Raw genomic sequence first — 72,089 nt, forward strand, 5'->3', positions numbered from 1 at the left:
GGGATCTGATTGAAACGTATAAGATCCTAAAGGGATTGGACAGGCTAGATGCGGGAAGATTGTTCCCGATGTTGGGGAGGTCTAGAACGAGGGGTCACAGTTTGAGGATAGAGGGGAAGCCTTTTAGGACCGAGGTTAGGAAAAACTTCTTCACACAGAGAGTGGTGAATCTGTGGAATTCTCTGCCACAGCAAACTGTTGAGGCCAGTTCATTAGCTATGTTTAAAAGGAAGTTAGATATGGCCCTTGTGGCTACAGGGGTCAGGGGGTATGGAGGGAAGGCTGGGTTCTGAGTTGGATGATCAGCCATGATCATAATAAATGGCGGTGCAGGCTCGAAGGGCCGAATGGCCTACTCCTGCACCTATTTTCTATGTTTCTATGTTTCTATGTTTCTATACCCATATTTACATATTCTTTTGACATGATATCTTGGTGCGAATCCGATCTGCATAATTTACAAAGAAAAATTAAGAAGTGAAATGAGAAATTTTAGAAAACACTATGTGCACTCGAGCACATTTTGAGTAACTCTACCTAGGACTGAAGGAGGAAGTGGAATATCTGACATAAAAAATTTACACAACAGATGGGTAAAACTCCTACGGATATAGTTTCATTAACAAAAACAGGATTCAGCATTCTATGTGAGCATATGTAATTCTGATAAGAAGTACACACAACTAAACTTAAATGAATGCACAACCCAGGTAAATGAAGAAGTTATCACTATAGAAGAAAAAGTTAACCAATAGAAGAGCATGATCCTCCATGGAAGACATCGCCATGATCTGAGCAGACAAGATGTTGAAATGAAAGCATAGAGCACCTGTCTCAGAGTCGGAGACCTCTTCCGAGAAACAGAGGAGTTCCTTGTGCCAATATAGGACCAGCAAGTTAACACAAAAAGTTATCAAAAATACATAATAAAAAAACAACAAATTCAGGATGGTAAAAAAGGAAAATGCCAAGAGAAATCAGAAACAATCCTGCAGCAGTTTAACTCAGTCTGATTACTTGCACAGGCACAATCAAGTAGCAAGCATCATACACCAAAATCATGCTTTAAAATACAACCTCATAAAAGATACCGTGCCTTACTATAAATACAAGCGTGATCAAATTTCACATCAAAGTTCTACAAGATATATTGTGACTGATGTCATAAGCAATGTATATCAAGACCACGAGAAGAAGAGTCCGTGAAAGTGAGTCCATCAGTTGTGGGATCAGTTTAATGATGGCAAGTGAAGTTGAGTGAAGTTATCTCCTCTGGTTCAAGAGCCTGATCCTTGAGAAGTAATAACTGTTCCTGAATCTGATAGTGTGAGTTCTAAGGCTTCTGTACCTTTTTCTTGATCACAACAGTGAGAAGAGAGTGGGTGGTGGGGGCCCCTGACGATGGATGATGCTTTCTTCTGACAATCCTCTGTGTAGATGTGCTCAATGATGGGGAGGGTTTTACTCATGATGGACTGGGCCGTATCCATTACTTGTAGTACAAGGGCATTGGTGTTTCAATACCAGCCTATGATACAGCCAGTCAATATTCTCTCTACCATACATCTGTGGAAGTGTCATTCCAAATCTTTGCAAACCTCTAAGTAAGTAAAGGTTCTGTCGTGCTTTCTTTGTAATTGGACAGCACTGATCAACCACCTCTATTCTTTCATCATTAAATTCAGCCTGATGAGTCATATGTGATTTGTCTTCAATAATCCCTGCTGGGCAGAGGACAGGTCCTTTGAAATGGTAACACTGAAGAATTTAAAGTTGATGATCCTTTCTACTTCTGATTCCCCCGATGAGGCCTGGCTCATAGACCTCCAGTTTCCTCCTCCTGAAGTCAATAATCAGCACCTAGGTCTTGCTGACTTTGAGTAAGAGGTTGCTGCTGTGGGACCACGCAGCCAGATTTTCAATCTTTTTTCTATATGCTGATTCATTACCACCTTTGACATGACTGATGACATTCAAGTCAGCAGCAAACTAAAACCTGACATTGGAGCTGTGCTTAGCCACACAATCATAAGTGTAAAGTGTGTAGAGCCGGGGGCTAAGCACACAGCCTCAAGGTGCGCCTGTGCTGATGGAGATTATGGAGGAGAATTTGTTGTCAATCCAAATTGACTGGTGTTTGCAAGTGAGTAAATCAAGGATCCAATTACACAAGGTGTTATTGAGGCCAAGGCCTTAAAGCTTATTGATTAGTTTTGAGCGGATGATAGTATTGAATGCTGAGCTGTGGTCAATAAGGAGCATCCTGTTACACGCATCTTTGCTGTCCAGATGTTCTAGGATGTAGTAAAGAGCCAATGAAATGGAATCTGCTGTGGACCTGTTGTGCCAGTAGGCAAACTGAGGCAGATTTAAAAGGTTTCCCAAGCAGGAGTTGATATTTTTCATCATCAACCTCCCAAAGCACATCATCACTGTGGATGTAAGTGCTCCTGGACAATAGTCATTGAGGGAGGTTAGCGTATTCTTCTTAGACACAGACATAACTGAAGCCTGCTTAAGGCTGGTGAGTACCTCAGACTGCCGCAGTGAGAAGTTAAAGATCTCATTGAACACTCCAGGCAGCTGATCAGACAGCACAGGTCTTTAGTACATGGCAGGTCCCCATTGAAGCTGGATGGCCTCTGTAGGTTCATCCACATGATGGAGCCTCTCACTTTGGCCTCAGAGACTGAAAACACAGGGTCATCAGGGGATGTGGGTGTTCATGATGGTTTCTCCATGTTTTGATGGTCAAAATGAGCATAGAAGACACTGAGCTCATTTGGAAGTGAATCCCTGCTTCACCCATGTCTCTTTGCTTTCACTTTGTACGAAGAGATAGATTTCATCTCCTGCCACAGCTGACGAGCATCCTTCAGTGATTCAAGTTTAGCCTGGAATTGCCACTTCTCTCGTGAGATGGCTTTCTAGATATCATACATGGATCTCTTGTAACTTTCTTGGTTGTAAGACTTGAATGCCTCAGATCTGGGTCTCAGCCGATTGTGGATCTCATAGTTCATCCAGAGCTTCTGGTTAGGGAAGAATCTAAATGATTTTGTGCAAGCACACTCATCTATAATTGCTTTATAAACCACCAGCTTATCAGAGGCAATTATTGATTGATTGGCCTTTCTCACATCAGTAAAATGAATTAAAAGGAATGGAATATCACAAGGGTAGTGAGGAAATCCAGAATGTGGAGGTAATTGAAATGCTGAGTGTATGTGTACAGTTCTTCACTGACAGGAGAGTGGAAGGCTTTGACTGTTCAACATATTCAGCAAGAGAAGTGGAGCAAACATAATGAATGTCAGAGGTGGGAAAACTACAAGGAACCACTTCAAAAGGCAATATTAACTCTCACTTGGAGGCTCAAGTGAGTTATGAAGGGAGAGGCAGCAGAGATTATTGAAGGTGAATGACGTTTGACGCATCTGGCTTCATTCACTGGTTTAAGAATAGAGCTGGCTGATCAGTGTTATGTAGCAGAAACAATACAGATTGGTTGTCAAAAGATGTTTGTCAGTTTAATAAGGTATCTCCTCAATTTAGGCAGTTTCAGAAAGCGAACCAAAATGCTATTTTGAACTTTGTGAATTGACCTGGGTGATTAGTAGCTGTGAATGTTCCTGAACTGTTTGGTTCAAACAATTAAAATGATAAGAAAGCAAACTGAAAGAATCCACGATGCAACAAATGTCTTTCTGTTGTTTTTTGACAGTAAATGAAAAAAAGGATTTTGTCACATTTTGCTGATGTTTAATGTTGTGTCATCAGAATAACAAGAAACTGCCTAGTGAGGCCTTTCTACACTGCATATAAATACCAACTTGTGTTAGGCTGTGAAACATTCAGCTGGTTACCAGACTCACTGTGTTTAAAATGGGAAAGGCAAGGGCTACTCAGTAAATGAACTAAATGAGAATTCTTCATGAGCACCTGAGCAACTAATAACACAGATATGTTTCTTCCCACAGATCATCTTCTACGAGGACAGGAACTTCCAGGGTCGGCACTATGAGTGCAGCTCCGACTGTGCCGACCTCTCCCCTTACTTCAGCCGCTGTAACTCCATCCGTGTTGACGGTGACTGGTGGGTGTTGTACGAGAGACCCAACTACATGGGATACCAGTATGTCCTGAGCAGGGGAGAGTATCCTGACTACCAGCGCTGGATGGGATTCAATGACACAATCAGGTCCTGTCGCACCTACCCTTATGTAAGTTTCAGTTTTTTTAGGGTGTTTGATCTTTTGCAGTTTGGGTCTGAAAATGGAGAATTTGCCTAGCAAGTGCCTAATGGGTATCAAATATGCCTGAGTGTATTAATATGCTCCGGCATTCCGAGGTGAAGGAGAAGGTAATGTTAGTTCCCTTAAAGAGCAAGAATGTGGATAAGTCCCCAGGGCCTGAAGGGATATACCCCTGGCTATTGAGAGAGGCAAGAAATGAGATTGCTGGGACCTTGACCAACATATTCATTTCTATTCTAGCCATCAGGAGTTTTGCATACAGTCTTGTTTGCACCATTATGGGAAGTATGCCGAGACTTTGGAGAGGGTGCAGAGGAAGCTTGTCAGGATTCTGCCAGAAGTAGAGGGCATGTGCTATAACAAGAGGTTGCAATAGGCTGGGTTGATTCCTTTGGCATGTCAAAGGCTGAGGGGAGATCTGATAGATGTTTATCAGATAATGAGAGGTATAGATAAAGGAGACGGACAGTATATTTTGGCCATGGTTCAAATACCAGAGGGTATGCATTTTACGTGAGAGTATATAAGTTCAAAGGAGACGTGAGGGGTAATTTTTTGCACAGAGTGGTGGGTGTCTGGAATGTGTAGCCCTGGGTGATGTTAAAGGCAGCTACATCAGGGACTTCTAGAAGATGTTTAGTTAAGCAAATGAATGTGAGGGAAGTTGAAGGATATGAACATTGTTTAAGCAGAAGGGATTAGTTAGTTTATTTTAATTTAATTTAATATAGTTAGTGAAATCATCAAATTGTATATGACTTTATTTCCAAGTCTGTGAATTAGTGTTCAGATGTCATGTATAATATGTGAATTCTCTACAAAACATCATTACTAAAATTCAATGTTTCCTATTCCAGTACCGAGGTGGAAACTACAGGATAAGGATTTACGAGAGGCCTGACTTCAGAGGGCAGATGATGGAATTCATGGATGACTGTCCCTCTGTCTACGATCGTTTCCGTTACCGTGACATCCACTCCTGTCAGGTGATGGATGGTTACTGGATCTTCTATGAACATCCCAACTACAGAGGCCGACAGTACTTCCTGAGACCCGGGGAACACAGGAGATACAGTGACTGGGGTGGCTACAACTCCATGATCGGGTCCTTCAGGCGTATGAGGGACTTCTAAAAGTGGCTCTTGAAAATCTGATTTTAACCTGTTGAAATATTTAAGGATGCAATAAAATATCTTTGATGAAACTATCAGCTCATTTGGTTCATTTCTTCTGATTCCACTGGAAATCACAATAGAACAGTAATCATGATCTGAGTACCACATTAAATTGTTTTACACAGTTGGTTCCAGTTAACAGATAACATTATTATGATTCACAGGAGACTGAAAAATATGAGCTGAATAACAAGTTGGTCTTTGCTTCTTGAGTTATTGTGTCCATTGTGTGGCATCGGGAGCTCCATTTCTGAATTTATTTACAGTGAATTTATTGAGTATAAATATCTGTCTTTATGAGTTCCATGATTCTGATGGTTTTGTGAAATGACTTCACAAACGTACGAACAACATAAATAGAGACATGGAGTTAAACAGCACATAAAGCAGCACTTTTACAAAACACAATGACTTCTACCGAAGTTGAGACCAGTGTTAACAACAGGTTCTGTATGATTCTACAGGTTCTATGATTCTGTATGGGTCAGCATTGTGAAGGATGGAGGTTGAGTCGAAATTGACTTGGAATGATTTGAAGTTGTAGAATTTTCTACAGAAGTTTAACAAAATAAGAAATAAGAATGAATTATTTAATAAACAGAGATCTGAAATATCGCAATGGGACTGAACTGGAAGTCTTGAAGAGGATAGAACTGTCTATCCCAGAGGTTGTAGAGGCAGATCATTGGATATTGAAAGAGAAAGTGGAAACACTTTTGGGAAGTCAAGATATGGGGTATTTGGCCCAGAAGAAGAAAGAAGCAGGTTCTGGTGGTGCAGTAATAACTTCTTACCAGTTCATACTATCATCGTATGAAAGAGATGCAGGAAGTATTTAGCTTAGAAGCATGATCTGAGGTAAAATTGAAGCCCATCAGATCCACATATTGTTAGTGTTTTTCAGTTAACCTAGAATTAAGTCCATGCACAGTGATGTGAAGGGCTTTAATTCTGGCTTGCTGAGTGATGCTAATGTTAGGACAGATGAACCTTTTGAGTTCTTTTGAGTTGAGTAAAGGATGATCTTATTGAAACAAATAGCACTGATTTGTTGGGTGTTGTATATCTCCTTTGGAAGTAAATAAGGTGGTCAGTATTTTGGTTCAAAACCCACTATCAGGACTGAGAATGCAAAGCGATAACTAGTATTAGAGGCAATGGGAGAGGGGTGAGGCAGGGGCTGGTGGGCAACAGGTGAAACTAGGTGAGGAGGGGGATGATGGGCAGATGGAGCCAGGTGTGCGGAGGGGTCAGGGTGGAGTTTGCGAGACCAGTGGGAAATAGGTACAAAACGATAGGGCGAGAGGGGAAAATAAGAGCAGGTGGAGCCGGGTGGAGGAAAACTCAAGGTAGAGAAAGAGGCTGGAAGGTGAAAGGCAGACATACAAAAGGCTGCAGGTGCGGAATCTGAGAAGGGAGGGGTAATGGAGCAATATTTTGTGTGCATTCAGATAACAGTCCTTTACTGCTGGAGTTTTTTCCATTTCTCCTTCTCTAACTCCAGCTGGAGGTCGACCCTTTTCACAGTCTGATTACGCATATCACTATTAGAACCATAGAACCATAGAACACTACAACAGAGAAGACAGGCCATTCAGCCCTTCTAGTCTGTGCCGAAACTTTATTCCGCTAGTCCCATTGACCTGCATCCAGTCTATAACCTTCCAGACCTCTCCCTTCTATGTATCTATCCAATTTATTCTTAAAACTTAAGAGTGAGCCCACATTTACCACATCAGATGGCAGCTCGTTCCACACTTCCACCACGCTCTGAGTGAAGAAGATCCCCCTAATGTTCCCCCAAACGTTTCCCTTTTCACCCTAAAGCCATGTCCTCTCATATTTACCTCTCCTAATCTAAGTAGAAGGAGCCTACTCGCATTTACTTTGTCTATACCCTCATAATTTTGTAAACCTCTATCAAATCTCTCCTCTTTCTTCTACACTCCAAGGAATAAAGTCCTAACCTCTTTAATCTTTCCCTGTAACTCAACTCCTGAAGACCTGGCAACATCCTAGTAAATCTTCTCTGCACTCTTTCAATCTTACTAATAGCCTTCCTATAGTTAGGTGACCAGAACTGCACACAATACTCCAAATTTGGCCTCACCAATGTCTTATACAACCTCAGCATAACATCCCAACTCCTATACTCAGTACTTTGATTTATGAATGCCAGAATGCCAAAAGCTTTCTTTACAATCCTGTCTACCTGTGACACCACTTTCAGGGAATTATGTATCTAAACTCCCCGATCCCTTTGTTCCTCTGCACTCCTCAGTGCCCTACCATTTACTGTGTATGTCCTACCTTGATTTGTCCTTCCAAAATGCAACACCTCACACTTGGCTGCATTAAATTGCATCTGCCATTTTCTGGCCCATTTTTCCAGTTGGTCCAGATCCCCCTGCAAGGTGTGAAAGCCTTCCTCACTGTCCACAATGCCTCCAGTCTTAGTGTCATCAGCAAACTTGCTGATCCAATTTACCACATTATCATCTAGATCATTGATATAGACAACAAACAACAATGGTCCCAGCACAGATCCCTGAAGCACACCACTAGCCACAGGCCTCCAGCCTGAGAAGCAATCATCCACTACCACTCTCTGTCTTCTCCCACACAGCCGATTTCGAATCCAGTTTACAACCTCTCCATGGATACCTCGTGTCTGAACTTTCTGAACTAACCTCTCATGTGGGACCTTATCAAAGGCTTTACTAAAGTCCATGTAGACAACATCCACAGCCTTTCCTTCGTCTACTTTCTTTGTAACCTCCTCGAAAAACTGTACAAGATTTGTTAAACACGATCTACCACGCACAAAGTAAGGCAGCAAGCACCTCCTCCTCTTTAATCTCTATATGTTCCATGACACTACTGCTTGTTTCCCTTCCTTCCATATATGTTATGCCAGTTTCCTGTGTAAATACTGATGCAAAAAACCTGTTTAAGATCTCCCACATCTCGTGAGGTTCCACGCATAGACGACTTATTATATTTCTTTCTCCTTAACTTTCTGAATTCCCCCAACACTCCCTATCGCCACTTGAACAAGAAGTCCTTGCACCTCACAATCAGGTGACAGGTGGATTCCGGCACCCATCTCATTCTCCACTCCCCCTTCGGTTTATATCCCACCATCTCACCTGGATGCACCAGTCAGTTCTTGGTGTGGCCCCTCTCTCCATCATTTTATACTGGCTACATCCCCTCTATCTTGCAGTCCAGATAGAAATATCAACTGCCCATGTCCTTCCCCAAAAGCTGCTTGGTCACTGGGCTTCTCCAGTCTTTTGCATGTTTCACCAATTCCATGTTGTTCAACATTTTGGAAAGGAGAAATAAATCTGAAGTATCTGATACTGATGCACGAAGCACTCACAAGAGTAATGAATGAGGAGTGAGGGTAAATGTTATAGGCTTAAGGACAATGGAGAATCACATCTTCTTCTGAAGAAGAATTTTGGGTCCCCAAACTCAATCACTCATCAGATGATTTAGAAACATTAACTTCAGTAAGTGGTGTTAATGTCTTCTGTGCAGGCACTAGAAAGTTTATAGAAGGAATTTTTGAAAAATTACAGAATTGGTAAAATTGCAGAAGGAAGGAAGGAAGGAAAATCCAGGAAAATGCAAATCCTCTGGCTAAATGTCACATCTCAGGAAATGAGTGGACTATTTCATCAGTGTTTGAACAGATATATCTGATTGAAGAGATCGTAGGTTTAGAAAAAATAGGACTTATCCCAAAATACAGTTTCACCATGGGCACAACCCTGTCCTCCATTGGGGATATCTTCAAGAGCCTTTGCCTCAAGAAGGTGGCATTCTTGAACCATATTAAGGAACCTCACCATCCAGGAAAGGCCTCTTCGCATTACTACTTTCAAGGAGTGTGTACAGGACACTAAAAGATCCACACACAACTTCTTCCATTTCACCATCAGATTTCGGAACAGTATGTGGACTCACAAGCATCACATCATTATTTACTTTTTTCACTATTCATTTACTTTTGAATCCTCTGAGTGCTCAGGTTTGCTTCTATATCTGAGGGGTGTGTTGGTTGTTAGATTAATTCGCCCTTGTAACTTGTCTCATATGTGCAGGTGAGTCACAACTTGGGGGAAATGATGAGTAAAATATGGAGAGTTTTGAAAATGGGATCAATGAAGGATTAGTGCAGGTGGGTGATCAATAGTCAGCACTAACACTGTAGGCCAGAGGACCTCCTTCCATGTTGTATATCTGTCTAAGAGCAGGGACCCACAGAGGTGTAGCAGGAGCTCAAGATGATCAGATCAATAATGAATTACATGCCCAGTGTGTGTATGGTTAAAATTTATCTCCACAGAGATAGCATCTAAGATGAGAAACAATCATGAGTTAAGGTCAATATTGTTCCAAACCATGAGATTCAAGTACCATTTTGTATATTTTATACAGTTTAATACCAATACGAAAATAAATGAATGACAATGATAATTGCTTTGCAAAGGGTATTTTATTTTCTGAAATACATTCTCAGAATAATATCTTGCTTATTGAGTGTAAACTAGAAGTCCCTCATGCGTCTGAAGGAGCCGATCATTGAGTTGTAGCCACCCCAGTCACTGTATCTCCTGTATTCCCCGGGTCTCAGGAAGTACTGTCGGCCTCTGTAGTTGGGATGTTCATAGAAGATCCAATAGCCATCCATCACCTGACAGGAGTGGATGTCACGGTAACGGAAACGATCGTAGACAGAGGGACAGTCATCCATGAATTCCATCATCTGCCCTCCGAAGTCAGGCCTCTCGTAAATCCTCATCCTGTAGGTGCCTCCTCGGTACTGGAATAGAGGATATTAATGAATCCTTAATACAGTATAATCATGTCAAAAATGTGTACAATATACTGTAGATATTATATATAGATGCAGTCGTACCAATCCTCTATAATGATCAATAATTAATTATATTTCAGGACTATCCCTAATGAAGTAATATGGAGAAAATTTATCTCTACATTGGGGACAGTTAAACTATAGACAATTGTGATTAAGAATGATATAGTTCACTGTTTCTACAGGAGACGGTAAAGAACCACACAATTTCATAAATATACATTAAAAATAAATTATTTGCTGTTGATCACATGAAAGGTATTTTAAGGATGTTAATACATCCTCTTTCTTCTTTTCCAACATTTTTTATTGATTTCAATATAGAAGATTACAAAGTTCAAGAGAATACATATTATAAAACAAAAGAAAAAATATAATAATACCAGATACAGTATATTGAATCACATTAATGAACTCCTTACTCTATATTCAATATAATCACATGAAAGTGTGTATGACAGAATTATGTTTCTGAAGTAGAGGCACCTTTTGCATATCTAAAAAGTTTAATACCTGGTTGAAGAGCGAGCTCTGGAATTTTGAAGATAGTATTACCAAAAAGAACAAGTTTTAAGGATTTAGCTCCACATAGAGATAATATGAGTCACTTAATGTAAAAGTTGTGTTAGAAGATGTACGTAAGTGCTGGTCTGTGTCTGTAAATAAGATGGTTTCTTAATATAAAAGAGATTGCAAGTTGATCTGTGGACTTAGAACCTGACTTCTTCATTGGTTTGTGTTACTTGACAATAGTGAACCTGATCGTCTTAAAAGTATTTGCAAATTATGGGAGAGGACAAATTGCTTCAAGATAGAGTGAACATGGATTCAAACAACCCATTTCCATGCTTTAACCTCACTGTGATCTATGAAATCATGCAATTAAAAAGGGAGAATTGTGTAATCCAGTTCACACACAGCTTGATTCAGTGAATTAGGTGTTTCTGAACCAAACTCTGCACAGGTGCATGAAAGGAGGCCACTCATCCCACTGAATCCTTGATAGACAATTTTTTCTTCTTTCCATCCTCTTACCATCTCTTATACGATAAATGGCACAGATGAAATGGATAGCCAGAGATATTTTCCCAGGGTGGTAATGGCTAACATGAGGGCTTATAATTTACAGAAGTAGGACAAAAGTATAGGGGATACATCAGAGGTGTTTTTTCCTACAGCACAGTGCAATAGGCCTGTACTGTGCTGTATAGTTCCATGTTTTCCACTCTCTGCCCATGATGGGTTACAGCACATCTAGAGTAATAGAGCACAAAGGTGGCTCTTCGGCCCAAATGGTATGTGCTGACCACAATGCTCATCTCTCATTTGCCTACGTTTGACCCTTACCCCTCTGATTAATTTTTCTTTGTTTTGTATTTTTTGTATTACAGATGTCTTAGACATCAATGTCCAGGTGTTATAGCTGCATTCATGTCATTGTATAAAACTATCACAAACTGACCAAATATTCTATGTGGCCCAATTAGACCTGAATAAAGGAGATACAAGAGATGGCAGATCCTGAAATCTCGATCAACACAGAAGGTACTGGAAGATCTCAGACAATCAGGCAGCCTCTATGGAAGGAACTTAACAGACAACATTTCAGGATGAGACCCTTTATCAAGACCAGCAAATGCTGGCTGACTGGCTGAGATCGCCCAGAATCTTGTGTGTTGACATTAATAAAGGTTCAGCATAAAAAGTCAAAGATGATAAATGTTACCTTTGTTTCTCTTGAAATGGTTGCTGTTAGATCTAATGTTTTTCCAAAATTTTCTGCTTTTCATTTCATATCCCAGCAAGTGCAAGTTTCTATTTGTTTTTGATTCAGCATAACTTTTCTGCTCTATATTTAACACAGCTATTTACGGAGCCCAAGATGACACGATGACAAATATTTTGCTCACACCTTTTAATACGTCCTGATTCTCTGTCCCTACACCTCCTCTCCCCACCTTGGAATTGAGCAATTAAGTCTTCATTGCTTCTCCGCATTTGTTGGGAATCTCTCCACTGCTATTCCAGTTTCACCATACCCTGTGTGCTCTGCCATCTCCCATTCAGAAGCTCTACCCTGGTACATTCCCTTTAGGTTGGCATGAGCTAAATCCAGCCAGGTCTGAATCCTATTTGCCACCTGCATTCTGGGTCACTCTGTCACCTCTACATCTCACTACCGCCCACAACCGCTCTGTCCTGGTGGGTTTTTCCTCTGTCTTCTCAGCCTGGTCACACTTCACCCTACCCCATGCCCTGCCTCATCAGCCCACACCTCTTCACATTGCTCGCCATATCCGTTTTGGTGGCAACTTCACTCTGTTCACCCAACACAGTCTTTCCGACCTTCACCCTTTCAGGTCTGTTTTAATTGCACTCCGTGTCATCCTGCTGCCTCTTCATTCCCCTTTGACGCCTGCTGCCCCTGTGCCCTGTGGAGTTCGCTCTCACTTTGTTTTGCCTTCATCCTCACCAGTGCGCTGGTTCATCAGTACGCATCTTCTCACATTGTCCCTGCTCATGGGCTCAGGTAGATACTTTGTGATTGCAAAGTTTCTGTCACAAACCTCAAACCCCACTAACCTATAGGTAAAATACATCTCTTCACTATCCTTTCAATGCTTCTAATAAACATCTTCCCATCCACATCAGATTCAGAATGGTTCATGAATCCACAAACACTGCCTTACTATTTCTCTTTCACACTATTTATTTGCTTTTTGTAAACTATACTAGTTTCTATATCTTGCACTGCACTGCTGCTACAAATCAACACATTTCACAACTTAAGTCAGTGATAATAAATCTGATTTTGACTCTGATTGTTGATTGTGCCCTCACAATCACAGATACAGATCTGTCTGTCAAAAGCAACAGAACTTTCAGCCTTCACAACAGATTCACTATTTTCCTGTATCAACTTCATTTCTGTTGATCAATTTAACAATATTTACTGACTTCAAACTTGGCCCCCAAATGCCAGCAGCTAACTCTAGCATTCACAGCAGTTTAACATTTCAGAGAAAGAGCTTGTGCACAAGTGTAATTATTGCAAATGTCAGCCATTTTCTAGCAGTGTGCCAAGTGGCTTGGAATATCTCAGTTACCAACAGCAACTTACGGGTGGGTAACTGCGACAGGACTTGATACAGTCATTAAATCCCATCCAGCGCTGGTAGTCAGGATACTCTCCCCTGCTCAGGACATACTGGTATCCCATGTAGTTGGGTCTCTCGTACAACACCCACCAGTCACTGTCAACACGGATGGAGTTACAGCGGCTGAAGTAAGGGGAGAGGTCGGCACAGTCGGTGCTGCACTCATAGTGCCGACCCTGGAAGTTCCTGTCCTCGTAGAAGATGATCTGTGGGAAGAAATAAATAGCTTAAATCAGACTGGGGACACATGATGGTTACAATATAATTCACAAAATGAAAAGTGGTCTTACCTTTCCCATTGTGGTGTATGATCAATAACCAACTGACTACATGTAACTGTAACTGGGTATTTATATACTGGACAGAAAGGCATTTACAGCAAGGCCTTTGTAATGTAAATGATGCAAACCTGAGGTCAGCAGAAAACAACATATGTCCCGTGAATGCTGAAAAAGCACCTGAGGATACGAGACGTGTCAATGATCCAGTGATTGTTTTTGTTTTGCAGCAGACAATTTAATTCTACAATGCAGTAAATAAGCTTTTTCTTTCTACACTAGGGATCATTCTGGAGTTTCAAAAAGTCATAACACTGAGATACATCGTAGAATCACAGTCAAAGAACAGAATATTCGGCCCACGCAAATCCATGGCAACCATCAACCACCAATGTACACTAATCCTAAATTAATCCCAGTACTTTATTCCCCCCACATTCTCATTAACTTCTCCTGAATTTTACTACTAATTTACACACTGGGAACAATTTCCTGTGGCCAATTAAGACAATAAGAAATTGGAGAAAATCAGGTCACTCGTCTCATCAATACTGCTCCTCTATTCCATCATGGCTGATTTATTATCCCTCTCAACCCCATTCTTATGCCTTCTCAAGGTAATCTTTGACGCCCAAACTAATCAAGAAATAATTAACCTTCACCTTCAATATACCCAGTGCTTAGCTTGTACAGCCTTCTCTGGTAATGAATTCCACAAATTCACCAGCTTCTGGCTAAAGAAACTTTTCCTAATCTCTGTTCTAAATGGATGTTCCTATATTCTGAGGATTTTCACTCTGATCCTAAACTCACCCACTATAGGAAACATCCTCTCCACATCCACTCGATCTAGGCCTTTCAATATTTGATAGATTTCAATAAGATAACTCCCCATTCTTCTAATTCCAATGAGTCCTGGACCAGAGGCATCTAATGCCCCTTATATATTAACCTTTCCATTCCTGGGATCATTCTTGTGAACCCCCTCTGGGCCCCTCTAATGTCAGCACATCTTTTCTTCGATAAGGGGCTGAAACTGCTTACAATTCTCCAAGTGCAGTGCAACTGATGCCTCACAAAGCCTCAGAATTACATCCTTGCTTTTTTCATTCTAGTCCTCTCAAAATGAATGCTAACATTTCATTTGCCTTCCTTACCACTGGCTCAATCTGCAAGTTAACCTTTCAGGAATCCTGCATGAGGACCCCCAAGTCCCTTTGCACCTGGATTTTTTGCACTTTCTCCTCATTTACAAAATAGTCCGCACCTTTATTCCTTCTACCAAAATGAATAATCATGCCCATCCCTACACTGCAGTATATTCCATCTGCCACTTCTTTGCCCATTCTCCCAATCTGTCTATGTCCTTCTACAGACCCCTGCTTTGTCAACACTACATGCCCCTCCACCTCTGTCAGGCCTGCACAGGAAGGCACCTCCCAGTCTCCACACCTGCCATTCATTTCCGGCTCATCACCTGCAGTCTATCTAAACCCAGCTCTCATGCCCAGCCCTTGTCCACTCATCAAACTGGCCAGTCTCAGCCAGTTACTCCTAGCCTTCAGTTACCTTACTGCCTGTTGTGTTAAGTATTCACTCTCTCTTATTTTGTGGCTCAATCTGGCTTGTTATTTTGCAGTGTATTATTAAAGAGCTTGCTCACTGCTAAATCATCTCCACTGCTCTGCATTTGGGTCAAGACTCACAGGATGGGTGAAGCATCGATTGACCCAGCAGAGCATGCTCGCCTGAAGGAAATGGTCCACCGACGCAAGCACACAATCCAGAAGCAGCAAGAATCCACTGACAATTTGCTTGCCATTTTATTCCAATTCTCCAACTTGATACAGCAACCTTGCACAAGTCAATCTCCTCCTTCTGAGCCCTGGATTCTGGTTCTCAAATGCTTCGACAGATCCCCACAATATTGGCACACCTTCCTGTTCCAGTGTGTCTTACAGTTCAGACTCCAACCATCTCTGTATTCCACAAGATTACCTTCCTCATCTCCCCCTTGACTGGGACAATAAAACCACCATCTGCAATAAAGCCATGAATGATTACATCACCAAAGTGCTACAGCATAGCTTCAATCGAACGTCCCAGTCCCTAGCCAGTGCAGTTAGGGGTGTCTGTTGCTGCATCAACTACCATGGATTCAACAGAATCACCATTAAGAACCGCTATCCTCTCCCTTTGATAGATAATGCATTTGAAATCTTCTGTGTGTCCCAGATCTTCACCAAACTGGATGTACAGAGTGTGTACAACCTGATCCACATCCACCAGGGGGATGAGTGGAAGATGACATTCATAACACCCACTGACCACTATGAATATTTGATTATGCCTTTTAGACTTTCTAAAGTCCATCTGTTTTCCAAGCCTTCATTCACAAAATCCTACTCAGACAAGCTGCACAGGCATCTGTTCATTGACCTCAATCATATCGTCTTCTTCTCTAAGGTCCCCCAAAGACCACGTCTCTCATATCTGTTCAGTCTTTCAGCATCTCCTCAAAAACCAACTGCACTGCAAGTTAAAGAAATGCCAGTTTCATACCCCAGATATTTTCTTCCTGGGTTATAGCTATGGACCCAGAGAAAGTGTACGCCATCATTGTAAACTCCTGACCTCACACCTCCAACAGCTACAATGTTTTTGGGCTTCTCCAACTTCTACTGCCGTTTCATCAGGAATTACAACCAAATCACTGTTCCTCCCACCCTCCTCATCACATCAGACCACGCTTTCAAGGACTTCAAGAGCTGGTTCACAACCGCTCCTGTTCTTTGGCCTTCCAAAACCCTTTGGACCTTTTGTGATAGAGGTGGATGCATGTGGTGTGGGCACCAGGACTGTCCTCTCCCAGCGAGGACCAGATGGGAAAAGGCACCCCTGTGCCTTCTTCTCATGTAAGTTCAACTCTACACAGCATCATTATGGAGCAGGGGACAGGGAACTACTCACAATTAAATAGGCCTTGGAGCAATGGAGATATTGGCCTGTGGAGAACACTGAGCATTTCTGACCACCAGCAGACCCACCAACTCAGTCCATGTCAGTTTTGCTAGGCCCTCTTCTTCAAGCAGCTCAACTTCACCATCTCCAACCAGCTTGGTTCCAAGAACACTAAGGTCAAAGCCCTGTCATGAAAATTCCACCCAGCTGAAATGGAAATTGACCTTCAGCCGATCATTCCGTTCTTGCAGAACCTCACCCCGACCATCTGGGATCTTGAGAACCTGATCCTCCAGGCCCTACTGCACAATCCTGCTCCAGCTGACACCTGACAACCGCATGTATGTGCTGGAGGTCGTATGCTGTGAGGCACTCCAGTGGACCTGTTCCTCACCCCTCTCCAGCCATTCAGGCACATGCTGGACCCTGGATTTTCTGTGACTCTGGTTCTGGTGGCCTGCCATGATTGCAGGTGTGCATCTGTTTGTTGCTGCCTGGCCTCAGTGTGTCCTGTTCAATTCCTCCAAGCTGCCATAGATTTCATCATGACTAGGCCATGGAGATTGTGATAGCGGTAGACCAGTGCTCCAAGGCGGCCCACTTCATTGTCCTCCCCAAACTTCAGTCCGCCATTGAGAGGACAGATCTGGTTCGCCACGGTTTCCCTCAGGACATTGTATTGGGCCGGGGCCCACAATTCATCTCCCACTTCTGGCAAGCCCTCTGCTCCCTCCTCCGCACCTCAGTGAGTTTGTCCTTTGCCTATCATACGCAGACCAACATTCAGTCCGCAAATGGAGAAGTTTCTGCAATGCTTTGACACCCCTAACCCTTCTACATGGAAGGGGTATCTGCTCTGGACCAAACTGTCCTACGATCTACACATTTTCTCTGCTATGGGTGTGTCATCCTTTCAAGTGCTTCATGGCTACTAAATCCCATTGTTCCCTGCAGAGAAACCAATGATGTGGGTTATGTCTGCCAGGGCCCTGGTTTGCTACTGGCAGAATGCTTGGAAAGGGCATGGAGGGCCATCCTAGCTGTCAACTGCACCTACCGCTGTCAGGACAACAGCCATCAGTGCCTGGCCAGACTACTCCACCCTGGGACCACAACAGGCTGTTAACCTGAGCTCTGGCCCTGTGCACAGACTCCTGCATGCTCTCGCCCCAGTTCAGTGGTCCCTTCCAGATCGCCCATGGCGTCGGTCCAGTTACTTACCATCTCCAGCTGCCATGGTCCCTCAGGATCACACCTACCTTCCAAGTCTTGCCTCAAGTACATTGTCCGTGGGCCAGTCAAGGTGGTCGAGTGGACACAGTTCACCAGTTGATGGATTCATGTTGTCGTGTTTGGCGTGTGGTCAACTGGGAAGGATAAGGCCCAGAGGAGACGTCTTGGGTGTCATCCAGTTTCATCTTGGGTGCATCGCTCATCATGGAGTTCCAGATCATCCTAGGCCATCTGGTGCTGGCCATAGGACGGTGGATCCTGTCAGGTCTGAACAGACAGGCAACTTCTGGTCTCCACACAGCCAACAAGAGTCACCTTCCACTTGTTTCCAGCTCATCATCTGAGCTTATTTAAACTCAGCTCCCATCCACAGTCCTTACTCACCCATCAAACTAGCTCGCCTCAACCAGTTGCTTCAGTTACCTCGTCATGTTAAGTATCTATTCTCTCTTGTTTCGTGGTCCCTCGTGGCTTGATATTTTGCTGTTCATTAATAAAGTGATTGTTCACCACTGCTCTGTGTTTGGGTCAAACCTCCTCTATATCTCCTGACAGTATCCACTTTACCACTGTTTGGCCCTGTAATGTTGATAGGTATTGAGATTTAACTGCACAGTCAAATTGAAAACCGTACAGGTCAGTGAGAATTAATATTCTTACTATTAAATATTCTGTGCACAATAATGGGATACCTGATGTTCAATATTATACTGCTTGTGTTTGTTTTGCTTTTTATCATCAGGGTTTGTATGAAAGTCAGTCTGCAGTAGCAGAGAGCTTTTCATTCTTACCAACAACCTTGTCACAGTGCTGGCACTGCACTCTCGGATGTGAGACAGAAGGATGAGGTTCAAACTCTTCCCTGGGGAATTGTGACCGGAATCCTGCAGCTGATCCATGGATCAGTACAGGAGGAGTGATGCACTGTTGAGGTACTGCTCAGCTGGAGGAGGAGAACCATTACAAAGAGCAACAAAGTTCACCTGGTGCTCTGAAAAATATGACTATTATTGTGTAACATCACAGCAAACAGTTTGCCTGCTGTTTGTTGGAGCAGACACTGTTATCCACATTGACACCATTGTAACTGTCAATATGTTTCAGACATCTTCATTCTCTATTTAAAAAACTCTTGGATTTGAAAAGGTTGTGAATTACTGCAAAAAGTGTAGAAACTTTCCTAGGTTTAACAATGGTCTCTACAGGGGGACACATTCTGAGCCATCAATGATGGCCCTATTGACATTGGTGGAGGATATATTTTCTGATCATCTTCCTTACTACTTCAGTTTCTTTCATTAATGATTCTTCCAATCCTTTCTCCTCCATTAAAACAAAGCCAGCAAATCCTGTACCAAGCCCCACAATGAGGCTGAAGGGCAGGGGCACAGCAGACTGCGAGAATGCTGCAGCATAACTCCAAAACATCAAAAAAAGCTAATTCAAAGAAAAACATGGATCCAGGAGGTGACTCGTGTATGTCCTTAGTTTCACTTTAACGAGACATGCACATATGACACGGTGGTGTGATGACGCATGCCATTTATGTACTTTTACATACAACCTGTAGTGAATTATTTAAACAAAGAATGCTTAATCAACAACATATTTATAATATTACTCCAATATTATTGAAATATTAAATATACTCCTCCCTGCTTAGCTATAAACTCCAGCTCAATAGAGAATGCATCTCAACTTGTATACACAGTATACTATATAATACAACTACTATACAGACATCCACAGCATAGTAAATTTTAAATTGTCCCATTCAAGCTGAAAGATTCAATCACTGTGGAGACTTTATTACTCTTGTGGGATAAAGTATTTTCTGATTTTGGTGGGGGAGCCACTTTGCTTGGCTGTGGAACAGTCTCAGGTTCTGGGGCCTCCTCCGTTGTGATTGTCAGAGTTGACGCTGGATCTGCAGGAAGTGGTTCTTCTCTTCTGGATGTGCTGGCATCCAAACAGTGCATGGCAAGCCTCACTGGACAACGTGGATCATGATGTGTGAGTACAGTGTCTGCCGTCACCATTTTGTTTGCCTTTTGGAAAGCCACCTCGCACTGCTTTGTCCATTGTCATTTCTTCCCGATTTGCAGTAATGGATTCAAAGGGTGGAGCACAGTAACCAGATGGGCAGGAACCTGTTATAATGATGAATAAATCCTTAACAAGACTACAATTGTGGCATGCCTTTAGCCTTAGGGAATCTATCACTGCTTGAATGTTTGCAGCACACTTGTGTATCTTTGTGGCCATAGTAAGTGATGCTTGGTTTAAAGAATTCACACTTGCTATGTCATGCTCTGAGCTCATAATCTTTTAATCTTTTTAACACTGTTTTAAGATTTTGCAGATGTTCCTTCTCATCCTTACTGGTAACAATATGTCATCCAGGTAACACTGAGTGCTTGGGCAGCCTTGCAGAATCCAATCCATACCTTACTGCCATAGTGCAGGTGTAGATGCTACTCCAGAAATAAACCTATTATAGTAATAAAAGCCCTTTGTGAGCGTTTATGGTGAAAAACACTTTGGACTGTTCTTCATCTCCACTTGAAGGCAGACCTTAGCTAAGTCCATTTTGCTGAAGTGTTTTCCTCCAGAAAGGTTTTCAAAGATATCCTCTGTCCTGGCAGGGCATAATGATCTTTATCATTGCTGGGTTGATGGTGACCTTAAAAATATCACAGATCCTGACAGACCCATCCTTATTGGCTACTGGGGCCACTGGCATTGCCCATGGGCTCCACTCAACATTGGAAAGAATTTATTCAGCTTGCGATCTAGCTCACTGGCTACTTTATCACAGGTGGTATAAGAAATTGGATGGGCTTTGTAAAACTTCGGTGTTGAATTTTCAGTTAACACTATTTTACCCTTGATATGTTTGAGATTTCCAGTGCTATCCTTGAGCACTGCTGTGGTATCATCCAGTATCTTTCTTAATTTACTTTCAGTTGAATTTCTTCAAGGTGATGTGGTGTGCAAAATTGGCATGCACTTCTCATTGGCTATTCCATTTTCTTCAAAATACTTCTCAATTTGCTCAGTGTACAATATACTGTTATCTCTTGTGCAATCAAACGAGATAACGTGTACATTCATAAACAAAAGAAAATCTGCAGATACTGGAAATCCAGGCAACACACACACACAATGCTGGAGGAACTGAGCAGTCCAGGCAGTATCTATAGAAAAGAATAACTCAGTTCTGATGAAGGGTCTCGGCCTGCCTGCTGAGATCCTCTGGCATTTTGTGTGTGTTGCTTGTGTACATTCTAAGTTTTGCTTTTAGTGGATGGATCCACAATCAAGTTGTAGGAGTGTTAACCACTCATAACCCCACAGTGCTGCTCTCCCCAACCATTTTTACCGCGTACGAGCCTAATTTGGTTGTTGTGTTTCACGGTCACGAATTTTATTCCCTTAGGAGTTATCTTTTCTCCAGTATGTTCTTGATTCGTTACCTACAAGCTTCAGTCTAATATCTTTGACATGCCGTTCAAACTCATTTTGTGGAACGACTGAAACAGCTGAGCCTGTGTCCAATTCCATTTTACTTAATTTGCCGTTCATTTCTGCTGCAAGTCATATTGCTTGTCTATGGTTAGTTTTTACGTTGTAAAAATCTCAAGGCTACACAGTCCTGTCACTCTCATCAGACTTCTCGTCAACTGCATGCAGATTATTACTCTTTTTGAAACTGCAACTTTTTATCTTTTACTCTTCACTATGCAGTCCTTGTCTGCCCAGCATGCTCTTTGTACGTGATCTACTTCGTTACATTTTCTGCAAATTTTGCCTTTAAACTTGCATTGGTTTGGTGTATGTGAGCCCCTGCCACAATGGTAACACAATTATTCAGCCAGGCCATTTCTGTTTAGTTGTTGCAATTTTGTTCACATTCACTTTCATTCCTGGCTGCTGCATCTGTCTACTGCTTCCATTGATACAGTGATTTCAACTGCTCTTTAAACTGCAGGTTGTGCTTCATTTAGGAGCTGTTTTTGAATACTTTCTTGTAAGATTATACAAACTAAATGATCTCTCAGTGCATCATTAAGCCCATTACCAAATTGACAATGCTCAGACAATCTCTTCAATTCAGCCATGTTTGCTGAAATGGGCTCTCCTTCCTTTTGATTCTGCTTTTGAAACCTAAAGCATTCCACAAAGCATTCCACAATAAAAATGCTTTGGGTTCTAAATGTTCCTGCACTACTTTCACTAATTCAGCAAAGCTCTTTTTGGCTGGTTTGGTTGGAGCAGTTAGCGTTCTAAGCAAACTGCATGCTTTTAAATACAATGCACTCAGAAAAATTGGCACTCACTTCTCATTGGCTATTTCATTTCCTTCAAAATACTGCTCAACTTGCTCAGTGTACAATATCCAATTATCACTTGTTCAATCAAATGAGAACTTCTGTACATTCTTAGTTTCACTTTTAGCGAGACGTGTACATATGTTGCAGTGGCATGATGATTTTTGTCATTTCCGTACTTTTACATGTAATCCATAATGAATTATTTAAACAAAGAATGCTTAATTAACCAAGTATTTACAATAGTACTCAAATATTATGAAATATATACACAACATAGTTAGTATTGCTATTTCAGAAGTCCAGAGACCCAGGTTTAATCCTGAGCTCAGATGCTGTCTGTGGGAGGTTTGTGCATTCAGCCAGTGACTGTGTGTTTTCTCAGTGCTGTGGTTTATTGCGGCTTAAAGCTATAAGACATCTAAAGGGCAATAGGAGCAGAAAAAGATCTTGTTAATTTGAGGGTTCTTGGTGTTGGAGGGGTATATCTGCTGACAATGTTCCATCTAATTTTTTTGCAGCTGCACAGATCAACCATTGCTCTGAGCAGGATATTTTTTACATGGCCTGAAAACTGCATGACATTTTATATGATTTTTTTGGTAATGTGTCAGTGCTTAGTGGGCTGACGGTTTATTAGCAATGAGCTACCAACTTCCATTCTGCGTTTACTGTTACAATTTGTAATAGTGTTGTAACTTGAAACACTGAGAATGTTAGTATATTGAAGCTCAAATGTTTCAAAGTAAAGATTGTGATATGTTTATTATTTAGAAAATTTATAAATTATATTAATTAACAGAGTATTTCACAATTAGCACAGTTTCTAAATTATATTAACAATTGCAAAATTATTTTAACTATAAATGAAAATTCCAGCTGTGTGGCAACAAACTTCGTGTACAGGAGCATTTCAGTTACTGCACAACTGCTTGCTTGTGGAGCTTAGAGGGAACAGTGTCTGCTGAATGATATTGACAGAAATCTTGTTGACAGCAATATACCAAGGACTGTATTTCCATCATCAGTGATAGCAGGACTGAATTAATGAACACCACACAGAAGACCCATTTTCACATGATTGCAATGATGATTTCAATGAGGATGCATTAAAATCCGAAGATGTTTAACGTCCCCATGCTTAGGTTAGAATTTTGAAAGAGCTCTCCAATTAGTCCCTCTTTCCCCATACACCTACATGTATGTATCCCACTCCCTTTTTGCACCTGCTCTCTTTGCAGCAAGGCAATGTAGCAACATAAAATAGAGCTCTTAAAAAGATTCAGTTGACAAGGATACAAGCAAATGATGGTGTAGAGGATGGTGATATGGGAAGAGAACATATTGGCTGCTTTGATTTATTCAGCAATAAACAATCTGCAGGAAGAAGAGCAAGTGCTTCAAGCAACAGCTGTGGAGGCAAAGAAATTGTAAGCATTTCAGGTCAAAACCCCATGTCAGAGTCCTATTTGCTCCCCATCTCACACGTGAGGCCAGATCTAATTGTTCATCCTCTTCATTGAAGAATGTGAGTGACACAGGGGATCAGCTGTTATCCATGTCCTTGGATTCAGCACAGATCAGCTGATGGAGATATTTTTAACCTCTTCCTATTTCAGCGTAAAGTTTCCATCTGTGTTAAGACCACAATCTTCCTGGTACCTCAGAAAAACAAAGTAACATGCTTTAATGACTGCCCCCCAGTGGCACTGACATCTACATTATGAACTGCTTTGAGAAGCTGGTCCCAGCACACAATAACTCCTCAAATTACTGCAAATCACCTATCGCTGCAACAAATCTATGGCAGATGCCATCTCTCTGGCTTTAAAGAGAGCTGGATTCAATCCTCGGGTGTTTGCATCTTCTCCCTTTTCCCTCATGAGTTTTCTCTGGGTGCCTTGATTTCCACGCACATCCCAAAGGTGTGCAGGTTGTAATGTTAATTTGGCTCAACAGGCTTGAGCAAGAACAGCCTTGGGCAAACATAGCAGAGGTGCTAGGTAACTTTCTGGCCGTTTTCTTTTTGCTAGTACATAGGCATTGCACTGAGAATTTGTCCAGAGTTAGTGGTGTGTTCCTTGAATGAGATGTGGGAAACTTGGGAGAGCATCAGTCTCCCTGCATGAAGCTCTTTAGACACCATGGTAAGGAACTAGAGCTGCAGCTGGATGACCTTCAGCTCATATGGGAAAATGAGGAAGTGAAAGAAAGGATTTATAGGGAGGTAGTCACCCCTAAGTTGCAGGAAGCAGGTACCTGGGTCACTGTCAGGAGAGGGAAAGGGAATAGGCAGCCAGTGCAGAACAACCCTGTGGCCATTCCCCTCAATAATAAGTATAACACCTTGGATACTGTGGTACGGATGACCAACCAAGGGAAGCTGCAGTGACCTGATATCTGGCACTGAGTCTGACGCTGTTGCTCAGAAGGAAAGGGGGGAGAAGAGGAATGCAGGTGTTAGAGGGGATTCCATAATTAGAGGAGCAGATAGAAGACTCTGTGGGCATGAAAGAGACACACAGATAGTATGTTGCCTTGCAGATACCAGGGTCAGGGATGTCTTGGATCGGGTCCACACATTCTAAAGGGGAAGAGTGTACAGCCAGAAGATGAAGTATATATCGGTTCCAACAACACAGGTAGGAAGAGGTAGAAAGAACTTTCAGTGTAATGATCTTAGAATTGCTGCCTGTGCCAGGCACCAGTGAGGTTAAGAATAGGATGACTTATTTGGCAGATGAATGCGTGACTGAAAAATTGGTGCAAGAGGCAAGGTTTCAGATTTCTGGATCATTAGGATCTCTTCTGGGGAAGGTACGACCTGTACAAAAAGGATGGGTTACACCCGAACCTGAAGGGGGACCAATATCCTTGCAGAAAGGTTTGCTAGAGCTATTGGGGAGGATTTAAACGATTTGGAAGGGGATGGGAACTGGAGTGATGGGGCTGAGGATGAGGCAGGTTTTACACAGTTAGATGTAACATGTAGCGAGACTGTGAGAAAGAACAGGCAGATGATAGGATAAAATTGCAGTCAAACTGTACAGTAACCAGGAGCCAAAATTGAAAAGGGTGATGAATACAGGACTAAAGGTGCTATATTTCAATGCATGCAGTATACAGAATAAGGTAGATGATCTTCTAGTGGAGTAAGAGATTGGCAGATATGATGTTGTGGGCATTACTGAGTCGTGGCTGAAAGACGTTCATAATTGGGAGCTTAACATCCAAGGATACCAATTGTATCAAAATGATAGGCAGGCAGGCAGAGGGAGCGCGATGGCTCTGTTGGTTAAAAAAAAATGAAATCAAATCTTAGTAAGAGGTGACATAGGATCAGTAGATGTAGAATCCTAGTGGGTAGAGTTAAGAAACTGCAAGAGTAAAAAGATCCTTGTAAAGGGAGTTACAGTATATAGAGCTCCAAACAGTAGCAAATATGTGGGCTACAAATTACAATGGAAGAATGCATGTCAAAGAGGCAATGTTACGATAGTCATGGGGGATTTCAATATGCAAGTAGACTGGGAAAATCAGGTTGGTGCTGGATCCCAAGAGGGGGAATTTGTAGAATGCCTACAAAATGTTTTTTTTTTTTTTGGTTTTGCTTTAGGAGTAGGTCGAGGATTTGGAAGCTTGTTAGTGGTTGAGCCCACTAGGGGAATATCAATTCTGGACTGGGTGTTTTGTAATGATGCAGATTTGATTAGGGAGCTTAAGATAAAGAAACCTTTAGGAGACAGTGATCATACTAAGATAGAATTCACCCTGCAGTTTGAGAAGGAGAAGCTGAAATTGGATAATTCTGTACTGTAGTGGAGTAAAGGGAATACAGAGCCATGAGAGAGAAGCAGGCCAAAGTTGACTGGAAAGGGTCACTGGCATGAATAGAAATTCTGGTAGCAATTTGAAAGTCACAAGAAAGGTACATCCATAAGATGAAGCAATGTTCTAAAGGGAGGATGAGGCAACCATAGATGATAAGGGAAGTCAAAAATAGCATAAAAGCTAAAGAGAGGGCATATAATATAGCAAAAATTAGTGGGAAGGTAGAGGATAAGGAAGCTTTTAAAAACCAACAGAAACAAACTAAAAAAGCCATAAGGAGAGAAAAGATAAAATATGAAGGTAAGCCAGCCAATAGTACCAAAGAGGATACCGACATTTTTTTCAGATATGTAAAGAGTGAAAAAGAGCCAACAGTTGATATTGGACCACCGTAAAATGCTGGAGAGGTAGTAATGGGGACAAAGAAATAGCAGAAAAATTTATTAAGTATTTTGCATCAAAATTCACTGGAAATCAGTAGCAGAATACCAGAAATGCAAGTGTGTCAGTGGGGCAGAAATGAGTATCATTGGTATTACTAAAGAGAAGGTGCTTGGGAAGCTGAAATGTCTGAAGGCAGGTGGACTACATCCCAGCGTTCTGAAATGGGTAGCTGAAGGGATTGTGGAGGCATTAGATATGATCTTTCAAGAATCAATAGATTCTGGAATGCTTCTGGAGGACTGGAAAATTGCAAATGCTACTCCACTCTTTAAGAAGGAAGGAGGCAGAAGAAAGGAAATTATAGACCAGTTAGCCTGATCTCCATGATCGGAAGATGTTGGAGTCTATTATTAAGGTTAAGGCTTTGGGGTACTTGGAAGCACATGACAAAATAGGGGGAAACTTGCCTGACAAATCTGTTGGAATTCTTTGTAGAAATAATAGGCAGGATCGACTGAGGAGTCAGTTAATGTTTATTTGTATTCTCAGAAAGACTTTGACAAAGTGTCACACATGAGGCTGCTGAGAAAGCTAAAAGCCTGTGGTACTGCAGGAAAGATACTAGCATGGATAGAATCACAAACAAGAGAAAATCTTGACAACGGGATGGGAAATGGTGAAGTGGGGTAGGGTGTGGGGGCATTACTGGAAGTTTGAGATATTGATGTTCATGCCATCAGGTTGGAGGCTACCCAAACAGAATATAAGGTGTTGTTCTTCCAACCTAAGTGTGGCCTTATCCCAACAGTGGAGGAGGATGAATGGACATATCGGAATGGGAATGGGAAGTGGAATTAAAATGGTGGCCACTGAGAGATCCCACTTGTTCTGGTGGACGGAGCGTAGATGCTCGGCAGAGCGGTCTCCCCATCCGTGTTGGGTGTCACCGATTTACAAGAGGCCACACCGGAAGCACCAAACACAGTATATGATTTCAACAGATTCACAAGTGAAGTGTTGCCTCACCTGGAAGGACTGTTTGAGGCCCTGAATGGTAGTGAGGGAGGAGGTGTAGGGACAGGTGAGCACTTGTCCTGCTTGCAAAGGTAAGTGCCAGGATGGAAGTCAGTGGAGAAGGACGAATGGACAAGGGAGTTGCGTAAGGAGTGATCGCTGTGGAAAGCAGAAAATGCAGGACAGGGAAAGATGTACTTGGCGGTGGGATCTAGTCACTACGATTCAAGGCCCCAAACAGTCAGGATAAGGCCACACTTGGGTTGGAGGAATGATATCTTTTATTCCGTTTGGGTAGCCTCCAACCTGATGGCATGAACATCGATTAACATCAATTTCTCAAATTTCCAGTAATGCCTCCACAGCCCCCCACCTTCACCATTCCCCATCCCCTTGTCCCTCTCTCATGTTATCCCCTTGTCCTTTTCCCTCTCTCATGTTATCCCCTTGTCCTTGTCTCTCTCTCATGCTATCACCTTGCCCACCCATCTCCTCCCCCTGGTGCTCCTCCCTCCCCCTTTCTTCTTTCTTCCATGGCCTTCTGTCTCTTTCACCAATCAACCTCCCAGCTCTTTGCTTCATCCCTCCCCTCCAAGTTTTTGCTATCGCCTGGCGTTTCTCTCTCCCCTCCCCCCACCTTTCAAATCTACTCAGCTTTTTTTCTCCAGTCCTGCCAAAGGGTTTCAGCCCGAAACCTCGACTGTACTTTTTCCATAGGTGCTGCCTGGCCTGCTGAGTTCCTCCAGCACTTTGTGTGTGTAGCATGGATGGAAGATTGGCTGACTGGAAGGAGGTAAAGAATGGGAATACAGGGGTCTTTTCCAGTTTGGCTGCTGGTGACTAGTGGTGTGCTGCAAGGTCAATGTTGGGACCACTTCTTTTTCATGTTATATGTGAATAATTTGGATGAAGGAATTGATAGTGTTGAGGCCATGTTTGTAGATGATACAAAGATTGGTGGAAGGACAGGTAGAGTTGGGGAAGCAGGATGTCTGCAAGGACTTAGACAGATTAAGAGAACGGGCAAAGAGTGGAAGATAGAATATACTGCAGTGTAGACACGTGCATGGTTATGCACTTTGGTAGAGGAATAAAGGTATAGACTATTTTCTGAATGGGGAGAAAATGAAAAAATCAGAGGTGCAAAGGGACTTGGGAGTCCTCATGCAGGAGCCCCTAAAGGTTAATTTGCAGATTGAGTCAGTGGTAAAGAAGGTAAATACCATGTTAGCATTCATTTCAATAGGACTAGATTACAAAAGCAAGGATGTAATGCTGAGGCTTTATAAACTGGAAAGGTTCAAAGGTGGTTTATAAAAATGGTTCCGAGATTGATTGGCTTCTCATATGAAGAGCAGTTGATGGCTATGGGCCTGTATTCACCAGAATTCAGAAGAATGAGGGATGACTTCACTGAAACCTATTGAATGGTGAAAGGCCTTGACTGAGTGGATGTGGAAAGGGTGTTTCCCATGGTGGGAGAGTCTAAGACCAAAGGGTGCAGCCTCAGAATAGAGGGGCGTCCTTTTAGAACAGAGATCAGGAGGGAGTTCCTTAGCCAGAGAGTGGTGAATCTGTGGAATTCTTTGCCACATGCAGCTGTGGAGACCAAGTCTTTATATATATTTTAAAGTAGAGATTGATTGGTCAGGGCATGATGGGATACGGGGAGAAAGCAGGAGATTGGGGCTGAGAGGAAAATTGGATCAGCCATGATGAAATAGCAGAGCAGATTCAATGGGCCAAATGGCCTAATTCTGCTCCTATATCTTATGGTCTTAAAAGGCATTGGTCAGACTGCACTTGGAGTATTGTGAACAGTTTTGGTTCCCCTTATCCAAGAAAATGTGTGCTGGCATTGGAGAGGGTCCAGAAGATGTTCATGAGAATGATCCCACAGAGTCCTGTCTAGAAATTTGCCTGCTGCACTGGAATTTATTGTGTGCATAGAGCCTTCAGGGTGTGAAGAAAGGCAGACAGGTAGAGTAAGTTGGGCTGTGATTTAGGAATGAGTGGTTGGGTTGAGCTCACCTGTCTCTTTTTGGAGATGCCATTTTCCTGGACGTAGTGGGCATTTGATGCCTGGCTAATTGGCTGCTCTGTAGTCGGCGCACAGGTTGTTTCTCCACTGATACTCATATTTTTAAGTGAGCTCTTCCTGACTGCACAGGTTCGGAAGGCATTGCTGATGAGGGTCCAGCAGCCTAAAATTGTCCTGGAAATGGAATTGGATTCTGGCTGGTGGTCTGGAGTGTCATTCCATAAGATACTTATGAACACGGAGGACCAGAGCAATGAGGCTTTAGAGCTAGTGAGCATCTCCCAGGTAGACAGCTCGTCTTTCAATGTTCCAAAATGCCATGATGTTTATAGGCCAGCAGTGCTTCTGCATTCCAAATGCACTCCACTGCAAGGGTCCTGAATTCCACAGTGTAATCCAGCACAGAGCATGAGCCTTGATGCAGACAAAGTATTGACCTACTGCCTCCCTTCCATTTCCCGGATGGTCAAAAATCCAACGCATCTTAGCGATGAATTTCTCATATTCATTGCAGATGTTGGTTTTGTTGCCCCAATCAAGGGAGAGATGAGGAAGGCAAACATGGAATACAGAGATGGTTGGAGTTTGAGCTGTAAGAAGCAGTAGAATAGGAAGTCGCAGCATCAAGCTGGGATCCATCAAAGCATTCGAGTTCCAGAATCCAGGGCTCAGAGGGAGGAGGTTGACTGGTGAAGGGTTGCTGTATCGAGATGGAGAGTTGGAAGAGATTGGCGAGCAAATGGTCAATGATTAATTAATTGTTTCTGAACTGTATGCACATGTCGATGGACAACTTCCTTTAGGTGAGCATATTCCGCTGGGTCAACCGATAGTTGAGGAAAGGCAGAGAAGCTTGACCCAAACACAGAGCAGCAGAGACAATTTTGCAGTGAGCAATCCCTTTAATAATAAACTACAAAATAACCGGCCACATGGAGTCACAAAACAAAAGAGAATGGATAATTAAAGTGACTAGGCATTAAGGTAAGTGAAGGCTAGTAGTAGTAACTGGTTGAGCTGACTGGTTCAGCTAGTGAACAATGACTGACGATGGAGCGGGTTTAGGTAGCCTGCAGGTGACAAGCTGGAAACAGGAGGCAGGTGTGGAGACTGGAAGATGCCTGCCTGTTCAGGCCTGGTAGATACTTTGCCTTGATGTGAACTCGAACTCTGTAGGATGCACTGTCATAGAAAGAGCGGCATCTCTGTGCTTTTCATTCAAGTTAAAATATGCAGTACTTTATTCATGAAAATAACTGAAATATAAAAATGCAGAGCAGTCAATTCAACATTTTCATAACAAACAGTGTTATTCCATTATGTCACATGAACACTAATCGGGTATCATCATTTACAAGTTTTAACTCTTTGGGAATTTAACATAAATTTTGGGTACACTTCCAGGAAAGCTCTAAACTGTGGTCATTCCAAATGGGCAATTTACAAATCTATTAAACAATAATGAGTTGCAATGCTTACCACAATTTTAGATCCTCTTTGTCCGCTCCAATCCCTATGATGTCCATTGGCATCATAGAGAGCAGACACCACATGCACCTTCTCCATGAACGAGTATTGTTCAACTAAACTGTCACGGCTGTATTAGAACTAAGAGCACTTCTACACAGCACATACATACCAATCTAAGTGAAGTCATTTGTTAACAAGATAACTGAGGGAAAAATGGGAAAGGCAAGTTCCCCCTCTCAGCTCATCTCCTTACCTGCCCATCACCACCCTCCGGTGTGCCTCCCCTTTTTCTTTCTTCCATGGCCTTCTGTCCTCTCCTATCAGATTCCCCCTTCTCCAGCCCTTTATCTCTTTCATGAAACAACCTCCCAGCTCCTTACTTCACCCCTCCCCCTCCCAATTTCACCTATCACCTTGTGGTTCTTCCACCCCTCACCCATTTTCTACCTCTTGACTCTTCATCTTTTTTTTCTCCAGTCCTGATGAAGGACCTTGGCCCGAAACGTCGACTGTATTCTTTTCCATAGGTGCTGCCTGGCCTGCTGAGTTCTGCCAACATTTTGTGTATTGCTCAGACTTTAAATGTTGCATTAGAATTCTTTATTGTGTAATTACTCATTTCTAAATATTATTTAATGGAAAACCTGTTGCCTCCACAAATTATTTCCTATGGGGACAGGAACTTCCAAGGTGGGCACTATGAATGTAGCACGGACTGTGCCGACCTCTCCCCTTACTTCAGCCGCTGTAACTCCATCCGTGTCGAGAGTGACTGGTGGGTGTTGTACTAGAGACCCAACTACATGGGATACCAGTATGTCCTGAGCAGGGGAGAGTATCCTGACTACCAGCGCTGGATGGGATTCAATGATTGTGTCAAGTCCTGTCGCAGTTACCCTTCCGTAAGTTTCGATTTTTTTTCTGAGTGGATTTGGTTTTTTGCATGCTGTGCACATTGTGGATCTATGACTGGAGAATTTGCTCAGCAAGTGCTAATGAGTATCAACTGCACAGCTTCTCACAGTTATGTTTTCCACTGTGCCACATCCACCTTAACTGAATCAACAGCATTGCCGGTTGGAGGCATCGTTGAGGCAGATAATAAATGGAATGATCGAATTGCATCCAACTTTAATTCCCATTGAAGTCAATGTAGTGTAAAATGAGTGAGTAATTTACAAAACATCATTACTATAGCTGCTTTCTTCTTAGTCCACTGCTAAGGGATGAGAATTTACCAGAGGGCTGATTTTGGAGGGCAGATGATGGAATTCATGGACAACTGTCCCTCTGTCTATGGTCATTTCTGTTACCATGCCAGGTGATGGATGCATACTGGATTGCCTGAAGTAGCAAATAAGAGAGCAATATCTTGTTGTCATTACGGGGATGCTGGGGGCAGACCCAAATGCAAGACACAGACACTGAAGTACTAGGAACAGGACTAGGTGATTCAAGCAAGCAAGGGAAGCAGAGAAGAAATTACGCTGGACAAGACACAGCCCCTGGACGAGGCTAGGATACAGGGCTAGGGCTAGGACTAGACTAGGAAAGTGGGACCTGAATGAGGAACTAGGAACTTGGAACCTGGACAAGGACTCCGAGCCAGAGACTGGATCTGACTCGGGCTCGGACCCTGGATTGAGGCATGGACAAGATGCAGGTACAGGATGAGGAGTGGCAACAGGACTGGACGAGAGATCTCTGGACAGGACGAGGGAACTCCAGCACAGGACGGGGGATCCCCAGCACTGAGCTGGGCGAGGTACTCCTGGGCTGGGCGAGACACATGGACAGGATGAGAACATGAAGCCTTGACTTGGTCGAGGGAGACAGGAACGCAGAGCCTACGCAGAACACAGAGCCTTGTCTTGGGAGACAGGAACGCAGAGCCTTGTTTGAGGGAGAACAGGAACATGGAACACAGAGCCGGGTCCCCTCTTTGGTAACAGGACTTGGGGCCAGGGCTCTACACAGAGTCAGGATCCCTCCTAGGATGCAGGATGTAGGGCCGGGACTCATACACAGAACACTGAGAGACGGATCTCCACTCAAGGTAGCTGCAAACGGCTGGACCTACCCAGCAGAGGTGAGGGCACAAGGAGACAGTTCTCAACACAAGGTAGCAGCAAACGGCCAGACCTACCTAGTGAAGGCATGGACACAGAGACGCTTCCCAATACAAGGTTGAGGCAAATGGACAGACCTACCTAGCGAAGGCGTGGACACAGAGACAATTCCCAACTCAAGGTACCCGCAAACGGCCAGACTTACCTAGCGAAGGCAAGGACACAAAGAGACAGTTCCTTATCTAGACACAGCAAGGCCCCAATCTTGCCCTGGCGGTTGAACCTGATGGCGTTACAGGTGAGGACACAGGTGAATGTAGCAGTCGAGGCTTCAGAAGGAAGGGGAAGGGGAGGGAACAGTCCAGCAACTGAAGCTGAACCCAGGAGCTGTTTATGTAGCCAGCCCAGAATGAGAATCATGTGTCTCAATTAAGGTACACAACAGGACAAGGGAAAACCAGAAAACCTGGAATAAGGATCGATGGACCAGACCATGAACCAGAATGCGGAAATCACGGACCAGACCATGACACTTATAGGCTGGTAGGCACTTAAAAACAGCAAGTCTTGTCAGGAGTGAGCCGTTGTTTGAAGTAGTGAGTAAGAGAGCAATATCTTGCAGGGCAGAATCCATTTGAAGCCAGCAAGTTTCAATAAAAGTGAGTCTTATTTGGGCCAATAAAAAGAAAGGTTGTTTTATTGGTGCAGCAATTGCGGGAGTGGCCATTATTGGAGTGAGTCAGTATTAGAGTGGTTGGGCTTTGGTAAGAACAGATGTAGGCTAAAGGTGCTGAGTCTTTTGAAGTCTTTTAATTGATTGTAGAACTTAAGTTTAAGAAGTTAGAGCCAAAGGTATAATAAGTGTAGGCAGTATGGCAGTTAAGATATGGGATTGCAGGGTACCTAACAGTCTCCCTAATGACTACATCTGCAATAAGTGCAGCTTCAGCTCCTGAGTGCCAAGGTCAAGGAACTGGAGCTAGAGCTGGATGCACTCAGGATCATCCAGGAGGTTGAAACCTTATAAATGAGACCTTTACCAAGGTGGTCACACCAGAGTGCAGGCTTCAAATAGTAGATGGGTGAACTAAGGGAAGTAAAAGGTTAATGCCGGGTTCCCCTGTGGCCATTTCCTTAAGCAACAAATATAACCCTGTGGATATTGCTGGGGGCCGGGGTGGTGGTGTGGGGATGACCTATCAGGGTACAGCAGCAGCACCCGGGCCACTGGCCCTGTGGCCGACTCTTGGGCTCAGCACCGAAGGGTAAGGTCAAGCATAACAATAGTGTTAAGAGACTCAGTAGTTAGGGAGATGGATAGGAGATTATGTGGTGGCGATAAAAGCATCAGGTTAGTTTTTGCTAGGGACAAGGATGCCTCAGACTGGTTGCAGAATATTATCAACAAGGTGTGTGATCAGCCAGATGTCATGGTGCACATTGGCACCAAGGACATGGGTAGAAAAGGAGAAGAGATCTTGTGCAGTCAGTATAGGGAGATAGGGAAGAGACTAAAGAGCCGGATCTCCGAGGCGGAAATCTCTGGATTACTCTCAGGGCCGTGTGTTAGTCAGGGCAGGAATAGGATGATAGTATAAAGATGATGGTATAGATGAATGGGTGACTGAGGATCTGGTGCAGGGGGCAGGTTTTCAGATTTCTGGATCAATGGGATCTCTTCAGAGGAAGGTATGACCTGTACAATAAGTGTAGCTTACACCTAAATCTGAGGGGGACGAATATCCTTGCAGAATGGTTTGCCAGAGCTGTTGGGGAGGATTTAATCTAATTTTGCAGGGGGGTATGAACTAGAGTGATCGGGCTGAGGGTAGGGCAACTGGTGTACAACTAGCAGCGCAAATAATGAGGCTTTGAGGAAGGAAAGGTAGATGATAGGGCAAAATTGCAGTCAGTGGGATGAGCTGAAGTGTAATATGGGAGCAAAATCGAAAAGGGTGAGGAATACAGGACTGAAGGTGTTATATTTGAATGAACACAATATATAGAACAAGGTAGATGATCTTGTAACACAGTTAGAGATTGGTAAGCATGACATTATGGGCACTACTGAGTTGCAGCTGAAAAAATATTATAGTTAGGAGCTTAAACTCCCAAGGATAGAAATTGTATTGAAAGGACAGGCAGGTAGGCAGAGGATTTGGAATGGACCTGTTGGTAAAAAATATAAAATTTAGTCCCTAGAAAGAGGTGATATAGGATCAGAAGATGTAGAATCCTTGTGGGTAGAGTTTAAAAAACTGCAGAGTAAGAAGACACATATGGGATTACACAGAGATCTCCCAACAGTAGCCTGGATGTGGAATAAATTGCAATGGAGATAGAAAAGGCATGTAAAAAGGATAATGTTACAATAGTCATGGGGGAGCTTCAATATGCAGGTAGATTGGGAAAATCACCTAGGTGCTAGATCTCTAGAGAGGGAATTTATAGAATGCCTATGAAATGTTTTTTTTTAGAGCAGCTTGTGGTTGAATCCACTAGGGGAAAGACAATTCTGGATCGGGTATTGTGTAATAAACCAGATTTCATTAGGGAGCTTAAGGTAAAAGAACCCTTGGGAAGCAGTGATCATATTATGATAGAATTCACCTTACAGTTTGAGAGGGAGAAGATACAGTGGAGTAAATAGAATTACAGAGGTATAAGGGAGGAGCAGGCCCAAGATGATTAGAAGGGGACACTGGATTACAGAGGTATAAGGGAGGAGCAGGCCCAAGATGATTAGAAGGGGACACTGGATTACAGAGGTATAAGGGAGGAGCAGGCCCAAGGTGATTAGAAGGGGACACTGGATTACAGAGGTATAAGGGAGGAGCAGGCCCAAGGTGATTAGAAGGGGACACTGGATTACAGAGGTATAAGGGAGGAGCAGGCCCAAGGTGATTAGAAGGGGACACTGGGACAGATGTTGGCCGAACAGCAGCGGCTGGAGTTTCTGGGGACAATTTGGAAGGTTCAGGACAGATTCCTTCCAAAGCTGACGAAGTACTATAAAGGGAGGATGAGGCAACTGTCTGACAGGGGAAGTTAAAGATAGCATAAAAGCAAAAGAAAGGGTATATAATACAACAAATAACAATGGGAAGTTAGAGGATTGGGAAGCTTTTAAAAACCAATAGAAGGCAACCAAAGAGGAAAGATTAAATATGAAGGTAAGCAAGCCCATAATATTAAAGAGGATACCAAAAGTTTCTTTGGGTATACAGAGTAAAAGAGAGGCAAGAGTGTTTAATGGACTACTGAAAAATGACAATGGAGAGATAATAATGGCTGTCAAATAAATAGCAGATAAGCTTAATAAGTGTTTTGCGTCAGTCTTTTCTGTGGAAGACACGGGCGATATGCTAGAAATTTGAGAGTGACAGGGGGCAGAATTAAGTGTTGTTTACTAGGGAGAAGGTGCTTGGCAAGGTGAAAGATCTGAAGGTAGATAAGTCACCTGGACCAGATGGGCTTTAGAATTTTTATTTTAATCCCGCTCCTATGTCTAATGGTCTTATGGATTTATGGATCTTCTATGAGTAGCCCAACTGCAGAGGCCAACAGTATTTCTGGAGACACAGAGAATACAGATGATACAGTGACGGGGGCAGCTACAACTCAGCTATTGGGTCTTTCAGGCGCATGAGGGTGTTCTAAAATTTGCTCTTGAAAATATCTTTGTATCTTGTTGAAATATTTATGGAGGTAATAAAATACCTTTGACATGATCAACTCACTTCACTCAGTTACCTTGATTCCAATGAAAATCACAATAGAAAAGTAATTTTTATATGGTGATACAGCACGGAAGAGACCCTTGTGGCGCAATGAGCTGCAACTCCCAGCAACTCAGCTATTTAACCCTAGCCTAATCACAGGAATATTTACAACGACCAATTAACTTGCTAATAGGTAAATCTTTGGAACATGGGAGGAAACTGGAGCTCCCGGAGGAAACATATGCACTCAGTGGAAGGACATACAAACTTCTCACAGACAGCAGAATTGAATTCTGAATTTTGATACCCCAAACCGCTAGTGTTGTGCTAGTCGCTAAGCTACCATGGTGTGCCTCCACACTGCACTGGTTTGAACGCAGTTGGAATATTGTGGACAGTTTTGGGGCCCCTTTTCGAAGAAAAGTTGTGCTGTCACTGGAGAGTGCCCAAAGATAGATCATGAGAATGATTCTGGCAATGAAAGGGTAACATATGAGGAGTGTTTGATGTCTCTGGGCCTGTACTCACTGGAATTTAGAAGAACGAGGTGGAATCTCATTGAAACCTATCGAATATTAAAAGACCTGGATGGAGTGGATGTGGAGTAGATGTGGAGAGGATGCTTCCTATAGTAGGGGAGTCTAGGACCAGAGGTCACAGCCTTAGAAATGAGGAACATCCATTTAAACAGAAATGAGGAAATGGTTTTTTTAACCAGAGGGTGGTGAATCTGTGGAATTCTTTGCTATAAATGACTGTGGAGGCTAAATTATACACACAGTGATTTCCAGCATCTGCAGACTTTCCCTTGTTTGTGGAGGTGAAGTTGTTGGGTATATTTAAACCGGAGGTTGATAGGTTCTTGAGTAGTCAGAGCCTCAAAGATAATGGGGAGAAGGCAGGAGAATGGGGTTGAGAAGGATAATAAATCAGCCATGATGGAATGGCAGAGTAGACTCAATGGGTTGAATGGCCTAATTCTGTTCCTGTGTCTTATCGTCTATGGTCTTATGGTAATCATAATCTAAGGAGCTCATTAAATTGTTTCAGCACAGTTGATCCCAGATAAATGATATCACTGCAGTGATTCATAGGAGGCTGATAAATGTAAACTGAAGGGAAATTTATTCTTTGGTTTTGTGTTATTATCTCAGTTGTGCGGTATTTTCCTCCATTTCTGAAATTCCTTTCCTGTGAATTTAATGAGAACAAGTATTTATCTTCATGATTTCCATGATTCTGATGGTTTTTTGAAATTACTTCACAAAAGTACAAACATAAATAGAGTCATGGAGTTAAACAGCCCAGAAATATAATGAATTCTACCTAAGATGAGCCCACTTAGTTAAGCCAACAGGAAGACACACAGAAATCTGCTGGATAGTTTGAAGACATCTACAATTCTGCATGGGTCAACATTGTGAAGGATGGAATTTGAGTTGAAATTGATGTGGAATGCTTTGAAGCTGTTGCATTTTCCAAAGAAGGTTAACAAAATATAAAGCAGGAATTAGTTAAACGTCATTAAACACAGCTCCAAAGGAATGTAATAAGTCAGAAATGAAAGCCCTGCAGACTTGGTGATGATTGTCTGCAATTCTCTATCCTAGAGGGTGGTAAAGGCTACATATTTGAAGATATTGAAAGTGGAGATGAAAACGTTTTTGGAAGATCGGAAAATTCAGCGCAATGGAGAACTGGCGCAGAAGCAGACTTGAGGTCAGGGACCGAATTAGCTTTGATCACGTTGAATGGCGAGAAATGGTTGAGGGGCTTGAATGCTGACTCCTGTTCTTATTTCTTAGTGTTCTAATGATCTAAAGTGGAGAGAGATATACTCAGCATATTAATATCTGCCCCTGTGATAAATAACCACATAATCTACTGTTGATGTTGTTTTGCCTCTGCCTTGAAAATAAAAGGATTTCGGAATGAAGTCGTGCTACCTATCAGCTCATTAAATAAGCTCAATTTTACTCTGAGGAAAACAAAGGTTAGAGGTTTGTTCTTCCTCCCAGTCAACATGACCATTCCCAGAATTAGGTTTGTTATCACTGGCATGTGTTGTGCAATTTGTTAACTTAGCAGCAGCAGTTCAATGCAATACATAATATAGAAAAAGAATAAATAACTAAATAAATTACAGTATACCTATTATGAATTGATTAAAAATCGTAGAAAAACTGAAAAAATCTATATTTAAAAAGTGAGGTAGTGTTCATGGGTTCAACGTCCATTTAGGAATCAGATGGCAGAGGGGAAGAAGCTGTCTTTGAATCGCTGAGTGTGTGCCTTCAGACTTCTGAACCTCCTGTCTGATGGTAACGGTGACAGAGACAACATCAATCTATTTGATAGTTTGTTCTCCTCATGTTTGGCTCTTTAAGTTGTAATAATACTGGCTATTTTCTGAGAAGTATGAGCTGCACGCACTGCACTTCCAAAGAGTCAAGCAGAAAGTTGCATGTAATCTTAATTCCACATGATGGTCTTCCAGTGAACCCTGGTGAAGTTGCCTGCTTGTGCATTTTGCCACTCAACCTCCCCCCCCCGCCCCCCGCCGCCCATTTGATCAGAAGGCTAATTTTGCTTTATTTCACAAATAGAGACAAGTAAAGCAGGCTTTTATTGGCACATTTGCGGAGAAGATGTCTTGTGGCTGCATTGATTGTTGAACATGCCATTATTTTATTGAAAAACAACAAAGGACGTTGGCAACTCCAGCCACAGTTACTGGTACAAAAGTATGCCTTACTATCTCTGTAATGCTGTGCCCCTTATGTTCTTCATGGTAGCAGAGTAAAGGTCAAATCATGACTTCACAGCTGATGGATCTGCTTGTCACAAAGGAACATTGGGAACTGCAGAACATGATTCATTCTCCATGTTAACCCGGAGCTGAATTCTCGGGTGCATGAGGACTGAATAACAGAGGGAGCTGCAGCCTAGAGGAGAGATGTGGACTGCTGGGGCTTTTTAGTTAGCTCCCTCTCCAGCAACTTTTCTTTGAGTTCACTCTGTACCAGTCTGGGTAAGCAAAATGAATTCAGTTTACAGAACAACCCAGTTCAGAACTCTTGCATGTAGTTTAATTTTTGATCAAATGTCGCAGATAAATATAAGTACCGCCCCTACAAATGATACTACATATATGTCTCAGGGAAGCAGCATCCATCATCAGGGACTTCCACCACCCAGGTCATGCTTTCTTCTCACTGCTGCTGAAAGAAGGTACACAAGCCTCAGGACTCACACAACCAGGTTCAGGGACAGTTATTGCCCCTCAACCATGAGGATCTTAAACTAGAGGGTGTAACTTCACTCAACCTCACTTGCCTCATTGCTCAATTGTTCCCACAACCTATGTACTCACTTTCAAGGGCCCTTCATCTCATGTTTTCATATTTATTAGTTTTTTTATTTTATACTATTTTGTTTTTGTATTTGCAGTTTGTTGTCTTTTGCGCACTGGTTGAATGCTCAAATTGGTTCAGTCTTTCATTGATTGTATTATGGATTTATTGAGTATGCCGGCAAGAAAATGAATCTCATGATTGTACATGTACTTCCATAATAAATTTACTTTGAATTTTGAACTTCAAACACGTATTGTTACACAAAATTTTGAGAGGTATAATATAAAATGTTGCAAACTATTGCACTCTAATCGGACCTCTACATGCTGTATCAGAGACCATTTAACTATTAAATTCACTTGCTGACCTTTCTGTCAGCCATTCCCTAGTAACCTACCCTTTTCATTCTCAATGTTACTTATTCTCTAATCTAGGATAACTTCAGGTAGAACTCACCATGTCTACCATTTAGACTATTCTGCCACTGACTCTTTACAAGGTGTCATTACAGCTCTTTAACCCTTATCTGTAACTTCTGTTCTCTGGCGCTCTCTACACATAATCCAAAAGAATCACACAACCTTCTCTTTTGATCTATTAATCCTACTTATTCCGTGAAGGAATGTTTGATGTCCAATCATTAGTACATCAGATACTTTGATGGAGGAAAGTTCTTTTGAGTTTAGCAGCAGTCAAAAATAGTTGCGATAAAAAGTAATGAGTAAGGACTAACTTCCGTGGCAACTTAAAAAAATACATCAAGGAGATGAAAAACAATAGGTTGGTTAATTAGATGAGGTTGGGTGAAGTGTAAATGCTCAGGTATACCATTTGGGACAGATTTTCACATGTCATTAATTTGATAAACTGTTTCTTAATGCTTTGAAATATTACCTGCGAACTTTTATAAAATCCTTCTTCAATACATGTCTGTCTATCTCAAACAGTAGTTTCCAACCTGGGGTCCACAGATCCCTTGTTCAATGGTAAGGTGCCATGGCATTAATAAAGTTGGGAACCCCCGTTCAAGAAAATGGACATTGATACATTTACCTCAAGGAAGGATGAGATAACGTGGCTGTCAAAATTTACTTTTATTCTTTGTAGAACTTCTCTGAAATTTTTAACTCATATTTCTATTAGTTATTCAACTTCTAACTAGAAAGAAAAAGTAAATCTAAAATACTGTTTTGCACAAGTCAAGTAAGATCTTCATGACCATAAATAGAACCTTGCACAATATAGCTGCCTTTATTGGCCATAAAATTGTTCGATGAAGTATTTTCTGATGGATTAATAAAGACAAATATTGGAAACTAAACTCAATTGCATTAATACACTAAACATTCGATTATCAGCTCATAACCAAAGCAATTTTATGTGGAGTGTCAAACTGATAACTCCGATTACTACTGGTAGCCACTCTGAATACACAGGAATCTCAAACTTTTATCACAGTTCTTCGCCTCTCTCATTCCAGCTATATTCTGATGTCAAATTTCTCTGCATTTTGACAACTTCTCACAATTTCACAGCAATTGTGTTGGAAGATCTAATGGCTGGATCTTGTGTCCTTCATTATTTCAACGAAGAGGATCGTTACAGGGAAAATACTTTAAAATTCCAAGTAATTTATATTTTTTGGATTAATTGGCTATACTTAAAGAAATTCATGTATTTAAATATATTTTACTCTTTAAAACATATTCTAATACTTACATGCTCCATTATATTAACAATAAGCATTTTAAATAAAAATTAATAGTATCATTTATTTGCAATATATTTCAATGTTTGTCAAAGTCAGACACATACAAAGGCTGTAGGTTGACATTTAACAGTTTGTAAAATGGCTTAACCAGCTGATACGCAGTTTTTGAGGTAAGTGTGTGCTTTTTACCAAAGGAGATTCAAATAGTTTTAGAAGAGAATGTTAGCACAGATTATTGAAGGCAAATCATGTTAGTCTCATCTGAGTTCTCAAATGAAAAAACAGATGGCTGATTGGTGTTGTGCAACAGATGCTGTATGTATGGATTTTCGAAAGGTATTTATCAATGTGTGACAATTTTATAAAATATGTCCTCAATTTAGCCAATTTGTAAAAGAGAACCAAATGGCTACTTTCAACTAAGTGAACAGATGAAGCAACTGATTCTGAACCATTTGGTTTAAACAACAAAGTGACAAGAAAGCAAAACTGAAAGAATCCATGATATAGCAGATGTCTTTCAGCTGTTTTTCTGCAATAAATGGAAAAAGAATGTTGTTGCTTTTTGCTGATGACCAAACTTGAGTCACCAGAATAACAAGAAACTGCCTAACGAAGCCTTTGTGCCTGCGGGTAAATACCAGCTTGTGTCAGACAGTGAAACGTTCATTCAGTTATCAGAAACAAGAGAAAATCTTCAGATGCTGGAAATCCAAACAACACACACACAATGCTGGAGGAACTCAACAGGCCAGGCAGCATCTATGGAAAAAGTACAGACGGAGTTCAACAAGGGAAAGGTAAAGAGCACCTCGTATATGAACTAAATTAGAATTATTTGTGAACACCTGAGCAACTATTAACACAGATATGTTTCTTCCCACAGATCATCTTCTACGAGGACAGGAACTTCCAGGGTCGGCACTATGAGTGCAGCTCCGACTCTGCCGACCTCTCCCCTTACTTCAGCCGTTGTAACTCCATCCGTGTCGAGAATGACTGGTGGGTGGTGTACGAGAGACCCAACTACATGGGATACCAATATGTCCTGAGCAGGGGAGAGTATCCTGTCTACCAGCGCTGGATGGGATTCAGTGACACAATCAGGTCTTGCTGCGGCTACCCAAATGTAAGTAAAACTTCATGATTGATGTCTGGAAAGTATAGATCACTTTCAGTGGCTGTGCTGTATTGTAGAAATCACTTGTCATAAGATTTTCCCTGCTTATTACACATTGTAGCTTTTGAAGAACTTCTTCTGTTTGACTTCATTCTAACAATGAATGCAAAGACTCTATTTTCCTACCTGTCAAAGATTATAAATACTTTGGTATTTATGAACCACTCTGCACTTGGAAAAGTTTGTTGATGGTTAGGGCATCTACAGTTGAAGTCAGAAGTTTACATACACATTAGACAAATACATTTAAACTCAGTTTTTCACAATTCCTGACATTTAATCCTAGAAAACATTCCCTGTCTTAGGTCAGTTAGGATCACTACTTTATTTTAAGAATGTGAAATGTCAGAATAATAGTAGAGAGGATGATTTATTTCAGCTTTTATTTCTTTCATCATTTTCCTAGTGGGTCAGAAGTTTACATACACTTTGTTAGTATTTGGTAGCATTGCCTTTAAATTGTTTAACTGGGGTCAAATGTTTTGGGTAGCCTTCCACAAGCTTCTCACAGTAAGTTGCAGGAATTTTGTTCCATTCCTCCAGACAGAACTGGTGTAACTTGCTCGCACACGCTTTTTCAGTTCCGCCCACAAATTTTCTATCGGATTGAGGTCAGAAAATGATGTCAAGTCTGGTTCATCCTTGGGAGCAATTTCCAAACACCTGAAGGTACCACATTCATCTGTATGAACAGTAGTATGCAAGTATAAACACCATGGGACCATGCAGCCGTCATACCACTCAGGAGGGAGACGCATTCTGTCTCCTAGAGATGAACGTACTTTGGTGCGAAAAGTGCAAATCAAACCCAGAACAACAGCAAAGGACCTTGTGAAGATGCTGGAGGAAATAGGTAGACAAGTAGCAATATCCACAGTAAAATGAGTCCTACATCGACATAAACTGAAAGGCTGCTCAGCAAGGAAGAAGCCACTATTCCAAAACCGCCATAAAAAAGCCAGACTACGGTTTGGAAGTGCACATGGGGACAAAGATCTTACTTTTTGGACAAATGTCCTGATCTGATGAAACAAAAATTGAACTGTTTGGCCATAATGACCATCGTTATGTTTGGAGGAAAAAGGGTGAGGCTTGCAAGCCGAAGAAAACTGTGAAGCATGGGGGTGCCAGCATCATGTTGTGGGGGTGCTTTGCTGCAGGAGGGACTGGTGCACTTCACAAAATAGATGGCATCATGAGGAAGGAAAATTATGTGGATATATTGAAGCAACATCTCAAGACATCAGTCAGAAAGTTAAAGCTCGTTCGCAAATGCGTCTTCCAAATGGTCATTGACTCCAAGCATACCTCCAAAGTTGTGGCAAAATTGCTTAAGAACAACAAAGTCAAGGTATTAGAGTGGCCATCACAAAGCTCTGACCTCAACCTGATAGAAAATTTGTGGGCAGAACTGAAAAAGCATGTGAGAGCACGGAGGCCTACAAACCTGACTCAGTTACACCAGTTCTGTCTGGAGGAATGGAACAAAATTCCAGCAACTTACTGTGAGAAGCTTGTGGAAGGCTACCCAAAATGTTTGACTCAAGTTAAACAATTTAAAGGTAATGCTACCAAATACTAACATGGTATATGTGAACTTCTGACCCACTGGGCAAGTGATGAAAGAAATAAAAGCTGAAATATATCATTCTCTCTACTATTATTCTGACATTTCACATTCTTAAAATAAAGTAGTGATCCTAACTGACCTAAGATAATGAATGTTTTCTAGGATTAAATGTCAGAAATTGTGAAAAGCTGAGTTTAAATGTATTTGGCTAAGGTGTATGTAAACTTCTGACTTCAACATATTTATACCATATAGAAGGGCAATTTGTTACAGAGAAGGTTTTGAATATGACTATCTGACTGCTGAGAGACAAAGAAAACTGACATTATTAGTTTGATCCAATATACTGAAATAAATAAGGGGAACTTTACCTTAAACATCATCTGACTGAAATTTCAGTTCAGATATTATTTGACCAAAGAAAACCTGCTGGAGGAACTCATTAGGTCAGACAGCATCTGTAGAGGAAAATGGACTATTGATGTTTCAGATCAAGACCCTTCATCTGGACAGGGTAGGCACTTCCTCCCACAGATGCTGCCCAGCCCAGTTAGTTTGGCTTTTGCTCCAGGTTCCATCATCTGCAGTCTCTTTCGTCAACATTTGATCACACAGTTTTTCTTACTCTGAAGGAGTCTCCTGTTTGTCTGGGCTAAAAACAGTTAGTTCATCAAGAATTCTTCTGATCATGTAAATATTTCACTGTTACCTCATGATGTTCAGTCAAACACCTGAGTCAAACAATCAATCCAGCAGTCTTGTTAATGGACCATTCTGAAAGATACCTTCACCAAAAAGGTTGCACAAGTCTATCTTAAGGGTAATTAGTGAAGAGCAATGACATGCTCTGGCAAATGGTCAAGAAAGACCTATTAAATGCATTGAAAGGTCACAGTATCAAATAAGAAGAGATCAAGTCCAGTAACAATCAGGAAATGTAGTCAATACAATCAATGGGCACTATAAAATCTTTCTTAGTAATGGCCTTATCTGTCTTAGCAATAGTTTCATACTGTCTTTCAGACCCTGACCAAGTGGCTGCTCTCTTTTTTGTAGCTTCCATGATCCATTCATTCCTTCTCACAACAGGGAGCACACTGCAACTTGCATCCATTTTGAATTTACTGTGACACTAATTACATCATTTTATATGTCAGCTCAAACTGAATTAGTCCGTTTGGTCCAACATGTCTGCCCTGCCATTTGATCATGACTGATTTATTTTCACTCTCAACCCCATTCTCCTGCCTTTACTCTGTAAACTTTGATGCCCCTAATCAAGAACCTATCAACCTCTGCTTTATATATACCCAATGACTTGGCCTCCACAGCGATCTGTGGCAATGAATTCCGCAGATTCAATACCCTCTGACTAAAGAAGCTCCTCCTCATCCCTGTACTGAAGGGATGCCCTTCTATTCTGAGGCTGCATCCTCTGGTCCTGGACTCAACCACAAATGGAAACACCCTCTCCATGTTCACTCTGTCTAGTCCTTTCACTATTTGATAGGTTTCAGTGTGACCCCCCACACCCCCCCTTCTAGTCTTCTAAACTCCAGTGAGTACGGACTTAGTGCCATCAATGCTCCCCATACATTAACACTTTTATTCCTGTGAACTTCCAGTCACGGTGTTCACTCATAAGACTGGGCCCAAGCGTGGAGGCACAGCAGACTCTCTCTGTTGCAGTGGTTGCTGGCACTGGCTCAAACTAGGAGCAGTGGACAGCAGGCTCATGACTCAACCCAGGAGCAGAGAAACTGCGGAATGCCATGAAGAGACGGAAACAAGAAGTTAGGTGCAGGAATACCAATAGAGGTTAGAGAGATGACTGAATGACACTGTGAGACAAATCATTCTCTACAACACAGTAGGACTCCGCTAAAGAGCTAAATAGTGACCCCTTTAAATAATCGTAGAATACGGGAAACACGTGCTAGTTGCAATTAACCTGATAAGATTAAACCAAAAGCACAAGGGCTTCTTGCAGCCTTTCTCAACCTCTTTGTCCTGGAGGAACCCTTGAAACAATTTTCAGGTCTCGGGAACCCCTACATAAAAATTATTACATCTACAGCCTACAATACATTAGCGTGATCAGTAGGTTGTAGATATAATAATCCAAAAATAATTGTCAATCATCTTTTGAATATAAAATAAATATTTAGCCAGTTTACTTGGAATAAAAGTTTATCTTACCTTTCTTGAAATTAATCTTTCTTTCCCTTTCATAAATTTAAAAAACTCACAAGGCAGTAATAATAAATTTCTCAATTCAGAGTCGAGCTTGAGATAAGCCCACAGAAATTTTACCCGTTGAAATGAGACCATTTCTATCCCTGCTTGTTAATCAAGTAAAAGCTTACTCACTTATGTAAGAAGTTGAAAACTGCTGCAAAATGTCCATTGCTTTCCTCTGAATGGCAGGATACTCGTCTTTCACAGAAATCCACAACTTGTCCAGGGACAGGTCAGTAAATGTCATCTTGAGTGCACGATCAGATGCAGCTCGCAAAGTTCTTCCTCTTCTATCAAAGTCAAGCTCTCAGGCTGAGCAGAAGATTCAGAGAAAATGTCTCTCACCCAGTCATACACTTGTGTCGAAAGGGAGGAAAAATACTGTTCAACTTTGTTCTACAATTCATCCAGGTAGCTTTCAATAAGACTTAAGACTTTCTGATATCCTTCCTCACTCTCAAGCCCAAGCAGCAGTGGAAACATTTCAAGATTTCCTTTTTCAACACAATTTTTCCAAAGATTCAGTTTCTTTTAAAATCTGAGAATTTTGTCACTTGAAGTCAAAATGCTTTCTCCAGGGCCTTGCAGAGACTTGTTCAACTGATTCATATGAGGAAAAATATCTGTTTAAGTAGACTAGTTTCTCCAGCCATTCTTCAGCTTCAAGGTACTCAAAAAAATCTGTCCTACTGTCTTCTTGAAAGTACTCCTGCAATTCACCTTTCAGCTCAACCATCCTGCTAAGAACTCCTCCTCTGCTAAGCCACCAGATTTCTGTGTGTAGCAGGAGATTGGTGTGCTCTTTGTCCAAGTTTTCATACAGTTTTTAAAAATTCTCTAGTGAACTGCTCTTAAAGCTACTAAATAACTTGTTTCCTAACCCTTTTACTGACTATGACTTTATTTTCAAAAGCTTTGATCTGTTTCTGGTTTTTTTTGGGATTCCATTAGTCGTTAAAAAAAATCAGCGCTTTTATGTGTCATGTAGCAATTGTTACATTTGTAAGTTGGCACAGTGGAATAGGACAACTTTGATCCCCAATTCGTGTAAAACCCATTGATAACTAGCCTTCGTTGTAAAGATGGACTTCTTTGTGTCCGTTGTTGTACTAATGCAGTGAAATGGCTCAGAAGATCATAATTCTTCATCATTAGCCTTATTAGAATTGTCTGTAGACCTAGGCCTAGAATCCTCCATCTTCCATCTCACCCCTCCTCTTCAAAAATCACCACACTGGACCGTCTTTAGAATGAAAGTTTTCCTCCAGTTTTCTACTGCAATTGCAGTTTGTTTGCTCCCACGAGTCAGTTGGCAGCGCATAAGGGACAAGTTGGGAAAGGAAAATCAGGAGGGAGAGGTTGACGTCCAGCCCAAGATGGGCAAGTCCATTCAATGCCTGGAAAACACACTTTGCGCTCATCATCAGCCTAACGTGCTCCCCTCCATGCAATACAGCAGTCGCCAATTATCAGTAGCCTCCCGTAACTCATGTCAAAAACTGAGCATGGGGTCAACCAAATAAACACGGTCTGCCATACTGAGCTCAGAGAACTCTAACAAGATTGCTAAGGGGGCTGCTTGGTCACTGCCCACACTAGCATACTGCATTGTGCAAAGTTCAAAAAACTATGTTTTTTTTAATACAATCTTTTGTGGAATCCCGGATTAATGGCTCTAGTTAAGATAACAGTCAGTAAATACAGAGTGGGAAAGCAAAGAGTGGGAATAAACGGGACCTTTTCAGAATGGCAGGCAGTGACTAGTGGGGTACCGCAAGGCTCAGTGCTGGGACCCCAGTTGTTTACAATATATATTAATGACTTGGATGAGGGAATTAAATGCAGCATCTCCAAGTTTGCGGATGACACGAAGCTGGGTGGCAGTGTTAGCAGTGAGGAGGATGCTAAGAGGATGCAGGGTGACTTGGATAGGTTGGGTGAGTGGGCAAATTCATGGCAGATGCAGTTTAATGTGGATAAATGTGAAGTTATCCACTTAGGTGGCAAAAATAGGAAAACAGATTATTATCTGAATGGTGGCCAATTAGGAAAAGGGGAGGTGCAACGAGACCTGGGTGTCATTATACACCAGTCATTGAAAGTGGGCATGCAGGTACAGCAGGCAGTGAAAAAGGCGAATGGTATGCTGGCATTTATAGCAAGAGGATTCGAGTACAGGAGCAGGGAGGTACTACTGAAGTTGTACAAGGCCTTGGTGAGACCACACCTGGAGTATTGTGTGCAGTTTTGGTCCCCTAATCTGAGGAAAGACATCCTTGCCATAGAGGGAGTACAAAGAAGGTTCACCAGATTGATTCCTGGGATGGCAGGACTTTCATATGAAGAAAGACTGGATGAACTGGGCTTGTACTCGTTGGAATTTAGAAGATTGAGGGGGGATCTGATTGAAACGTATAAAATCCTAAAGGGATTGGTCAGGCTAGATGCAGGAAGATTGTTCCCGATGTTGGGGAAGTCCAGAACGAGGGGTCACGGTTTGAGGATAAAGGCGAAGCCTTTTAGGACTGAGATTAGGAAAAACTTCTTCACACAGAGAGTGGTGAATCTGTGGAATTCTCTGCCACAAGAAACAGTTGAGGCCAGTTCATTGGCTATATTTAAGAGGGAGTTAGATATGGCCCTTGTGGCTAGGGGGATCAGAGGGTATGGAGGGAAGGCTGGTTCAGGGTTCTGAGTTGGATGATCAGCCATGATCATTATAAATAGCGGTGCAGGCTCGAAGGGCCGAATGGCCTACTCCTGCACCTATTTTCTATGTTTCTATGTTTCTATGACATTATATGCTCGAAGAATTCCAACAGATTTGTCAGGCAAGATTTTTCCTTAAGGAAACCATGTTGACTTCAGCTTTTTTTTTAATCACGAGTCTCCAAGTACCCTAAAATCCCACCTTTAATAATGGATTCATTCTATGGTCATATTAGAGGTGTATGAAGTGTTTAGTAGCCAGTAGCCAGCTGCTTCAATAGATATTGTGAGTTATCCCTTCATCAGAATCTGACCTATTTAAATTCCTAACGAGGAGGTTTTACATTTGTACATTGGCTTCAGCAACACAATCTTCTTTCCATTGCAGTACAGGGAAGATTCCTACAGGATTAGGATTAGGCTTGACTTTGCAGGGTAGATGATGAAATTTATGGACATCTGTCTCCCTGTCTACGACTGTGTCCATTACTGTGACATCCACTCCTGTCAGGTGATGGATGGTTACTGGATCTTCTATGAACTTCCCAACTACAGAGGTCGACAGTACTTCCTGAGACCAGGGGAATACAGGAAATACAGTGACTGGGGCGGCTACAAATCAACCATTGGGTCCTTTATGTACATAAAGGGATGATGGTTGATTTTTGGTAAACATGATTCAGTCTTTCAGAAATCTTTAGCAAAATAAAGTCACACTTATCATACAATAACCTTTGTTCAGGCATTTTTTGATTAATATGAAACTCAGTAGAAATTAATCTCAGTAATAAACTTATATTAATAACTTCCATCTTTGACTTTATCAACTATTTTATCAATTAATACAGCCACAGGTCCATGATTTATGTTTGTTGACATTTTGCTATGATGACTTCATGAAAGTAGCGGCGACCTTTCATTTAGTGACTGTTAACTATTGCCAGCCTTTGCCAGGTGCAAAGAAAACTGGGAGTAAAATGCAGCACCGGAAGTGTGAGGAGTCCCGGGATTTAACTTGCCTTCAATTTCAGCTGCAGATCCAAAACAGTCCTTCACCAAGGAAGAATATCGGCAACACATCCTACAGTTGAAGCCACAAGAAATATTATCTACATTTAATGGAGAAAAAGATGCCTGGTTCATTGGCCGTCTGATCTTTGCACTTTAAATCAATTGCAAAACACAACAAGTGCCTCCTGTCATTTTTCTTGACAGATTCTGAGAAGGATATATTTTACAAAGAAAATCTTGATAATCATGTAAACTGAATTTGGGAAGTCTAGGAGACCTCGAGTCTCCCAGATAAACACATCTGCACCAGGTGCAACAAACTGCAGCTCCTGAAAGAACGTATGAAGGAACTGGAGCAGCAGCTCAATGACCTTCGATGCATACAAGAAAACAAGGAGGTCATAGACAGGTAGTCACCTCTAGCTTGCAGGGAACAGGTAAATGGGTGACTGTCAGGTGAATGAGGGGAAATACAAAGCCAGTGCAGAGGATACCTGTGACCATTCCCCTCAATAATAAGTATATAACTTTAGATACTATTGAGGCATACAGGCAAATGGGGTGGTAACGTAGTGACTGGATATCTGGTACGGAGTCTGTTGCTGTGGCTCAGAAGAGTGGAGAGGTGAAGAGGACTGCAGTGTTGATAGGAGATTCCTTAGTCAGAGGAATGGAGATGTGTTTCTGTGGGTACAAAAGGGATGAAACCGAGGGCAATATCCTTGTAGGCAAACTGCCTAGGGTTGTTCGGGTGGGTTTAAACTAATTTGGTAGGGGGATGGGAATCAGATTGATAGTTAGAGCTAGAATGTTACCTGGGTTTCATCTCCTAAGTTACAGAGACAGGTTGAACAAGTTGGGTCTTTATTCTTTGGAGCGTAGAAGGTTGAGGGGGGACTTAATAGAGGTATTTAAAATATGAGGGGGATAGATAGAGTTGATGTGGATAGGCTTTTTCCATTGAGAATGGGGGAGATTCAAACAAGAGGACATGAGTTGAGAGTTAGGGGGCAAAAGTTTAGGGGTAACATGAGGGGGAACTTCTTTACTCAGAGAGTGGTAGCTGTGTGGAACGAGCTTCCAGCAGAAGTGGTAGAGGCAGGTTCGTTATTGTCATTTAAAGAAAAATTGGATAGCTATATGGGCAAGAAAGGAATGGAGGGTTATGGGCTGAGAGCAGGTCGGTGGGACTAAGTGAGAGTAAGCATTCGGCACAGACTAGAAGGGCCGAGAAGGGCTGTTGATAAGGCAAAATTGCAGTCAACCGGTTGAGTTGGAACGTAAAAGGCGGATAAAACCAATAAAGGTGAATACAGGACAAAACATGTGATATTTGAATACGTGCAGTATACGGAAAAAGGTCAATGAACTTTTAGCACAGTTACAGATTGGTAAGTATGATGTTGTAAGCATCTCTGATTCATAGCTGAAAGATTATAGCTGGACGTTTAATGTCCAGCTATACAATTGTATTGAAAGGACAGGCAGGAAGGCAGAAGGGTGGCATGCTCTATTGGTAAAAAATGAAATTAAAACATTAGGAAGAGTTGATATAGGGTTGGAAGTTGTTGAATCATTGTGGATGGAGCTAAGGAACTGCAAAGGTAAAAAGACCCTGATGGGAGTTGCAAACAGAGCCCCAAAGAGTAGTCAGGATGTGTTCTACAAGTTACGATGGGAGATAGAAACTGCCCGCCAAAAGTGCAATGTTATCATAGTTATGGGGGATTTTAATATGCAGGCAGATTGGGAAAATCAGATTGGTGTGTGATTCCAAGAGGGGGAATTTCAAGAATGCCTGTGAGAGAGCTTTTTTAGAGCAGCTCATGGTTGAGCCCGCTAGGGGACCAGCTATTTTGGATTGGGTGATGTGAATTGAACTGGAATTGATTAGAGAGCTTAAGGTAAAAGAACCTCAAGGGTAGTGTGATCATAATATGATCAAATTCACCCTGAAATTTGAGGAAAAAGAAGCTAAAGTTAGCTGTATCAGTATTACAATGAAGTAAAGGAAATTACAGAGGAATAAGAGATGTATTTGCCAAAGGAAATTACAGAGGAATAAGAGAGTTGGCCAGAATTGATTGGAAAAGAACACTGGCAGGGATGACAGCAGAGCAGCAATGGCTGGAATTTCTGGAAGCAATTCTGAAGGCACAAAGAGGATGAAGTACTAAAGACAGGATGACACAATCATGGCTAACAAGTGAAATCAAAGCCACCATAAAAGCCAAATAGTAGAGCACAAATCAGTGAGAAGTTAGGGGATTAGGGAGCTTTTAAATACCAACAGAAGGCAACTAAAAAAGCATTAAGAAGGTAAAGATGGAATATGAAAGTAAGCTAGCCAATCATATTAAAGAGGATATGAATAGATTCTTCAGATATTTAAAGAGCAAAAGAGAGCTGAGAGTGGATATTGGACTGCTGGAAAACGATGCTGGAGAGGTAGTAAGGGGGGACAAGGAAATGGCAGACAAACAGAATAAATATTTTGCGTCAGTCTTCACTGTGAAAGACACTGGCAATATGGTGGAAGTTCTAAGTCTGAGGAATCATGAAGAGTCGAAGATTGCTGAGCCTCTTGCAATGATCTTTGCGTCATCAATAAGGACGGGAGAAGTACCGGAGGATTGGAGGGTTGCAACTGTTGTTCCCTTGTTCAGGAAAGAGAGTAGAGATAGTCCAGGAAATTACAGCCAGTGAGTCTGACTTCAGTGGTGGGCAAGTTGTTGGAGAAGATCCCGAGAGGCAGGATTTATGAGCATATAGGGAGACATAACCTGATTAGGGATAGTCATCATGGCTTTGTCAAGGGTAGGTCATGCCTTACGAGCCTGAATGAATTCTTTGAGGAAGTAACGAAACACATTAATGAAGGTAGAGCAGTGGATGTAGTGATTATGGATTTCAGTAATGCATTTGATAAGGTTCCCCATGCATGGCTCCTTCAGAAGTAAGGAGGCATGGGATCCAAGGAGACCTTGCTTTGTGGATTCAGAAAGCAAAGGGTGGTTGTAGGTGGTTCATATTCTGCATGGAGGTTGGTGACCAGTGGTGTTCCATGGGGATCTGTTCTGGGACCCCTCCTCTTTGTGATTTTTATAAATGACCTGGATGAAGAAGTAGAAGGGTGGGTTAGTAAGTTTGCAGATCACAAAAAGGTTCGGGGTGTTATTAATAGTCTGGAGGGTTGTCAAAGATTACAGTGGGACAACAATGGGATGTAGAACTGGGCTGAGAAGTGGCAGATGGACTTCAACCTAGATAAGTGTGAAGTGGTTCATTTTGGTACGTCAAATTTGAAGACAGAATATAATATTAATGGTAAGACTCTTGGCCGTGTGGAGGATCAGTGAGATCTTGGGGTTTGGGTCCATGGGACACTGAAAACTTCTGCGCAGGTTGACAGTTTTGTTAAGAAGGTGTATGGTGTGTTGGCATTCATCAACCATGGGATTGAGCTCAAGAGCCTTGAGGTAATATTTCAGTTATATAAGACTTTGGTCAGACTCCACTTGGAGTATTGTGTTCAGTTCTGGTCACCTCACTGCAGGAAGGATATGGATACTATAGAGAAAGTGCAGAGGAGATTTACAAGGATGTTGCCTGAATTGGAAGGTGTACATTATGAGAATAGATTGAGTGTACTTAGCCTTTTCTCCTTGGAGCAACAGAGAATGAGAGGTGACCTTATAAAGGGGCATTGATAGTGTGGATAGCCAGAGACTTTTTCCAGGGCTGAAATGGCTAACATGAGGAGGCATAGTTTTAAGGTGCATGGAAATGGGTACCAAGGGAATGTCAGGGGTACATTGCTTCACACAGAGAGTGGTGGATGCCATCTGTTGGCTCTGTGAGAAAGCATGAAGTTGGTCAAATCCTACCACCTGATACTTGAAGCAAAAATATGTCGTACTTTTACTGCAAATCAAATTACCTACATATTACATTAATTTTATCATTGCAACTAAAATTACCACCACTGCACAACTCATTAAGGCAATAATATCATCAAATGGATGCTAGCCATGACATCATTGCATATGGGACTCTGTGAGGTGAAAAGTCTCCAGGTGTCTATGGCTTCACCTTGGTTACTTTGAGAGCAGAACAGGGCATTAACAACTTGCATTTATTTTGCATCTTTAATGCAATAAATTGAAACTCCCCCCCCCCCCCCAATATTTCATGGCACCATTACCAAACTTAACTTAAAACAGAGCTTTGTAAGATTAGGACGGGTGATAAAAGCTTAATTAAAGTAGAACTACAAAACACCTGAAAGAAGGTAAGAAGGATTGAGAGACCCGGATGTTCAGAGAGAAAATTTCATTGTCTGGAGTCTTGACTGCCGTAGACTTGATCACCAGTGGTAAGGCCATTTTAGTTAGGAATAACAGAATGGCTATAAAAGGAATGCGTGGCTGGGGAATTTATAGAGCTGAAGAGGTAAAATTCACAGGGAGGTCTTGAAAATAAGGATGATAATTTTAAACAAAAGAACATAAAGAACTAACGGAGTCAGTTTGTGCAAGATGATTGGTGAATGGAACACGATCTGCTCTGGGATGTAGAACCATAACCATAGAACCATAGAAACTACAGCACAGAAACAGGTCCTTTGGCCCTTCTTGGCTGTGCCGAACCATTTTCTGCCTAGTCCCACTGACCTGCACACGGACCATATCCCTCCATACACCTCCCGTCCAATTTATTCTTAAATGTTAAAAAAGAACCCACATTTACCACCTCGTCTGGCAGTTCATTCCACACTCCCACCACTCTCTGTGTGAAGAAGCCCCCCCTAATGTTCCCTTTAAACTTTTCCCCCCTCACCCTTAACCCATGTCCTCTGGTTTTTTTCTCCCCTTGCCTCAGTGGAAAAAGCCTGCTTGCATTCACTCTATCTATACCCATCATAATTTTGTATACCTCTATCAAATCTCCCCTCATTCTTCTCCGCTCCAGGGAATAAAGTCCTAACCTATTCAACCTTTCTCTGTAACTGAGTTTCTCAAGTCCCGGCAACATCCTTGTAAACCTTCTCTGCACTCTTTCAACCTTATTTATATCCTTCCTGTAATTTGGTGACCAAAACTAAACACAATACTCCAGATTAGGCAGGAAAGTTCTGTGTGTTTTCATTGAGGAGGGGGGTGGAGTAGAGTTTTAGCTTAGAAAGTTTAAGCAAAGGTATATTGCAAAATTATGGACAGAGCTCTGATCTTAATTATGATATAGTACCAAAGAGGTGTTAATAGGATGACAATTTATGAGACCTGCCTTCAGAGGGCAGATGAGGAATTCATGGACGACTGTCCCTCTGCCTATGATCAGTTCCATTCTCGTGACATTTACTCCTGCCAGATGGTGGATGGTTACTGGATTTTTTTATGAGTAACCTCACTAAAGAGGTCGACAGTATTTCCTGCGACTGTGAAATGCAATGACTAAGGCAGCTGTAACTCAATCACTGGGGCTTTCAAAACTCAAGAGATTAGCAGAAAAATATAATTCTGTCAGACTGAAGTCTTGAGAATAATAATAACATCAGTTCAACCTGACAAATACCCTTCATTTTTGATCAGACTACAGTGAAGATCAATGTAAAGTGGATGAAATGATTCAGAGCCTCATTTTAAATAATCCCCCTATTTGATGTCAGCTCAGGCATATACTTCAAGTCAATAACTTCAAATTTAGGAATGTATGGCACTCATATTATTGACAATTTAATATGCTGACCTTCTTAAAGTAAGAATGTAGTATTCAGTCACTTTGACACAGGACTGTGAAATTGAAACCATATTATTTTACGTGATGCAATGAAAACTGGAATTGAAATCAGCCCCTTGTAGAGGAGAATTATTGGTAGGATTTTACCACCTTCATGCTTTCTCACAGATCCAATAGATGTATAAGATGATGAGAGGCATTGATCGTGTGAGTAGTCAGAAGCTTCTTCCCAGGGCTGAAATGACTAGCGCGAGAGGGCATAGTTTTAAGGTGCTTGGAAGCAGGTACAGAGGAGATGTCAAGGGTAAGTTTTTACTCAGAGAGTGGTGAGCACGTGGAATGGGCTGCCGGTGACAGTGGTGGAGGCGGATACGATAGGGTCTTTTAAGAGATCCCTGGACAGGTACATGGAGCTCAGAAAAATAGAGGACAATGGGTAACGCTAGGTAATTTCCAAGGTAAGGACATGTTTGGCACAGCTTTGTGGGCCGAAAGGCCTGTATTGTGCTGTAAGTTTTCTATGTCAACTAAAACATTGACATCAAAAAGCAAAAACAAGGAGAATCCACTTCCAATGTTGACTACTTTTAGGTAAGAAATACAACCATTTCTCAATGTTTAAAACATATAGAACGTGAGAGATTTTGGCTTTAATTCCTTAATGTTGAAAACCTGACACAATAAAACATAAAGACAAAGAACTAAATATTCAGGAACTCTGAAAGAGGAGACAAAGATTCTGCAAATATCAGGAAGCCTCAGCGAAAAGAGAAAGAGAGCTAAGTTTTTAGGTTGTCAGTGAAAGCTTAGACAAACAATGAAATGGTTTCAGAGATAGCTTGATCTTACAGCGATGTATAATTGAGCGGTTATTTGCACAGACTTCTCAGACATCAAAAAATCTCTTGATTGCAAGTTCAAGTTCGGGTTATTATCATTCAACTGTACACATGTATGCAGCCAAACAAAAACAATGTTCCTCTGGAACCAACGTGCACAACACAGGACATACAGTACTGCTCAAAAGTCTTAGGCACATATATAGAGATGGGTCTTTTACACTTTTGCACAGTCTTGTGATTGTTAACGTAGAGCAGAGAATGAATTTATAAATCAGGTAGGAGAAAAGGACGTTGAGAACGGTGAGGCTGGAGCACCATGGGAAGAGAGAGGGACAGGTGGCAGAGAAGAAGTGCCGGGGTGGGGTATGGCATGGGTGCAGGCACACTCAGCCCATGACACCAGCACGGTCATTTGATTCCAAACAATTGGTATATTGATAATCACAGAATGTCTCTCTGGTGCTCCCTTCCCCTTTTTCCAACCATGATTCCCCTCTCCCTGCCCCCCTTCCCATTCTTAGTCCACAAATAAGACTTTTGCAGAGTACCATCAGACAGATGAGAGAAGAACAGAATGGAAGTATATAAAACACATCCAATGACTAAGGGACAATTTCTTTATTGGCTTCAAATTATCAACAGTCATCGGCTTGTAGTTTCTATTGACTTTTAAAAACTCTGTTGTGAATGGTGTTTGACACTGAAGGTAGGGAATTCAAACATGCACATTTTACCAAATGATCAATGTCTGTAACTGAAACAGGAAAAGAAACTGTGATTGTGTATGATCATCCAATATACTTAACATGCCAACGAGGTAGAGGATGACAACCTTTTGTGCACAGTTTAAATTCCATTGTACACTAGGAGCAAAAGCTGCACACGCGCACACCTTCGAGGGAACACTGACTGCAGGCTGCCAAGGTGAAATATAAGCCACTGTTTCTCTAGTTTGCATCAAGCCTCACCCTTGCAGTAGAAGCCAAGGATGGACATGCTGGTGTGGGAATAGGAAGGGGGATTATAATGGATTGCAACTGGTGGCAACAGAACCAACTGCAACAGATTGGGGGTGGGAGTGGTGGCTGGTGTTCATGCAGCCCTGACTTTTACAGGCTAATTTGTTCGAACAATTAAAGTGGACAGACAGTGAAGTGAACAGAATCGGCAGCAAATCAGGCACCGTTCAGGTGTTTTCCAGGCCATTGCTATTCCAGAAAGACTTCATTGATCTTTGTGGATTTTCATCTCTGAATCATTCAGACTGCAGTGCAGCACGTAGAATCTAGACAATCAGAATGGCATGAAAGCACATGGCTTTGAATAAGAGAACAAGCAATGAATAAGAGAGTTCCTGAAATAACCCTAACTCATTTAAACTTACAGTTTATAATGCTGATCTGCACTTGGGATTTGTCAAAATAACACAGCCATTCTCTTTCAGGATGCTCACTCAAATATATAAATACTGAGCATCACCAGGACTTGCTTATCCAACTCTGAACTTAAAATGGGAAAGGTAAGGTTAACAATCAAAACAATCTTATTTGACTAATTATTCATTGGAACAGGTAAAAATTTAATTGATTTTTTTTTTCTTTTCAACACAGATCATCTTCTACGAGGACAGGAACTTCCAGGGTCGGCACTATGAGTGCAGCTCCGACTGTGCTGACCTCTCCCCTTACTTCAGCCGCTGTAACTCCATCCGTGTCGAGAGTGACTGGTGGGTGTTGTACGAGAGACCCAACTACATGGGATACCAGTATGTCCTGAGCAGGGGAGAGTATCCTGACTACCAGCGCTGGATGGGATTTAATGCCTGTGTCAAGTCCTGTCGCAGGTTCCCACAAGTGAGTCATTTTTTATGTTTGCATACTTTATCCTCAACAAGGAGGATAAAACTGTAAATTGTTGTGCATTTGATCGAATTCTCACATTGGTGGAAGTACCCCAACTCTTTCCATGTGTAAAAAGAATCTGTTTGTGAAACACTTTAATTATCTCACATTTGTACATTTAATGAAGTTTCTCTGTGCAGTAACTATGAAGCTGAAAAGCTTTATTCCTGGAGCAAGATAATCTAAACCAGCATAAAATGCACACTAGTCCAAAATTTAAGCAATATGATTGATTAATTTGGGGCAGCGTGGTAGCTTAGTGGTTAGTGTAGCACTATAACAGACTAGCAACCTGAGTTTAATGCCCACAGCTAGTGTTCTCAATATGACCATGTATGCTTCCTCCCAGTGATCCAGTTTCTTCCCACATTTTAAAGATGTCCAGGTTAACAGTTTAATTAGTCACAGGGGTGTTAATGAGTGGTGTGTGCACACTGGGCAAGCATGGCCTATTACAGTATTGAATGTCTACGTAAATAAATTCAAAATAAAATGATCAGACAAATTATGGCGCCTTAAGTAAGCTGAGAGGAACAGGATTTAAACTTATTGAAAGGTTCCTTGTCATTGAAACTTATAGTTTCTACTGTTATAAAAATATATTAAGATTACATGACAGAAAACCATCTCATTTAAATCTAAGCATTAATTAGATATTGGTAATTGAAGTATCCTATTTATGTGTACCCCTGATAGAAGCAGACTTGGATCTCCTGTTCCAAACCTTTCACTACTTTATTGCAGCTCTGGTTAGCTTGGACAACCAGGAGATTGCATCCTTTACTCGTATTTTTTCATCTTGTTGTTATTTCAGGTGTTGGTTACAGAGGGGATGGCATTTATTGTGATTTTTCAACTATTAGATGGATCCCACGGAGGCTGCCATTTTGTTCTACTGCCTGAAGCCACCACACATACCACAAAGAATGTTAAGCTCCAATAAAAATGACAAAAAGTTTCCACTACGATAAATCTAAACAATCCACTTAAATATCAAAAAATTAAATTATATTTGTGGCTCTCAGAGCTTTACAAGGGAAATGGATACTGCCTTCAGTTAGTAGATGATCGGCTGCTTCATTAGAGCTAACTCAGTTGTTCCTGGTTCTGAAACATTATCTACACTTACTTGAAAGATCATGTCTCACCAAGAGGCACATCAGCACAATTATAATCTTCTTTCTATTCCAGTACCAAGGAAGAAATTACAGAATAAGAATTTATGAGAAACCTAACTTTGGAGGCCAGATGATGGAGTTCATGGACGACTGTCCCTCTGTCTACGATCGTTTCCGTTACCGTGACATCCACTCCTGTCAGGTGATGGATGGTTACTGGATCTTCTATGAACATCCCAACTACAGAGGCCAACAGTACTTCCTGATACCTGGGGAATACAGGAGATACACTACCTGGGGTGGCTACAACTCAACCATTGGGTCCTTCAGGCGCATGAGGAACTTCTAGATTTCTATTGTGAGACATTATCTCTCTGAAGTATTATTGGGAATAATAAAATTGTCTTTTTTATAAGCAACTTCCGTGTTTTGTGTATTCTTTTTTAAAATACTGTGCTATGTGAGAGTGACATACTGTACATTTTGTCTCAATAAAGTTAAAAAGACAAATGTTCAAGTAAATCATTCTGGATAACTATATCCTTTAGAAACAAAGGTCAAAGATAAGGCATTGTGGATAAGATCTTTTTCAGAGGGAAATATGCAATAGTGATATTAAAACCATGTCAATTTACTGTGGAAGTCACATATCAAAATATGATAAATGAAAGCAAAGATGTGAAGAGGACTAAGTCAATTCCTGTCTCCCATGGAGACACAAGAGACTGGAGATGATGGAATCTGGAGCAAATAAACAAACTGCAGGAGACACTCAGTGGATCAGTCAGCATCCATGAATGTACAGTTGATGTTGCAGGTCAAGATCCTACTGACCTAGTCCTGATGAAACTCCTGACCCTATTGTAACAATGAACAAAGGCACTGAAGGGACACTAAAGCTAGCAGATATAGAAGCAAAACGAGTATACAGTCATCATATTCGTGACTTTCTTGGGAGAAGAGGCCTGCCTAACCCAAAATTACATGATATTTTTAAATGCAAAACATCAAAGGCAACAGCAAGACAATTCAATAGTTACAATGTCTCCACAATGCTTCTGTTGAATTACATATATTTTTCACACACCTCCTTCTTCACACCCACACTCCAGACACCCAAAATGAATGTTAAGCAGCATTCTCTCTCTCTCTGGATTCACGCACATGCAGACATCAAGTGAGTGGGAGTTTCATGATTTGTAATCAACCCCAGTCTGCTGCTCCAGGGAGACTTTTGTTCTGAGCTGCATTTTAAATTCAATCTATGTTCAAATCTGAAGATTGGCTGCTGCTGAAATTAATATTTGCTACGTACTCTAGCTCCAGAATATGCCCTAACAACTCAAAATATTAATTGTCTATTTTCCTCCTTCTCAACCAAGCAGTGAATTTCAGTAGTACTGTCAAGGTTTCTTATCGCTGATCCGTTATGAAAACATTTTAATTCACAAAGTATAGTCACAACCACTTTGAAGTCTAAATATTAAAGTAATCAATTAAAATATGCTGCAGGTTACTTGAATAATCTGTTTTACTGACAAGTGTAATTTTATAATCAGAGGCAAACAGAAATCTGACAATATAGGCAAAGAGAAAGCAACATGGGGTGCAATCATTTAACACTTTCCGGGACCATTCAGTGAAGCACAGTGGTTTCCAATAAACAAAGTGATTTTCAAATTTAATCACTGCTGCATTTTTAGAAAAGTGGTCAATTTACACAGGTCCCAGATGCAGCAATGTAATAATGACCGAGATACACTCTATTTCTTGTGATACTGGCTGAGGGATCATTACTGGCCAAGACACCAGGACTGACCTCCCGCTGCTCTTGAAAAAATAGAATCTATTCATTTCATCTGTGAGAATATCAGCAGCCTCACCTGCAGGCACTGCTGTAATAAGATTTTTAGATAACAGGTTAACTAAAATTTGGGGTGTATAGGCCCAATCTACTCCAAATTTCCATTAAAAAAATATATAACACAGGAATCAATCTGATGAAATGTTCCTGCACTCTTTCTATCTCAAGAATATTCTTCCTTAGATAGATTACCTCTAATATTTACAGTATTTGCTTTATTTGTTACATATGTATTGAAACACCAATTCTAAATGTATGGATGGAAATTACAATGGACATTTACAAAATGGAGAAGATAACAGCATCTGTTAGTTATAAGTTGGAACAATTTTATTCATACTGGAAAAATGGTTTAACTACATAACACCTCATAGGCCTGATTTTATTCTCACAAGTCAATAAATATGTTGTAAAAAAATCATAGTTTTCTTCTTGTTACGAGAATACACCTAAAATTAAGATGTTTGCTGGCCTGGGCTAGCATCAGTGGCATCAGCAGTTGGTCTGCCACCTGCCCTCAGGGGAAGGAGAGATAAGGAACAATGGAGCAGCGTCTGGGGATGTGTAATGAGGGGATGTGGGAGGAAGAGCTGTCTGGAGCGGCTCCCCCCTTTGAACCCTGAACTGTTTGAAGTGATGGACAGGCGATACCCCAGCAGGGGGATAAAAAGGGACAGGTTCGCTAAGACGACACACGCCACCCGAGGTAACGAGACCCTGGAAGCGGTGCGCCTCTCACGAGTGGTGAGAAGTACCGGACAACGCACAGGGTGGAAAGGTACGATCAGCGGGAACCCGGTGTGTGTCCGCCCTTGCCTGGGTGCCGGGTTCACTGCAGAGGATCGACCGCATCTGGAGGAGGGGTCACAGTCGGTGACCTCAGGTGACATCACCAAGGACCCGCCCAAAAGTTGCTCGTGAGCAATCTCGCTGGTCTGTGAGTGAAGCTGTGCTGAATGATGAGTTGTTCTCTCTGTCTCTCTTCCCCCACCTTGTCCATCGCCATGGCAACGATTACTGCGAACTGAACTTTGTCATTTTGAAATTGGTCATTTACCCCTAGACAACGATAGAGCTTGATTGATGCTGTTATCTTAATTCTGTGCACATGTGTGGTTATCATTGTTGAATTGTTGCATTTATTATCCTTTCGATTACTGTGTTGCTTGTTTCTTTAATAAAACTTTCTTAGTTCTAGTACTCCAGACTCCAACTGAGTGATCCATTTCTGCTGGTTTGGCAACCCAGTTACGGGGTACGTAACATTCTTTTGATTGTTCTTTTTTTCCTCTCCTTTCTATAAGTGTATACCTCAGATAAATATTATGTGGAGATTTGTGACAAATATGATTATATGATATATATGTACAGTATCTGAAATACATCTTATGGAAATGTGTGTTTGATGATGAAATGCAATAAAAAAATAAATTACAAAAAAAAAAGAAACACTGAAGCATACAGTGAAATGCATCGTTTGCATCAAATCAAATCAGCGATGTTTGCACAGGGCAGCCCACAAGTTGCCATGCTTCCAGCACCAACATAGAATGCTCACAACTTGGTAACCCTAACCATACGTCTTTGGAATGGGAAAGGAAACTGGAGCACTCGATGGAAATCCACGCAGTCACGGGGAGAATGTACAAACCCCTTTCAGACAGCAGCGGAAATCCGTGATTGCTGGTGCTGGAAAGCAATGTCCTACCCTGCCGCCCCCGACCAGATTTGTAAATGAATAACCAGACTTGTATAGTGTATTCCAAATATTGTCCAGATACTGTCTCACACTGAGCCTATATGAATGGAGCAAGACTCCATCACTCAGGTCCTCTTGCAATAAAGGCCATATTACCATTCTCATTCCTAATCGCTTGCTGTCCCGGTCTGTTAGCTTTTCATAATTAATGTACAGGAAGACCTGGGTTTCTCTCAGCTTGCATTCTCTCATTGGTCCACAGATTCTGTGGTCCATGTGCATCTTGAGTTGCAGTACTTATCTATGATCTAAACCAAAACTAATAAACAAATAAGAATCCCAAAACAAATCGGGAAACAAGAGAGCTGGCTAGATCTTCACTGAGAAATAGTACCAAGTTGATAGTAGTTGGTGGTAACGTGAGGTAAGTAGACATACAATTCATAAATTATGCAGCATTGCCTGTGATTTGCCTCCACTCATTTAACACTGAGGTTTTCAATGCCAAAACCTTCCTGGTTCAGAAAAAATAAAACCATAGAAAGTGAAGCTTTAGAAATTGAGCTTGCCCTGTGAAAGGGACCTGTAATGTCCCATGCTCCCATTTTGTTCTTGCCAGCTCTGCACCATCACGAACCTATCTTTTAAAATTAATTATCAGATCTACTTGCTTCAGCTTTATAGGAAAACTTTATAATTTGCAACTACTTCAGTTAACAAAAATCTTGTCATACCCTCCTCAAACTTTTGACAAAGATTTTTAATCCAGATCCTCGATTTACTAATTCACTTTCTAGAGGAAGTAGTAGAACAGCAGCAGAGGAAAGTCAAGATTGTAACCTGTCACGATGGGGATTCAGGTTCCTTCCTCTCCATTATCACTCATGAACAGTGGGTTACACTGTGGGGACCAGCGTTCATTGTCATTTCATTGTCCACACTCAAGACAACAGTCTGGGGTGCTTGTGGGAAGGAAGCTGTAATACTGCAGAAGGTTGCCTATTATGTGGACTTCTTTCACTCTGTGAATGAGTGAGATCACATGCACGTCATGTGAGGGCGGAATGTGTCTGGAAACGCACTATAGGTGTTAGGCTGCCTTACTGGTTGTTGATGTTGTCTTTCCAAGTATTACCTGCCAAGGCCTTCATTCTGTGGCATGGTAATGTTAGCGGTTAGCATAATGCTTTTACAGTGAAAGCAGTCACTAGTTGGGGTTCAGCTTCTGCTGCTGCTGGAAGGAGTTTGTACATTCTCCCTGTGATCATGTGGGTTTCTTCTGGTGCTCCAGTTTCTGTCCACATTCCAAAGACATACAGTTAGGATTAGTGTGTTGTGGGCACGTTATGTTAGCACTGGAAGCATGGTGACACTTGTGGGCTGCCCCGCACATTCCTCACTGATTGGTTTGATGCAAAATGATGCATTTCACTGAGTTTGATGTTTCAATGAGCATCTTTGTGAGGTTATGAGCTGAGTCCCTTAATGTGGTCACAGCCAAACTTGAGTTTATTCTCATATGCAAAAGCTCACGCTGTGTTGTATTGAATTTTGTAAAATATTGGATGAAAGTCTGAACAGTTCCAAGTGACACTTAACTCTTTGTGAGCTCGCAGCATGTAAAGTGTTTGTATAAGTTAAACACTGTTAAATGTTTGCTGAGAGCAGCTGGATTCTTTCTTGGCTTCAGGCACTAGTGGCATGAGGATGTCTGTAAATGAACGCATGAGTTGTTTGAATGAGAGAAACCATGCTGCGTTAATGGCATGAGAAAAAAAAAGACCAAAGAGTTTGTCTGTCTCTATGTGGCTTTTTCTACACTCATGGAACCCCTATTTAATGGGAACCTTTTCCCTCAGTTCTTAAAACTTCACCTACACCAAGGAAATTGTAATTGGTGCCTAGGACATAGGGTGGTTTCATCAGTTAGAATTTGGACTTACCCGACAACAGCAACAATCAAGTCCCCTGACAACAATGGCAATCAAGTGGTGACTAAGAATCAGGAGCCTTGAAATGTTTGTGGAAATCTTTGTAACATATTGCATAGTATTATGTGCAGAGTACTTATGCTTTCCATTTAATGATAATAAATTCAGCTCAAGTTACCTCTTCTTGTGCTTATACACTTATTACTACATCTTCTGGACATGTAATTTTTTGGATCGTTTGGGTCTGATCAACACAGCCCATTACACATGCATACACAGGCACAATAAAAACTTACTTGTAGCAGAATCACAAGCACATAGCATCACAAGAAACTTTTAAATTAAATACAGTTTTTACAAGAAAGAACAAAATTAGGACAAAGATATCCACTTTAGAGTAAAGTTCTAACTTCTGACAAACTTCTACAGATATATTATTGAAAGTGTCCTGCAAGGTTACATGATGGTCTGGTATGGCAATCGAATACTCAGTAATGTAGTTAGCTGCAGACAGTAGTGGACTCTGTCCAATACATCACGGTCACATCTTTTCCCACCAACAGTAATCTCTACAGAAGTCTCAAGGTTGAAATCACAACATACAGTCAAGGGACCTGGTAAGATTTCATACAGGTGGATATATTGGCAAGGTTGTGTTTGGTGTGAGGGACAGCTGCCACATATCACTTCGAGTTCAAAGGATGCCAGGATGTTCTGCAGTCAGGCAAAATCATCACTTTGGATAATGTAGAGTGATCATTGTAAATCATCAACAAATAAAGTGACAAGACAGCAAAATAAAAAGAATCAGTGACAAATCAGGAGTCTTTCAAGAGTTTTTGCACTATAAGTTCTCACGTGCATTTAATTGATACAGCATCTGCTGAATTTCAATCCTGACTCATTAGAATAACAACAGTACAGCCTAGTTAGCCTTTCTGCTCAGCATATAAATACCCAGCTGTGCAAGGCAGTGCTACACACGCTCAGTCACTCAGTCAACTGCGAGCTCAAAATGGGAAAGGTAAGGGCAATTTTGTTTAAGAACTGTATTAAACATTTTTAGAGTATCTTTGCTAGTTAGTGCACCTACTAATTTATAAACCAATTTCTTCCCACAGATCATCTTCTACGAGGACAGGAACTTCCAGGGTCGGCACTATGAGTGCAGCTCCGACTGTGCCGACCTCTCCCCTTACTTCAGCCGCTGTAACTCCATCCGTGTTGACGGTGACTGGTGGGTGTTGTACGAGAGACCCAACTACATGGGATACCAGTATGTCCTGAGCAGGGGAGAGTATCCTGACTACCAGCGCTGGATGGGTTTCAGTGACTGCATTGGATCTTGTCGCAGCTACCCTTCTGTAAGTTCCTATTTTTGGTTTTTATGTTTTAATCAAGAATGAAGAGTAGGAAAGGACATATTGCTTGATATTTCATTTCTTTTTATCAACTGTGAAAAGATTTTAGATGTTTCTATATGTATTTAGTAGTTGTAAGTGATAGATCTAATTAACCTCATCTTTATAATAGAACAGATCCTGCAGCAAGATGTTCTCTATTTAGTATCTACAGGAAAGGTGGTCAGCACATAACTAAAGCTGAAGCACCATTTGATAAATTGTCTCAGTAATTATGTATAACTGAAAGATGAATTACTTGATTGGAGTACAGAGTGTAAGTGGATCATCTACAGAAAGATTGGTAACATGTTTTCACCTTTCACAATTCTTTCACCTATGCTAAAAATAACTGTAAAATTAAATGAGCGAAATATCATCAAATTGAATCTGAGAATTAGATATCACTAATCAACTTATTCAATATATGTTCCAAAATGGAATCAATCAATCAGTCCCTGAAGCAAAGATACAGGAAGTCTGAAATTAAAGCAGGAAGTCTGTAAATACTCTGCAGTTCTGGCATTCTCAGGTTGATACGCTTTAACTTGCAGAGGAACAGAATTTCATCTGCTGGCTTAGCATGTTACAGCCCTCAGAAGTCAATACTAAATTCAACAATTTCAGACAACCAACCTCTCCTCTTACATATCAGAACAAATCAGTTCAAATGAAAGGTTATCAACAGAAAGTCTTGATTCAGCACAATACAGGCCTTCAGCCCACAATGCTGGGCCGAACATGTACTTACTTTAGAAATCACCTAGGGTTACCCATAGTCCTCTAATTTCTAAGCTCCATGTACCTATCCTAGAGTCTCTTAAAAGACCCTATTGTATCTGCCTCCACCACCATCACCAGCAGCCCATTCTACACACTCACCACTCTCTGCATAAAAATTTACCCCTGATATCTCCTCTGTACCTACTTCCAAGCACCTTAAAACTGTGCCCTCTTGTGTTAGCCATTTCAGCCCTGAGTAAAAGCCTCTGACTACCCATACGATCAATGCCTCTCACTATCTTATACACCTCTATCAAGTCACCTCACATTCTCCATCGCTCCAAGGAGAAAAGGCCAAGTTCGCTTAACCTATTCTCATAAGGCATGCTCTCCAATCCAGGCAACATCCTTGTAAATCTCCTCTGCACCCTTTCTATAGTTTCCACACCTTTACTGTAGTGAGGACCAGAAATGAGCACAGTACTCCAACTGGGGTCTGACCAGGGTCCAATATAGCTGTAACATTACCTCTCAGCTCTTGAACTCAATCCTATGGATGATGAAGGCCAATACACCATATGCCTTCTTAACCACACAGTCAACCAGCTTTGAGTGTCCTATGGACTTGGCCCCCAAGATCCTTCTGATCCTCCACACTGCCAAGATTCTTGCCATTAATACTATCATATCTGCCATCATATTTGACCCACCAAAGTGAACCACCTCACACTTTTCTGGGTTGAACTCCAACTACCACTTCTCAGCCCAGTTTAACATCCTATTGATGTCCCGCTGTAACCTCTGACAGCCCTCCACACTATCCACAACACCCCCAACCTTTGTGTCATCAGCATTCATTAGAGTTCTCTGGATTTCTCCTTTATTTCAGATTCCCAGCCATCTGCAGCTCTATTGATATTGTTTTCTCTCTCGTCTGCCCTATTCATCTCTATTGGAGAGAGACCATCAAGGCTTCACCACATTTCCTCATTCTGTAGCATCATCACTTGCAGCATTCAGCCTCTCTTCTTCACCAACCTATTATGGACATTTCTTTATTCTTTTTATCCCTCTCCCTTTAACATCCAATTAGCATTAACTGCTGCTCCCTCCACAGCTGTCGCTTGGCCTGCAGGTTTTTCCACCTTGTTATGATTTTATTTGATTTTTTTGGCAATTCTTTGCTTTTCTCGTTTAAGTCATGTGTGAAATAAATGCTGACATCGGCTTTCAAACAGTAATTGCTTCCACAGAGCTTACTGCACCGTCTCTTGGGGTTCAGAAACTTATCTACACCCTAGTCTTCCAACCCCATCTGTCCTGCTGCTTCATCTGGAAGCTGGAATAGATTATTCTTAGCATCAGCCCAATTATACTCTTCTTTCTATTCCAGTACCGTGGAGGCATCTACAAGATGAGGATTTACGAGAGGCCTGACTTTGCAGGACAGATGATGGAATTCATGGACGACTGTCCCTCCGTCTACGATCGTTTCCGTTACCGTGACATCCACTCCTGTCAGGTGATGGATGGTTACTGGATCTTCTATGAGCAGCCCAACTACCGAGGCCGACAGTACTTCCTGAAACCTGGGGAATACAGGAGATACAGTGACTGGGGCGGCTACAACTCAACCATTGGGTCTTTCAGGCGCATGAGGGACTTCTAGGTTATTGCTGCAAAGAATGATCTTACCTTTCTGAAATAAGAATAATAAAGCATTATTCACTTCACTATTCTCATGAGTTTCCATTTATTGTTTACAGATGAAAGTTCTGAAATAACAATGATATCTACTTCACAAAGAAAAGCATCCTCCTCTGCTTAGCTGAAGTCAGGCAATTTTAATTATTAAATTAAGCACGAAGGATCCACCTACCAGGCTTTTTTCACTAGCTGATGTGGGGTCTATGTTATCTGACACAGTAGCCCTTGGATTCAGAGCCAAGTCTTGTGTTGCTGGTCTCTTTCATTCTTGCTTTTCATGCCTTCCCTTTAGCCCCTTCCCCCTCCCCCACCACAGTTGTACTACCCTCTATGGCTTGCACGACTCTCAGAAAGCTAAAGCACTCACTCAGGAAGAAGGTGCCTAGTCTGAGTGGTATCAAGTCCTTAGGCAACTCCAGCTGAGGTTTGGCTGCTTGCATCCCTAGTGGCAGCGAATCCTCTGACAATCAGACATAGTTAGAAAGGCAGAAATATATTTCAATCTTCAAAACTTAAAAAAAAATCTTAATGATGATTTTATAAATTACCCCAAACTTGGGTGAATTAACTTAAAACATGAATATGAGTCAAAATAAATTTAAAAAATAAGAAACACCTTCTTTCACTTATCTGTGTAGGAAGGCTAAATGAATGAGATTGCCACTTGCAGTTTCCATAAATCTGTGAATCCAGGTGCAAAATGCATGCCCTACTCCCTCCCACACCCCAGCACAACCCAGAATTGCTCCTGCACTCAAGGCCCTGTGTTGGGGTTAAGCGATGTGTGTGCTGCCTGGTCCAATGTCTCATGCAAAAACACCACCCCTAAAATGTAGTGCCACCTCGATGTTCAGATGGTGAACCCTATCAGCCTATTTGGAGCTGAATTCAGTTTGATTCCTGACTTGGAAAACATAGCAACATAGAAAACCTACAGCACAATACAGGCCCTTTGGTCCACAATGCTGTGCTGAACATGTACTTACTTTAGAAATTACCTAGGATTACCCATAGCCCTCTATTTTTCTAAGCTCCATGTACACCGGAGGGCAGAAATATATTTCAATCATCAAAACTTTAAAAAAATCTTAATGATGATTTTATAAATTACCCCAAACTTGGGTGAATTAACTTAAAACATGAATATGAGTCAAAATAAATTTAGTCAAGGTGGCACTAAATAGCAACTCGTTTGCTTGCATCTTCAGAAACAGCTCTGTTTCCATCTTCAATATCTCTATTTTTCCCATTCAGGGTTCTTTTGAAGATCCTGACCTGGAGTTATACGTTGACTTTAGTTCTTTGCGACAATGGAACCCGCTCTCAGGGTTTCACGACTGGCCGGTATCCCACATGACAAGGGTGCGGCCTGAGAGTTCGGCTCACCTTTGGAGGCCTAGGATCTCGGGGCTCTGGAGACTGGCGGATCGAAGGTCGGTGTCCCGACAGACTGGTGTGTCGTGGGAGCCAGGAGATCTTTGGCTGTGTGCTCAGAGACCTGAGATCTTTGGGCACAGAGCTCGGAAAAAGCGACGTAACAGACTTTTAACATTGTAAACCAGCAGGTTGTTTGTTATGTCTCCCCTCTCGCTCTGAAATGGAGGCATCTCTTTCTCCCTTATTGGGAAGAATATGTGGTATGTTGGATACTGGGTGAATGCATTGCCTTTGGAGTACTGCAAGTCTGTGTCTTTGCTGCATGCTTGAGTGCTCGGTGGAGAGTGCTGATGCTTTTTTTTGCTGGTGGGAGAAGGGGGGGATCATTGCTTGCTGCCGCTTATGTGTGGGAGGGAGGGGAGCTGGGGCGGGGGACTTTGGGGTTCTAACATTTAATTGTCATTCAAACGTTGGGGCACTCCTCTGCTTTTGTGGGTGGTTACGTAGTAAAAGCATTTCAGGATGTACATTGTATATAGGAGGAAATCTGCAGATGCTGGAAATTCAAGGGTCTTGGCCTGAAACATCGACTGTACCTCTACCTATAGATGCTGCCTGGCCTGCTGCGTTCCACCAGCATTTTGTGTGTGTTGTTTGTATATTGTATACATTTATCCGACATTTACCTTTGAAACCCTTGAAACCTATCCAGGAGTCTCTCAAAACACACTATTGTATCCGACTCCACCACAGTCACCGGCAGCCCATTCCACGCACTCACCACTCTTTGCATAAAAAACTTACTTCTGACATCTCCTCTGTGCCTACTTCGAAGCTCCTAAAAATTGTGCCCTCTCGTGCTAGCCATTTCGCCCTGGAAAAAGCCTCTGACTATCCACACGATCAATGCCTCTCATCATTTTATACACATCTATCAGGTCACCCCTCATCCTCCCTCACTCCAAGGAGAAAAGACCAAGTTCACTCAACCTATTCTCATAAGACATACTCCCCAATCCAGGTAACATCCTTGTAAATCTCCTCTGCACCCTTTCGATAGCTTTCACAAGTGACCAGAACTGAGCACAGTACTCCAACTGGGGTCTGACTAGGGTCCTATATAGCTGTAACATTACCTCTCAGCTCTTAAACTCAATCCCATGGTTGATGAAGCCCAATACACCGTATGCCTTCTTAACAAC

At 41.7% G+C, this 72,089-nt stretch overlaps 4 protein-coding genes across 9 annotated transcripts; 3 read left to right on the forward strand and 1 right to left on the reverse strand.

The window, feature by feature from the left end:
- The first annotated feature begins 1,446 nt into the window (after window positions 1-1,446).
- LOC134348451 (gamma-crystallin S-1-like) lies at window positions 1,447-5,389 on the forward strand. The gene is made up of 3 exons (XM_063051864.1): window positions 1,447-1,458; window positions 3,981-4,223; window positions 5,114-5,389. The coding sequence occupies exons 1-3, from the start codon at window positions 1,447-1,449 to the stop codon at window positions 5,387-5,389; spliced, it is 531 nt and encodes a 176-aa protein (XP_062907934.1).
- A 4,600-nt stretch (window positions 5,390-9,989) lies between these two features.
- LOC134348448 (gamma-crystallin S-1) lies at window positions 9,990-20,538 on the reverse strand. Of its 4 annotated transcripts, none has more exons than XM_063051860.1 (3): window positions 20,524-20,538; window positions 13,437-13,683; window positions 9,990-10,258 (listed from the first exon to the last, which is right to left on the reverse strand). In XM_063051860.1, the coding sequence occupies exons 1-3, from the start codon at window positions 20,536-20,538 to the stop codon at window positions 9,990-9,992; spliced, it is 531 nt and encodes a 176-aa protein (XP_062907930.1). The 4 variants fall into 4 exon arrangements, with proteins under 4 accessions (XP_062907930.1, XP_062907926.1, XP_062907929.1 ...); XM_063051856.1 differs by lacking the exon at window positions 20,524-20,538 and adding an exon at window positions 13,768-13,856 and having other exon boundaries at window positions 9,990-10,265; window positions 13,441-13,683; XM_063051859.1 differs by lacking the exon at window positions 20,524-20,538 and adding an exon at window positions 13,768-13,856 and having other exon boundaries at window positions 9,990-10,255.
- Window positions 20,539-58,647: 38,109 nt separating this feature from the next.
- LOC134347669 (gamma-crystallin S-1-like) lies at window positions 58,648-60,535 on the forward strand. Of its 2 annotated transcripts, none has more exons than XM_063050044.1 (3): window positions 58,648-58,686; window positions 58,778-59,020; window positions 60,260-60,535. In XM_063050044.1, exons 1-3 carry the CDS (start codon window positions 58,678-58,680, stop codon window positions 60,533-60,535), a joined length of 528 nt encoding a protein of 175 aa, XP_062906114.1. In that variant the 5' UTR covers window positions 58,648-58,677. The 2 variants fall into 2 exon arrangements, with proteins under 2 accessions (XP_062906114.1, XP_062906115.1); XM_063050045.1 differs by having other exon boundaries at window positions 58,663-58,686; window positions 58,778-59,024; window positions 60,267-60,535.
- Window positions 60,536-66,695: 6,160 nt separating this feature from the next.
- On the forward strand, window positions 66,696-69,472 carry LOC134348455 (gamma-crystallin S-1-like). 2 transcript variants are annotated; one of them, XM_063051871.1, is made up of 3 exons: window positions 66,696-66,704; window positions 66,802-67,048; window positions 69,207-69,472. In XM_063051871.1, the coding sequence occupies exons 1-3, from the start codon at window positions 66,696-66,698 to the stop codon at window positions 69,470-69,472; spliced, it is 522 nt and encodes a 173-aa protein (XP_062907941.1). The 2 variants fall into 2 exon arrangements, with proteins under 2 accessions (XP_062907941.1, XP_062907940.1); XM_063051870.1 differs by having other exon boundaries at window positions 66,802-67,044; window positions 69,197-69,472.
- Window positions 69,473-72,089: the final 2,617 nt, after the last annotated feature.

Source organism: Mobula hypostoma, chromosome 6, assembly GCF_963921235.1.
Source record: "Mobula hypostoma chromosome 6, sMobHyp1.1, whole genome shotgun sequence".
NCBI lineage: Eukaryota > Metazoa > Chordata > Chondrichthyes > Myliobatiformes > Myliobatidae > Mobula > Mobula hypostoma.

Coding starts and splice junctions, on each gene's coding strand:
- LOC134348455 (XM_063051870.1), top strand. Junction 67,045..69,196: donor CTTGTCGCAGCTACCCTTCT/GTAAGTTCCTAT, acceptor TTTCTATTCCAG/TACCGTGGAGGCATCTACAA.
- LOC134348448 (XM_063051860.1), bottom strand. Junction 10,259..13,436: donor TCGCAGTTACCCACCCGTAA/GTTGCTGTTGGT, acceptor TCCAGTACCGAG/GAGGCACCTACAGGATGAGG.
- LOC134347669 (XM_063050044.1), top strand. Junction 59,021..60,259: donor CCTGTCGCAGGTTCCCACAA/GTGAGTCATTTT, acceptor TTTCTATTCCAG/TACCAAGGAAGAAATTACAG.
- LOC134348451 (XM_063051864.1), top strand. Junction 4,224..5,113: donor CCTGTCGCACCTACCCTTAT/GTAAGTTTCAGT, acceptor TTCCTATTCCAG/TACCGAGGTGGAAACTACAG.